The 72,089-nt window shown below is 41.5% G+C and overlaps 2 protein-coding genes across 5 annotated transcripts; one reads left to right on the plus strand and one right to left on the minus strand.

The window, feature by feature from the left end:
* The first annotated feature begins 24,660 nt into the window (after positions 1 to 24,660).
* Positions 24,661 to 27,281, plus strand: LOC107762688 (nucleoside diphosphate kinase 1-like). Its single transcript, XM_016581064.2, is given in 5 exon segments — positions 24,661 to 24,849; positions 24,851 to 24,883; positions 25,239 to 25,287; positions 26,256 to 26,487; positions 26,911 to 27,281. Coding segments are annotated over 5 exon segments (447 nt in total). The 5' UTR covers positions 24,661 to 24,831; the 3' UTR covers positions 27,026 to 27,281.
* A 912-nt stretch (positions 27,282 to 28,193) lies between these two features.
* LOC107762700 (uncharacterized) lies at positions 28,194 to 37,708 on the minus strand. Of its 4 annotated transcripts, none has more exons than XM_016581099.2 (10): positions 37,258 to 37,663; positions 37,106 to 37,138; positions 35,424 to 35,530; positions 34,218 to 34,286; positions 33,970 to 34,085; positions 33,825 to 33,879; positions 29,651 to 29,771; positions 29,488 to 29,535; positions 29,269 to 29,363; positions 28,194 to 28,582 (listed from the first exon to the last, which is right to left on the minus strand). In XM_016581099.2, exons 1-10 carry the CDS (start codon positions 37,349 to 37,351, stop codon positions 28,577 to 28,579), a joined length of 744 nt encoding a protein of 247 aa, XP_016436585.1. In that variant the 5' UTR covers positions 37,352 to 37,663; the 3' UTR covers positions 28,194 to 28,576. The 4 variants fall into 4 exon arrangements, with proteins under 4 accessions (XP_016436585.1, XP_016436567.1, XP_016436571.1 ...); XM_016581081.2 differs by having other exon boundaries at positions 28,194 to 28,586; XM_016581090.2 differs by having other exon boundaries at positions 28,383 to 28,603.
* Positions 37,709 to 72,089: the final 34,381 nt, after the last annotated feature.

Genomic DNA, 72,089 nt, shown 5'->3' on the forward strand with positions numbered 1-72,089 from the left:
ATATTCGACTTTTCCAAATGAAGTCTGCGAACCAGAAATTCTAAGTAAGGAATTCTGTTGACCCGAGGGAAGGTGTTAGGCACCCTCGAATCCCGTGGTTCTAGCACGGTCGCTTAAATTGTTATAATGGCTAAATATCTGATTTAAATATACGTTATGACTTACGTGCTTTTATTAAGTTTAAACCGCTTTTATTATTATCGTTTATTTTTTAGAATTTGCAACGTCGCGAAAATATATCTCGAACCACGTCGCAATCAATGCGCCCGTAGTTGTTGACCATTTCGACTCCGTTAAGATTTGGATTCGGGTCACATCAATGTGCACCCGAGTTTTAAGAATGTAATTTAATTAAGTCGTGCCCTAAGGGTCTAGCGCGTTATTATTTTGTAGAAGGCCATGAAATTCACTAAACGGCCTATCCTGAATTCTAAATAATTATTATGGTTATTTATTGAGGGCCCCGCAATTTTGCATTTTTATTTGGTGAGGCTCATCTCTATTTTAGAAAAAAAGATATCCTAAAGTGGCTACATTTCTAATACATTTGTCTCTAGGAAGATAAAGAAAAAAAAATACTAAACTTACTTGTTTAAGCAACTAACATACTAAATCCCTACTATATATGATGAATCCAAATTTTTGCTTGATCGCCTAATTGGTTGTTTACGAGGTAAGAACTATCTCATGCCTCGCCTTTAAGGAGTGAATAAGTTTTGTTAATTTGCTAAGGGGATTCCAAGCAAACTAATAACGTACACTAAATTTGCATTAAGAAACGACCTTCCAGTTCGGATTGCAGAACTAGCCCATTTGGTCTTGATAAATGAGATTAGTTGTTTATTAGGAAGACCATTGTTGATTGAACTCAGAAAAGCAGTCGCGTTATTTCGAAACGATGAATCTATATTGAAGCTCATATCGAAATTATGTAGAAAACAAGTAGTCCAATAGAAGGGTCAGCATACATTATTACCTTGTTAATGTAACGCTGCAAGAGAATTAGTTTGGTGCACATCTTATCTTGGAGTCAAATAGAAACGAATGTAGCAAATTCGATGGTTCAGAGATATAGGCAAAAATACATACATGTGCTTGCTATGATTCTATGTTTATGGTATCATAACTGAAACAAAGCTAACGATTGCATGCTTTAAAACACATCTGATTTATCAAGCCAATGCTATCTACTTGTTCATCTCAACTTAGAATACATGTTAATTTATACAGAATGTTTGCAGTTTGCAGTTAAACAAATACAGGCCCAACTAACATTCAACCTATTTTTAACACCAATATTATAACATAAACAGATGTTCATTTCTTTATTTCTGCTTCAACTTCAAACTTTCAACAATACATGGTTTCAGAGGTTGTGTACCTGGAAATATTTGACAATTGAAGAAGAGGGCAATCAGCAGAGTAACAATGACAACAAGTGCAGTAGCAGTAACAGCAGGTAACAAAATCCCAATGCAAGATGCAGTTATAGCCAATGGGAAGAGGTAACAAAATGACAGCAACAAGCAGGGGAGTGGGCTCAGAACTCAAACGGTCTAACTCCAAAAGAAAACAAACCAATAAGAACCAAACAGCAAAAACCTGACTGATACTTGAGAGGAAATCAACACTTGTTTGAAACAGGTCAAACAAACTGGGAATCGAACAATTAGCAGGAAGAAAAGACAGTTTATGCTTTCTGTATAGCCACACTCTATCTCCTTTCTTTCCAAAATCCAAAAATCAATGTTCAGTTTTGAACTTATGCTTGAATTATCAAAAGAAACCTTTTCCAGTTCCCTCTATCTCCTTTCCTAACGTCAGGTGGTATTCTTTTCCTCTCCTCCTATATTGTCTGTCTGTGTCTATTCCCTCTGTCTGTATCTCTATCAGCTCTCTCTTTTTCTCTTATATCCTCCCAATGTGTGTATTTTTCTCTGTATGTGTGTGTGTTCTCTAACCTCTAATCCTCTGGGTCCTCTTTTCTATCCGATGTCCTTCCTCTTTTATAAGCCTTAACCTTACCCCTTTTAACAGCCTGCTCAGAATATATCAAACACCCCTCCCATGTGCCTTCACATTTTCAGATTCCAATTAGTTATTTAAGTATTAACCCCATCAACATTCCCTGGCAGATTTAACCTTTAAAAGGTTTAATACTTCTTTAAACTAAAGCAAAGTATGGGCAGTAGAATATATCTGACAGCATATGCTGTCAAACCATTTTTAAATCCAAAGCCCTTTTATGCAGGAAACAGGCTGTGCACAAGTGCACATGCCATCAACTTAGATTTCAATTAACAATCTATCCTCAGATTCAAATATAGCAACTATAAGTGAACCTACTTGATCCTTACTTTGATTCAAACAAAGTTGCAGCAAGTAACAGGTGCAATCGTTAACATTTGAACTACTGAAATTAATTGACGACATTTGTCGACTCGACTATACTAGTTATAAATCATACAGTCGTAACCAAAAATTAGACATTTAACAGTATCGACAAGGTTCGCATTACATTGACTGAGCAGAATTGTGCTTCGAGGAATCAGTTAATCAGTACAAATTTGGAATTCAACTAATTGCTCAACAAATACATACATACACACTATCAGGACAAGTAGAAAAGACACTTAATCAAACAACAAGGGTTCAGGCCAAGTGGACAGGACACAGTTAATAGAAACTCAAAACAAAACAGACTTCAACAACCACGAACAGCTTTTAAAACAAATCACACGGACTAAAACAAGTAAAGGAAAGAAAGCGAACTCACCTTAAAACTCGAAAAATCAAAAGTTTTGAACTCGGATTTGGACAGACCTTTCTTAAGGCTGAACGGACTTTAATCGAAGTGTTTCTCAGATGAGAAACACCTCGATTAAGGTCCATTAGGCCTTAATTTCTTTGGCTCGAACAAAACACGGACCAGTGACGAAGAATCACAAAGTTCCAAAACTCAGATATGGGATTCATGCTTCCCTGATCAGATTCGGACCAAACTAAGTATGGTTTGGTCACGAGGGGGGTCTGGGGAGTGTCTGGTGTGAAGCTTGGGTTAAACGGTGTAGATCGAGTTTTGACTCGAATCTTCAAATGAAGATTCGAGGACCTAGAGGATGATTCGAACTAAACGGTCAACAGGTCTTTGTTCAGGGTGGTGAGGGGGTTCTATGGTGTTCAGGGCGAGGTCACCGGCGTTCATGCCGCCGGTTTTCATGGTGGAGGATACAGGGGCGGCTCTAGGGTTTGATGGGGATGAGGTTGAAGATGGGAGCTGGGGTATCAGATGGGGGGGCAGGGTAAGGTTATAGGCTTATATATGGAATAGGTGGGTTGATCTCAGCCGTCGGATCAACTGAAATCAATGGCTTGGATCTAAAGGCCTAGGGGAAACGGTGTCGTTTCAACTAAATGGGGTTTGGGTTGGTCCGGGTGGAAACGGGTCGGGTTCTGTTCGTGGGTATGGGAAATGTGATCTTGGCCGTTGATCAATCTGAGATCAACGGCCTGGATCAAACTGGATTAAAACGGCGTCGTTTGGACACCCTGGGTATCAGGTTGGACTGGACCGGGCAGGCCTGGTTTGGGCATTGTTTGTTTGGGCCAATTTTAATAAATTGGCCCAATCCGGAAGAAGAAGAGAGATTTCTTTTTTCTTTTATTATTTTTATTTCTTTTTCTTATTTATTTTAAAAACAAAACTAAGCAAAAAAAATCAAATTAAAATTAAATACACACTCAATACAATTATTTGCACACACACTAAAATATTTCAAAACAGGTAAAATCAAACAAAAATAAAATCACGGACGAAGATGCCTATTTATGATTTTCTGTTTAACGACCGGATTACGGTTCGAATTATGCATGACACACACATTTTTTGTATTTTGTTTTAATAAAGTAAAAATGGGCAAAAATCGTAAATAACCAACAAAATGCCAGGTAAAAATCCCAAACTTGTACAGCAGGGCCAATTATTATTATTTTTTATTTCTCTCGGAGCGATTGTCGTGCGAAACAAAAATCACGTGCTCACAGCTGCCCCTCTTTGTTCGGAAACACGAAGAGTTTTCGTGCAAAGATAAAGTGAGCGTGTGTGAGCGATTTTTGCCTATGGACCACTCCGTATGAAGCATGTTTTTGAAAGATCTGACCGAATCTTGCTTCAAAGATTTCCTACATATCCTGGGCTAAACAGGAATTAGGTCAATGTAGTTCGAGAAATTTTGGTAGCTGGGACTACCATGGGATTGTAATGCTTGCTGCTACTGCTGTTGCTGTTGTCACTGCTGCGTCACTGACCGCCTTATTACAACCAAATGAAAATTGGAAACTGAACTAACTACTTATATGCATGTCAACTGCTAGTTACAAGATTCCTATCTATGATTCTTTTACGACTTGATCTTGGGTCTTAGCTGATTCTGCTTGTAGACTCCAATCTGAATCTTGATGCTTGCAAGTTGCGGCGACTTGTTTAATCTCTGGGATACTGAGTGAGACGCGATTGGCAGGGTTCAGGACCTTAAACAAATGTTGGAGTCAATCTGCCTTCCGTTTACTCCGATATCTCGAGACATCTTCTCTCTTTTTCTTCTTTTTCTTCATTGATTCCGAACTGGGACTCATCTCGTGGGTCATTTCGATCCATGTGGGTCGAGGTTAGACCTGCGGGAGAAAACAAACGAACGAAATTTTCTGCCCCAGTTTCACTAGGAAAATTTCGTTAATTATTTGCCAGGAAGTTCATAAAATTGATGAAAGAGGATATGCATGCTCAGTTCAGGGTTGGAGCCCTAATACCGACTAGCTGGGGAAAGGTTCAGTTTAGGGTTTAAAACCCTAACGCCGAACGAAGGAAAAATTCAGTTTAGGGTTTAAAACCCTAATGCTGATTAAAGGAAAAGTTCAGTTTAGGGTTTAAAACCCTAATGCTGACTAAAGGAAAAATTCAGTTTAGGGTTTAAAACCCTAATGCTGATTGCATGGAAAAACTCAGTTTAGGGTTTAAAACCCTAATGCTGGCTGAAAGGAAAAAGTTCAGTTTAGGGTTTAAAACCCTAATGCTAACTAAAAGGAAAAGCTCAGTTTAGGGTTTAAAACCCTAATGCTGGCTAAAAGGAAAAAGTTCAGTTTAGGGTTTAAAACCCTAATGCTGACTAAAAGGAAAATTCAGTTTAGGGTTTAAAACCCTAATGCTGATTACATGGAAAAGCTCAGTTTAGGGTTTAAAACCCTAATGCTGGCTGAAAGGAAAAAGTTCAGTTTAGGGTTTAAAACCCTAATGCTGACTAAAAGGAAAAATTCGAGAACAACCACTGACTTCTTTTTTTTTGAATTTTCTTACTTTAGTATAAGAAATAAAAAGGGGGCTTCGTGGAAACTTACCTTTCGATTGAATTCCTTATTGCCAAAATGTTTCTTGCACCCATGTAACTTCTTCTTTGGGCGACACCTGCTTCTTGCACGGTTGTCTTGGATTAAACCTGTTTGAACTTTTCAGACAAAGAACAATTGTTAGTTCGGAAATGACGGTCGGTTTGGTGACCTTGATCGTTCCCAATTGCTTTCGTGCGTCTTTATTTCTGTTGTGAAATTCCGCCATTGATTCGATTCGAATGGCGAAATCCTTTAGACTGCTCAGGCTTGTATTTCCAGATTCTGCGATGATTTGCCTCGTAAGGCCTCCTTTTCTTTTCTCTCTTTTGTCCCGTTTTGATTGAAGGTTCTTAACGGGGATTTTATTGGAGGTATTCTTGTGGGAATTTGTACAAAAGGAAGCTTTGTGGGGGGGGTGGATATTTACAAAGTGGATTCTTTGTGTGGAGTTTGTACAATGGGGCATGCTGGGTATTTTTTTTTTTCATATTGGGGAGACTCCGTGGGAGATTGTACAAAAGGAAAAACTCTGTGGGGATTTGTACAGGGGGAGACTCTGTGGGGATTTGTCCGAAGGTGGACTTGCTGGGGAAGATTTCAAGATTTCTCTCTTTCCTCTTTACTCTAAGACACCGTCAAACGTCATGATTCATCAGGCTTGGGCAATCGTACCAACGAGATGAGGTGCTTTCCTTCATGAGACGTGATTCCGTGCAAACAAACCTACCACCTGCCCTTTCCGGTGTGTCCTGAACTTGGGATTAAAACACAAAAGGGATTCGAAGGAAACAAAGAAAGGAGAAAACAAATTAGAAAACAGAGTGTCCTTTTCAGGACGAGAAAGACTTATCTGAGGAAGATAACGTTGGCTTTAAAGGACATGACATGCTCTTTGGACTGGACGTCTGACCTTCCAAGAACTTGCGTTTTCCTGAACCCGAACGGATCTGTGATTCCAAACCGGTGGCATTTTGCCGAAACCTTCTTGGGGTGGAGTCATTCTTTTTCGGCCAACAGCACCCTTTGCGGGTTTTCGCTGGCTGACCTCTCTCATTTCTCTTCCTGTCATCGCTTGATAGCACTCTTTGCGAGTTTTTACTAAACATGCTCTCTCATTTTGGTTTCTCTACTCTCGTCGCCTCGTGGTGCCCGAAGGTTTTCACCGCCGAGACTCTCTCATTTTATCCCTCTCAATTCAGAGTGTGCTGGTCTCCATTTGTGACGCTTATTGGTTCCCCACCATATTTGGTAATTGATTTGAAGGCTTGGTAAAAAGAGGTAGATGATACTAACTTCTCAACTGCTCGACGTGCCCCGGTTTCAATTTCAGGGTGGATGGGATTTTATTGTTGGTGTGACTGAACCTCAGGGAGAGGCTGCCTACGTATCCTTTCGGAATCAAGTCAAACGTAGTTCAGGCCTCAATCAATGTTTTGTTTTGTTTTTTTTTTTTGTAGAGAGGATTGGGTAGTGTTTGGGAGTAGTGGGGGATAAAACCTTCGCCATTTCAAAATGTGTCAGGACTACTTGGAGTATGATCTAGACGTAGTATCTCTTGACTGCATCTGCATTTACTGCTGTGTCGGGATCGTTTCCTTCGATATCACCTAAATACAATGCTCCTCTCGGAAATATCTTCCTTACGATGTATGGGCCTTTCCAATTTGGGGCAAACTTTCCTTTTGCTTCTTCATGATGCGGCAGAATACGCCTTAGTACCAGCTGACCTACTTCGAAATTCCGGGGTCGGACTTTCTTGTTGTAAGCACGGGCCATCCTTCGTTGGTATAATTGTCCGTGACAAACCGCGGCCATTCGCTTTTCATCAATCAACGTTAATTGCTCCAGTCGAGCCTTAACCCACTCGCTGTCTTCAATTTCTGCTTCGACAATGATTCGAAGCGAAGGAATTTCTACCTCTGCCGGTATTACAGCCTCGGTCCCATAAACCAAAAGATAAGGAGTCGTTTCCACCGATGTGCGTACCGTAGTGCGGTACCCCAATAATGCAAATGGTAACTGCTCATGCCACTGTCGGGAACTTTGGATGGTCTTCCTCAAAATCTTCTTGATGTTTTTGTTTGCCGCTTCCACAGCACCATTGGCCTTTGGCCGATAAGGCGTGGAATTCCTATGCGTTATCTTGAATTGCTCGCATACATCTCCCATCAAGTGACTGTTCAAGTTTGCTGCGTTATCTGTAATGATAGTCGCAGGAATACCGAAACGACAGATAAGATTTGAGTGTACAAAATCCACCACAGCTTTCTTAGTGACCGACTTGAGAGTGACAGCCTCTACCCATTTTGTGAAGTAGTCTATGGCAACCAGTATAAACCTGTGTCCGTTCGAGGCCTTTGGTTCAATTGGTCCAATGACGTCCATGCCCCAGGCGACAAATGGCCACGGTGCGGACATGGGATGCAGTTCCGTGGGAGGTGCATGAATCAAATCACCGTGCACCTGACACTGATGACACTTCCGAACGAAGCTAAAGCAATCCTTTTCCATGGTCATCCAGTAATAACCTGCTCGAAGGATTTTCTTCGCTAAGACATACCCGTTCATGTGAGGTCCGCACACACCTGCGTGTACTTCGTGCATGATCTTTCTTGCTTCCACGATATCGACACATCTTAGGAGATTGAGGTCCGGGGTCCTCTTATATAACAATTCACCGCTCAAAAAGAAACCACTTGCATGTCGCCTAATGGTCCTCTTTTGATCTCCAGTAGCGTGCTCGGGGTATTCTTGCGTCTTCAGGAACCTCTTGATGTCATGGTACCAAGGCTGCGTACTTGATCCTGCCTCGATTACACTGCAGTAACCGTGTCTTTCCTTGATTTGGATTTCCAAAGGATCGACGTGGGCGTTGCCCGGGTAGGGTAGCATTGAAGCCAAAGTAGCAAGTGTATCTGCCAGTTCATTGTGACACCTCGGAATGTACCTGAATTCTATTGATGTAAAGCGCTTGCTGAGGTTCTCCACATGTTGTCGGTATGGGATAAGTTTGACATCCCGAGTTTCCCATTCGCCTTGAGCCTGCCGGATGATCAGGTCAGAATCTCCCATAATCAGTAAGTCTTCGATATCCTGATCGATTGCCATATGCATGCCCATAATGCAGGCTTCATACTCAGCTGTATTATTTGTGCAAAAGAAACGAAGTCTAGCTGTGGCGGGATAATGTTGGCCGGAAGGCGAAATCAATATTGCCCCAATCCCTACACCCTTGGCGTTCACGGCTCCGTCAAAGAACATCTTCCAAACATGAGCTTCCTCCGAGATCACTTCTACGGTGTTTACCTCTTCATCTGGAAAGTAGGTATCCAATGGCTGGTATTCCTCATCGACCGGATTTTCGGCCAAATGATCTGCTAATGCCTGGGCTTTCATTGCCGTGCGAGTGACATAAACTATGTCGAATTCCGTAAGCAAGATTTGCCATTTAGCCAGTCTCCCAGTAGGCATTGGTTTCTGAAATATATACTTCAAAGGATCCAACCTGCTTATGAGGAACGTAGTGTGGGCTTGGAGATAATGTCTCAGCTTTTGAGCAACCCATGTGAGAGCGCAACATGTCCTTTCCAGCAGAGTGTATTTGGCCTCGTAGCCGGTGAATTTCTTGCTCAAGTAGTAGATTGCTTGCTCCTTCTTTCCGCTTACGTCGTGTTGCCCGAGGACGCAACTGAAAGAGTTCTCCAAGACTGTCAGATACAAGAAAAGTGGCCTTCCTGGTTCTGGAGGGACCAAGACCGGGGGATTCAAAAGGTATTCTTTGACTTTATCAAAGGCTTCTTGACACTCAACTGTCCATTTGATCGCCGCGTCTTTCCTTAACAGCTTGAATATGGGCTCGCACGTGCTTGTCAGCTGGGCAATGAACCGACTGATGTAATTCAACCTGCCCAACAGATTCATCACGTCTTTCTTCGTTCTCGGGGGAGGTAGATCTCTGATGGATTTTATCTTACTTGGATCTAGCTCGATTCCTCTCCTGCTTACGATGAAGCCCAAAAGTTTGCCCGACGGCACTCCGAAAGCGCATTTGGCTGGGTTTAGCTTCAAGTCATACTTTCTTAGCCTCTCGAAGAATTTCTTCAAGTCTTGGATGTGATTATCCTGCGTCTTGGACTTGACTATCACATCGTCCACGTATACCTCTATTTCCTGATGCATCATGTCATGGAAAATGACAGTCATGGCCCTCATGTAAGTAGCCCCAGCATTCTTCAGACCAAATGGCATGACCCGGTAACAGTAGGTGCCCCAAGGCGTGGTGAAGGCAGTTTTCTCGGCGTCCTCTTCATCCATCAATACCTGATGATACCCAGCGTAACAATCTACAAAAGACTGTATCTCGTGTTTGGCACAATTATCAACGAGGATGTGGATGTTGGGCAGCGGGAAATTATCTTTAGGACTTGCTCTGTTCAGATCTCGGTAATCTACACATACTCGAGTTTTCCCGTCCTTTTTTGGTACTGGGACCACATTCGCCAACCATGTTGTATATTGGACTACCCGGATCACTCCTGTTTTCAGTTGCTTGGTGATCTCCTCCTTAATCTTGTCACTGACCTCAGTTTTGAACTTTCGTTGCTTTTGTTGAACTGGAGGACAATCAGGATGAATCGGCAATTTGTGAACCACTAGATCAACACCTAGTCCCGGCATGTCATCATATGACCAAGCAAACACGTCTTTGAATTCAAAAAGAAGTTGAATTATCGTCTCTCGCGTCTTCTTGTCCGTGTGAATGCTTATCTTGGTCTCCCGGACTTCTTCCGGGGTTCCTAAATTTACCGGTTCAGTGTCATTCAGATTTGGCTTAGGTTTATTCTCGAAATATTCCAACTCTCGGTTTATCTCCCTAAAAGCCTCTTCCGCATCATATTCTGGTTCTGGGTTCATTAATTCGCAGTTAAATAACTCATTGTGATCTGGGCGTGAAGTCCGCAAGCATGTCATATTTAAAGCCGCATTATTAGGACTGAAAAGAAAGATAAAAGGAAAAATAATAAAAATCAGAACAACAGAAAGAATGGGAAAGCAATGATGATGATTTTTTTTTATTTTCTTTGGAAAGTTGGAAGACAACAATGTTTACAACTAGGGATTCAAAACAACAACAAAAAAAGAAAACGTTCAAGTTATGTCCTGGAGATAACTTGCGACACAGGAAAGGTGGCAGGACAGGTCTACCCGGACTTCCGTCTAGTCGGGAATGGCGTGGCCTCCCAGTTTTGGAGTTTGGCGTTTGGTCCCATGTACATCATCTCAGCAGTGCTTGCGCCTTCACCTGGTTGAACCATGTGGACCTCGTAGAGCATCTCTCTCATCGCCCCACATATCTCCTCGATTTCCTCAGCTGTGAAGATCTCGTCATCTTCTTCCTCAGCGTACCTTGGCCTGATGAGAGTTGCATATAAATCCGGCAGTGGTTGAGGTAACTTCCAACCCTCATTTTTCCTTTTCTTTGCCCACTCTTCGTCTGCTGGAGTAGGTTTGAAACCTAGTCCAAAAGGTTTCTTGATGATTGGCAAAGTAATGGGTTCTGTTATTCCCTGAAGGGTTCGCCCAAGCCCCTTCCCTGGCCTAAATCCATGCCGGATCATCTCTTTGGCCACCATAAACGAGGCGTTAGACAGGAAAGGCTGGGGGCAGGGTATTCCCTCTTCGTGCTGCTCTGCCAGTACAACCTCGAAAGCTTGATAGACCGTATGTTCGCTTCCTTCTCTTGGTTCAAGGTACGGGATGGATGGGTCCCGATAAATGGCATGCTCATCTTCCCCATGGACCACGATCTCTCGGTCTTCGTACTCGAACTTCAACATCTGGTGAAGAGTGGAAGGAACGGCTCCTGCCACATGGATCCAAGGTCTGCCAAGGAGAAAATTGTAGGATGTGTCCATGTCGATTACCTGGAAGGTTACTCGAAATTCGACTGGTCCTATGACCAACAACAGGTCTATTTCTCCCATGGTATCTCTCTTGATACCGTCAAAAGCTCTTACGCAGACATTGTTGGGTCGGATTCTTCCTGTCCCAATTTCCATTCTTTGTAGCGTGGAGAGCGGGCAAATGTCAACACCTGATCCCCCATCCAACATTACCCGCTTGACATAGTAGTCCTCGCATTTAACTGTTAAATGCAAGGCCTTGTTGTGTGCTGCTCCTTCCGGGGGTAAATCCTTCTTGCTGAAAGAGATTTGGTTGACGGCGAAGAATCTTTCTGTCATCCGCTCTAGTTGCTCCACCGAGGTTTCAACTGGTACATATGCTTCATTCAGGGTTTTCAGCAGGATCTTTTGATGCTCGGTCGACCTCATCAATAATGACAGCATGGATACTTGCTCAGGGTACTTGCGCAGCTGATCTATCACTTCGTAATCCGGAATTTTCATTTGTTGGAAGAACACTTCCGCTTCTTCAACACTCACGGGCTTCTTTGGAGGGAAGCGCCTTTGTGTGGCGTTGTTCAGTTCTTGGGTATTTGAATACCTTCCAATGAAAGTATCTTCTGGAAGTTCTCCCATGACCTCTTTACCTTTGTACATTACCAAAGTCTTTTGATAATTCCACGGCACTGTGGACGGGTTGGTCATTGGCTTTTGTGGCACGCGTCCGATAACCACTGGCTCATTCAGCCGAGGTGGTTGAATCGTCCCCCAGACCACATAGGCCCCTTTCGGCACGTACATAGGTTTTGTCTTTTTGATTCCGAAGTTCTGTGTCTTCTCAGCTTGACCTCGTGGTATGTAAAGAACTCCACCCTTTGCTGGTACCACTTTCTTCTCCACCTTCTTCTCAGGCACTTTCTTTATAGCATTGATCTCTTCACCCTTTTTTGGTTTCTGGTCCATTTCGGGCCTCTTCCCCGTGTCGATAATGGTAATTATGGCTTTCAGAGCAGGGTCGAACTCTTTGTCTTCACAAATCATCCCGATCAGCGGCCCATTATTGTGAGCAGGCAATGGATTGTTAGTCACATTTGGGATCTCTTCGTCCCTTAGCACTATTTTCCCCTGCTCTATCAAATTTTCGACCACTCTTTTCAATGACCAGCAGTCGTTTGTATCATGTCCCTCAGCCCCTGAATGATAGGCGCATCTGACTCCGGCTTTGTAAGAAGGCGATGTTGGGTTTTGCCTCGTTTGGGGGATTGGTTGCAAGAAACCCAACTGGACTAGCTTAGGGAACAAAGTAGAGTATTGTTCACCGATGGGCGTGAAAGTCCGCCGTCGAGGTGGCTCCTGGGGGCGGAAGTTATTCTGCGGGGGTTGTGGGTTATAGTGGTTGCGGTAAGGAGGCTGATTTCTAGAAGGTGGAGCTGGGCCTCGGTTGGCTTGTTGTGGTGGATGGTTATAAGGTTGGGCATTCATGACCATATAAGGTTGATGAGCATATGCCAAATTTGAGTGAGGGTAGTAGTGTTGTGGGGCTCTTTCCGGAAAATGGGGCCTAGGATGACGATACTCCCTTGCTTCAGAGGCTGCCATAGTCGTTTCTTCCTTCTTCTTCCCCCTCGTCATTCCTCCGTACCCGCTTTGGACGGCCTGGGAAGTCGCCCTTATGGCTGCTTGACTCAGAATTCTACCCGTTTTCAAGCCATTTTCCACCATCTCTCCAATCTTGATCGCTTCCGCGAATGGCTTACCCATAGCTGACATCATGTTTTGGAAATAGTCAGACTCTTGAGCCTGGAGAAAGGTAGTGACCATTTCCACTTCATCCATGGGAGGCTTCACTCTCGACGCCTGTTCACGCCACTTAATAGCATACTCTCTAAAGCTTTCAGAAGGTTTCTTCTTCAAATTCGACAGAGAGTTTCGGTCTGGCGCAATGTCGATGTTATACTGGAATTGTTTTACAAAATCTCTGGCGAGATCATCCCATATATGCCATCGGGACATTTCCTGATCCATATACCATTCCGAAGCTATCCCTACTAGACTTTCCCCAAAATATGCCATTAGCAGTTCTTCTTTTCCGCCGGCTCCCCGCAATTGGTTGCAGTATTTCTTAAGATGTGCAATGGGGTCACCGTGCCCATCGTATTTCTCGAACTTTGGGGTCTTGAAACCCGTTGGCAGGTGCACGTGAGGGAACATGCACAGGTCGGCGTAAGAGACGCTCTTTTGTCCGCTCAATCCTTGCATATTCTTCAAACTTTGTTCAAGGCTTCTCATTCTCTTGGCAATCTCATTTTGTTCTGCAATTCTGGGGTTCTGATCCTGCCCGGGTGCAAGCTCGCACTGAGGCGGTAGAGGATTAGTGTTGGTAGCGAACCTGGTTGGTTCCATTGAGAACGATAGTGCTTGGAATGTAAAAAAGGATGAGTCAAAGCTTGGCTTGTATGTGGTAGGTTGTGCCGTAACCGGGCAAGGCGATGCAGTAAAGATGTTCATGCTTGCATCAGTGGCCGACATTCGGGGATGAGGCTCAGAAGGCGATCCAGCGGAGAAGGCTGAGGTGGCTGGGTACCCGAATGGGGTAGCAGGATAATTTATGGGGACATTAGAAGTCCCACTTGACCTGGAGAATAATTCAGGGAATCCGGGGACGACACTTGGAGGCTCTTTCCCATTGTTCCAGTCGTCCAGCATTTCCAACATGCGGAGCCGTAGGATTCTATTTTCCTCCGCAGTTGCGGATTCAGGTGTGAGGACGGCTGAGATTGAGCTCTCCTCAGAAACAGGGATCGTTTGCAATGGAATTTCTGAAGACATTTCCACACTTCCTTTTGACCTGGTGAAGTAAGTGTGAGTACTGCTTCTGGCCCTAACAACAGGTAGTTGAACACTTCTCCTTGACCTCGTGAAATATGAGTGCGAGGCCAGACTTTCACCAAACCAACCGTTCTTTCAAAAAACCCTGGAATACTCAATGACAAACGCACGGTTAATTTTGTAGCAAATAACAGATAGTTAATCTCACGTTGGGCATGATGCACCTATACAGTTAAGTGGATTACTATATGTTTGCTACGAGAGCATGCGTCATTCCGGCATTTTTTATTAGTTTTCTTTTTTCTTTCTTTTCTTTTTCTTTTTCTCTTTTGTTTTTCTTTTATGTTTTTTTTTTATTTTGCAGTAAAAGAAATGCGACCGGATCCGATGAGGATTGCCTACGTATCACGATGCCTACGTGAATCAGATCATTACGTAGTTCGAAAAATACAGATGATCGTAAAAGAAACAAACTCTTTATTGTTGAAATGTTCTATTACAAACTACATTTTGCAAAAGAAAAAGCGAACTTTGAAAATAAACCTAGATTCAAAATAGACTAAAAATCACCCTGATGGGAAAAACGAGCAGAAGATGCTAAGATACAGATTTGACCTATGAACGCATTATGGTTTTGAAAATTGGTGTCCGCGGGGCATCGTTCGGCCTCACCGCGGTCCTAGGCGTGAGATCCCTCTCAAGTTGCTCCAGCTCATGCATAGTCTGCTTGACATAACCCATTACTGCCGAGAGGACGGTAACGCTGGACATGTTCTCACATCGTAGGCATCGTCTGGTGATGGCATGGGCAATGGCCTTGATCCTATCTCTGGTTTGCTTCTTCTCTACGAGCAGGCGTTTTATCTGATCGCTGCATATCTTGAAGACTTGAGCATCTAATATGCATAAGGTTATTAATTGTGAGCATCATGGCTCGAGGTATTCTATATGGACCGGTGCTTAAATTTGGTCACACATCAAAGTGGAGTTATGTTGGGATATAATCTTTGTACTTATTTTGTGTGTTTTGTTTCTCCTTGTGTGATGGTTTCGTAGCATTTTGCTTCATGGTGGTATCTGCTGAGCTTGCGAGATGGTTCCCTCATTTGATTCCCTTTCCATTATTGGGGTGCATCCGAGTTGTTGCTTATTTGGTGCACGAATTGCATGGTATGTGGCTTGAGGTGGTTCCGGTGTAGCATGTCGGTCATGCAGCTTGTGCTGGATGAGGTGAGGTTATTGGACTGGGAATGAGTGCTATTGGATTTGATTAAGGTATGTCTGGAAGAACAACGTCACTAGTCGACTTAGAATTCGGCAATGGTTCTTATCGGGTGAGAAAGCTCCATGACTTGGTGATCTAATAAGTGGTTATGAGTTTCTATGTGTTTCCTTCACCATTGGTAGTGTACGAAGGTTTAGAAAAAGGTTTTATCTGATATGAGGTTTGTTACCAGTACTGGGTTTGTTATCGGGTAGCTATTATGGTCAGAAGTTATTGCTATAAGTATCTGAGTTATGTAGTATATCATGTGATTATATCTTAGGTTATGGTTATAGATTGCTACATCTTGTTTAGACTTATATATTATGTATAAATACGAGATTCAGGTCTTATGATGAATTCCCAAAGTTGGGGATTGGGTTCTAAGGTTTATGGACTAAGATTGAAGAAAGGTTCTTCAGTTAAGTTGGGTTGTCGGCTTATATGGATTGGGGGTGACAAGGTATCACCCATGGGTATGTGTATGGTGAGGTTATACAGTGATTTGATGGCTTTAGGATGACTCTTGGCACATTCGAGGACGAATGTATGTTTAAGTGGGGGAGAATGTAGCGACCCGACCAATCGTTTTGAGCATTTGGATTTAGTTTAGTTGTTTGAGGTCATGAGTAGCTTCATATGGTATATTATGACTTGTGTGTATCATCGATTTTGGTTTTCGAGTGGTTCAGGATTAATATGGAAGAATGATTCTCAACTAGAAAACTTTAAGTTTGAAGAGTTGACCAAGTTTGACTTTTATGTATTTGACCTCGGATCGGAGTTATGATGGATCCTTTAGGTATGGATGGTGATTTTTAACTTGGACGTGTGCCCGAATTTGCATTTGGATGTTTCTAGAAGGCTTTTTGGCTCTAACTGACGAAAGTTGGTAATTTGAAGGTTTAGAAGTTCATAGGTTTGATCAGGAGTTGACTTTGATGTTTTCGGTTTTGGATTATGGTTCCGGGAGTTAGAATAGGGTTTTATGTCATTTGAAAATTGTGTGCAAAATTTGAGGTGATTTCGAGCTGTTTAGACGTGTTCGACGTAAGATTTGAATTTGGAAATTTTAAATAGTTCATTAAGCTTGATTTGAGGTGCAATTCATAGTTTTGATATTGTTATGTGGGATTTGAGGACTCGAACGGGTCCATATTATGTTTTGGGACTTATTGATATATTCGGAGGGGGTTCTGAGGGGCTCAGTTGAGTTTCGGATAGGTTTGGGTTGTGTTGCGCTCATATTTGATGTTTTGACGTTGTTTCTTCAAGCATAAATGGTACCACATTAATAAAATTAACTTTATATTCTATTTCCCTTCTTTTATTTAAGTTCCTCCCAGATACATGGCTTACATACCCGGCTCAACATTCTTGGAAAACAATCACATCGAGGGTTCGGAGGAGAATTGGCCATTCAATCTTGTGAACTAATCGAGATAGAAATTGGAAAAAGAGATACGAACGGAGAGGAATAACCAATCAATGAAAGAACATGAAACCATTATGTTTCAATAGAGGTACGAGAAATGGTTGGGGGCAATGAAGTAGGTGAAGTGGATGGATTTTGCGAGCTGTTCCAACCACTGCTGGATGTGATTCCAAGAACCGAACAATAATGAATACCACACAGAAGAGTCAAGACCAGGCTCCCCCCGCCATTCTTGTAATTGTTACCTGTAATCCGTGCAGGTGTGTCCGCACCCCCCTGAGTGGACGAGAAAGAAAGGATTTCTCGAAGTAACCCCCTATGCTCCAGACCCAGGAGTCAACTTTCCCGTATGAGTATTCGGTACATGTATCAGTCCGTTGAAGAGTGAAAGGGTCACCACTACTGAGGACCCTCCTCTAACCTTAGATAGGTCGTCTGAGGGTTCACCGCGATTCATTGTTGTGCTTACACACAAGGCTACCCTTGAAACATTACATCCATATTGTAATTACATAACCATATCAAAAAAATCGTCGAATTTGGATATCGTATGCGGGAGTTATGCCCATTTTAGTATTAGAGAAGATAGATGGTGCTGGTGCTTCGCAGATGCGAAGTGGGGCCGCATCTGCAACCCCGCTGGTGCGAAAAATTGTCTGCAAATGCGGAAATGATAGCTGTCAGATCGCCGATGCGTCTTTTTGGGTGCAGACGCGAGATCCTTTTGTATTAAAAAATTAGATTGCATTCATTTGCTATTTTGAGAATATTTTGAGTTCTAGAGATTCGTTTGATATGATTTTCACTAGTTTATTTTTGAATTAATCCGTGTTTTGATTTGATAATTGAGGTTTTTATCAAAAAAATTCTAAAGTGAATAATTGAGTTTTGAACATCGATTCGAAGTTAGAATTAGATGAAATTAGTATGGTTGAACTCGTATTCGAATGAGTTAATGGAATTTTTGAGTTTTGTTTGGTCTTAGGATGCGGTCCTAGGTTAACATTGTGGTTGACTTTGAATATTTTATTAAAGATTCGACCGTTATCATTTGGGTTTGATTTCTATGGCATTATTTGATGATTTTGAGTTGCTTTTGGCTAGTTCCGAGTTGTTCGAAGGTCGATTCGTGTGAGATGACGCTTCTAGAGTATCAGTTTGGCTTGTTTGAGGTAAGTGTATTACCTAAAATTGGTTGAGGAACTAGTTTCCTGAGTTATTTGTGATAGCTACGTGTTATAGGTGGTGCACATGTGCAGGGTTGAGCCCATGTGCATGCATCAGGGTATTTATCCATGCCCGTAGTAGTGTTTAGGTTATGATATGCCTTGAATTGGTTAATAAGCTTTGTGTTGTGATGTTTCTTACATTTGCACCCTGTTGTGAGCTATTTGAGCCATGTTTGATGTTACATAGAGGTTAATCTCCTCATTGAACCTGATAATTGCTACTTTTGCGATGTAATTGCCTGATTGACCTACCAGTCCAGGAGTATGAAATGTGATGTTCATTGATCATGTATATGTATTCTTGTATATATGCTTTCTATGTGATATGTTTTGGACTGGTAGCATGTGACCACGTCGGGCGGATTATGATATTGAGATCGTGACCATGTCAGGCGTATTGTGATATTGAGCATGTAACCACGTCGGGCGGATTGTGATATTGAGCATCTGACCACGTCGAGCAGATTGTGATATTGAGTCTGTGACCACACCAGTCGGATTGTGATATATAGCTTGTGACCATACTGGGCGGATTGTGATATATAATTTGTGACCATACTAGGCGGATTGTGATATTGAGCATGTAAACACACGAGGTGGATTGTGATATTGATTTTGTGACCACACTGGACGGATTGTGATATTGAGCATGTGGCCACGCTGGGTGGATTGTGATATTCAGTCTATGACCACGCCAAACAGATCCTAATATTGAGCTTGTCACCATGCTGAGCGGATTGTAATATTTAGCATATAACCACGTCAGCCAGCTTATGGTAGCACGTGAGTTGTCCATGCTGCGTGTGGATATGGATCCATACTCCAAGGTCACCCTCTCATGTGTCTTCTTAATGATATTCACGCGGATCTGAGAAACTAATAGGTTTCTGGTTGATGTGGGCCTTGGGAAGGATGGTCAGTGATTTGATTCCGTTATTGAGATTTTGATATGGGCCTTAGAGTCATATTGCGATTTCTATTTAGATCTGGTTGCGGATCGCATCATTTTATCTTTACTTGCAATTTCCTTGGCTGTTTTACCTGATTTATTTGCATATTTTCCTTATATGCTATATTATTGACTGACCTGAGTATGTTAAGAAAACTATGTGTACCAAGGTGGTTTTATCTGTGATTTTGTAATTTGATCATACTATTGTTTTGTACTTGTTGGAATTACGAACTGCATAGGTGATTAGCGAAATCTTGTATAATTCTTGCTTCTATTACCTTTCTGAGGTTAGTATGATACTTTCTAGATATATGAGGTCAGTTGTACTCATACTACACTTTTGCACCTTGCACGCAGATCTTGGAGCGGAGATGTTGTGGATGATGGGAGTTGGCATTAAAGATGTACCTGCTTTTCGGATATAGCTACCACTTGTCCTTGACAGGTTTAGAATGATAATACATTTACGTATATTCCAAATAGATATTATATTTATATCATACCAGTTTTGTAAATCTAAGTCTTAGTGGCTCATGATTTGTACTACCAATCCTTGATTATTGTATAGAGATTCAGTTATTTCACTTATTGATTCATATTATTCTCATTTGAATTGTGTTGACTGTTAGTTAGCTTATCTAATAGGTTGGGTTAGGTGTCATCACGACTAGGTGAGTTTTGGGTGGTGACAAGTTGGTATCAGAGCCCTAAGTTCATAGGTTCTACGAGTCATGAGCAAGTGTCTAGTAGAGTCATACAGATCGGTATGATGAAGTCCATACCTATCTTCGTGAGGTAACAGGGCATTTAGGAAAAACTTCCTATCATGTAGTATTGATTTATCTTGAAATGCATATCTTTGATTTTGTACAGAAATGGTAAATATAGATCATATAGAATGAAATTAAGTACGAACCTGAGTAAAAGTGATAAATAATTTCTATTATGGTATAGCTAGGTAAATTTTCCTTATTTTGCATTATTCCATGGGCCCTACAACTATAACAGTGGTATATATTATAGCTATAAGACTTCGCATATATGGAGGGAAGTACATAAATACCTCATTTTGGAGTTAGCATTGAAGTCATACCAGCATTACATAAAAATTTATAAATTTACCTACTTTGGAACTCGCTTTTGACATATACGTCTGATGTTTCCAAGATTCGCGTCTGAAGATATAAATTTTGTGTAGTATAAACTTCAAAGTACAAACTTCAAATAAATTACGTCTAAAGTTCTTCCATCACAGTGCACACTTCAAACAAACGATTCTATTCTTTCATCACAATGCAACTTCGGATAAATTTGTTTGAATTTTGCACTATCGCATGAAAACTTCAGACAATTTGATTAAAGTTTGCAATAGATAAAGAATACAGAATTAGCCATGCAATCACCACATATTCCAAAATCACCACTATCCCTCTATCCTTTGGGACTAGAAAACACTGAAGAACCATTATTCATCCACCATTTGGCATTAGAAAACATTAGCGAAAAGCTAGCTCAGTCTGAGTTATATTGGTTCTTTGGTCATAAATCTCTCTGGGTTTTGGTTTCGTTTAAGACTCCATTGGAAGAAGAAGAAGAAAGTAGTTTGTCAGCAAAGCAATAAACAAAACAACATGGAAGAGGAAAAGAAGAAGGGAGAAGGATGAGGAAGTTGCATATGAATTTCCCTCAAATTAGGTATAGGATAAAGTTTTTTACAAAGTGGGCCCAAATAAATAGCAGAGTACAATTAAGATATGAGGTAAAAATTTGAGTAATTTTTATAAAGCACTATAGTTTAAAGCCTAGTAACTACAGTTTGTCTAATTACATGGGTGTATACAAAGGATACAACCTGTATTGACTGTATTCATTCGCTCAACGAATACAACTAAGGCAAAATACAGAAATACAAAAAAATAAAATGCTCTTGTTGAGAGTCGAACTCAATACCTCCGTTAACTAAGCGGTAGCTCTAACCAACTGAGCTACAGAAAAATAAAATGCTCTTGTTTCAGTTCAATATAATTAATCTCTTGTTTTATAGATTTGCTATAAAATTCAAATATAGCTACAGAATGGTAAATTTGCTGAAAGTATAGCTACGAATGGTAAATTCAGTATATATATATTTGATGTGTCGCGTAATTTTCCCTATAAACACAAATCCCAGGTATTATGGAGTAAAATAGGACCCCAGACCCCACCTGTTAGGAATATACGGGGTATGTTATTGCTGTTATGGAGTAGAATAGGAGTAATAAAGATGATTAGCTTTCTTAAATTATTATTTGTCCGGATACCAATACTTTAGTGATAATCTTGTATCGCTAAATTACAAAAGAACGAACTATTGGTTAACATATACAAATTTTGGAAAAAAAGATTAGTCGAACCTTTGTCACATGGGTGATTTATGTCATTCGAATTCTGTCCGAGGTTTACCACCGTGCGGTAGTCAAGACCAACCTTAACTTCAGCCTTTCCAATACATAGAATTATTTTAGGATGTTTAAGACTTAGAATAATTTTAGGCAGCAAGAAAAAAGTAAAGGCACACACGAATTTACAGTAATCTCTTCCCAACTCGTATTAATATATGAATACAAGAACACAACAAAGCCAATCCTATGGCCAAGAATAAAGAACACCCTAGTTCCCTACCCCAAAACAAATTTTTCACCCTTAGTAATTACACTTAGATGTTTTTTGGCTAACACTTTGCCACAAGACTAAGTTTCAGCCCATTTGGGACAACCTTATGCACATATTTATAATGCAGGCTGCCCAATTACACTTGGCAGCATTTTAGACAATCAGATAACAAGCCACAACTGATGAGCAAATATAGGGAACACGCTAAAAATGTGTATCACTAAGTCACACAATCAACCATGATAAAAAAACGTGCATCAACTTAGCCCCATGATCGGTCATGCTTGGATGTAGCAGTTGTAACCATTCAACTGCCTTGTCATGTGCACTGCATGTGCTCATTTTGGCTTGCTGCTGCACGCCCAAGGCTGGCATTGTGCTCAGCCTTGCCCTTTGATACTGCTACGCCCCAATGTCATAACCACAACTTGTCGCCCATTGACTTAGTCGCACACACCCATTGCCACAGCTGCCCGCTTATGTCAAGTCGCCCTCAACTTGAGCAAATATGCCCACGTTAATGTCATTGCTTGTCTTTCTTTGCCTTGCCTTGCCTTTCCATGTCTTGGCCCCTACTTTGACATGGTTTTGCCTTGCTATTATTATGACAACCCGCACGTCCATGTGAAATGTGCCTTGACTCCGTCAAAGTGCGTTTGTCAATTACGCATAGTCCGTCATGCCGAGTTGCCCATCATGATATTGCCTCATTTTTCAAGTTGTGTGCCAAGGCCATCATGAAAATATTTGTCACAACCCACATCTGCCGGAGAACTTTATGAAGGGGCTGACAAACCACCCCTACCTGAAGAATTCGTCGTCCTCGATGAAGTAGTTTCCACACTTTTTAGCACCACCATAGGCCCTAAATATGCCGTCTCCTACTCATGTTCTTCCTCTTTCGGCTCATCTTCACCTTTTTCATCAGCAAATAAAGTTGTAAGCCATATAAGTTCCGGACAATCCCTCGCCATGTATGATCCTTTACAAATAAAACAACCATCAAACTTGCTATTTTGTCCCTTGTTTGTCAAAGGTCCAGCATATTGCTTTTCCTTCCCATTGCCACTGCCCTAAACAACATTACCCTTGTCATTCCCGTTTTTCCTTCACTCTTTTGCCTTGTCTTTGTTCCCATTTTTGGACTTTTAAGTAGTAAAGAAATCAGAACTATCTTTTCCCAGCAGGAAATCACCCAACGCATCTGCAGCAACAATGACACTAGGAAGGTCTTTCACATTCTGCCTTCAGAGTTTCATCTAAGCCCACAACTGCAAATCGTATAGGAAATTGTGCAGCTTGTCTTCCTCATACATGTTGCTTATATCCAGCATCAAAAAACTGAAATCTTTGACATAATCCTGACCGTTCCAATTTGTTTCAACTTCTTCAAACGATCTCTAGCAATCCAGCCCGCATTGCTAGAAAAACATTGATCCTTCAACTCTTTTTTCAACCCTTCCCAAGAGTAAATCTTCAACCTACCAGCACTTACATCATCTGCCACGCGTGTTCGCCACCAAAGCTTAGCATCTTCTACCAAGTACATAGTCATAATGGTGACCTTGTCTCTATTTCGCACATGGGCAGCCTGAAAGTACTGCTCCATATCCCACAGGAAATTTTTGAGATTCTTGGAATTTCTTGCACTATTAAACTCTTTAGGCTCAGGAATTTTGACCTTAGTATGATCAGCCCCATGCTGGACATCATTATTGCCAGCAACACAACATAGCAACCCATTTTACGCTTTTAGATCTGTGCACTCTTGGCTCAACATGTTCATCTCTGCCTCAAGATAGGCAAGACGAGTAACAATAGTCAGAAATTGTTCACCATTAACTGTTCTGACGAGTGCCTCCAATGCAACAACTTTTTCCCTCGGTTCTGCATTGCCACCAGCCATCTTTCACACAATTCAACCATTGAACGTCGTGTCTTTGCCCCGATCCATCCACGCTCTAATACCAATCATCACAGGGGTAATTTATGTCACTCGAATTATGCCCGAGGTTCACCACCGTGGCAGTCAAGCCCAACCTTGATTTCAGCCTTTCCAACACTTAGAATTATTTTAGGACGTTTGGGACTTAGAATAAATTTTAGGCAACAAGAAAAGTAAAGAGATACACAAATTTACAGGAATCTCTTCCCAACTCGTATTAATATGTGAATACAAGAACACAATAAAGTCAACCCTATGGCCAAGAACAAAGAACACCCTAATTCCTTGCCCCAAAACGAATTTTCCACCCTTAGGAATTACACTTTGACGTTTTTGGATAACACTTTGCCACAAGACTAAGTTTTTGCCCATTTGGGACAACCTTATGCACATATTTATAGTGCATGCTACCCAATTACACATGGTAGCATTTTAGACAATCAGTTGACAAGACCCAACTGATGAGCAAATATAGGGAACATGCTAAAAACGTGTATCACTAAGCCACACAATCAGTCATGATAAAAAACGTGCATCAACTAAGCCCCATGATCAATCATGCTTGGAGGTGGTAGTAATAACCGCTCAACTGCCCTATCATGTGTGTTGCATGTGCTCGTTTTGGCCAGTTGTTGCACACCCAAGGCTGGCATTGCACCCAGCCTTGCCCTTTGACACTGCTCCGCCCCAATGTCATGACCACAGCTTGCCGCCCATTGACTTAGCCGCACACGCCCATTGCCACGGCTGCCCGCCTATGTCAAGTCGCCCTCAACTTGATCAAATCTGTCCACGTTAATGTCATTGCTCATCTTGCCTTGCCTTGCCTTGTCATGTCTTGGCCCCTGCTTTGACATGGTTTTGCCTTGCCATTCTTATGCCAACCCGCACATCCATGTGAAATGTGTCTTGCCTCCGTCAAGGTGCATTTGTTAATCCCGCAGAGTCCGTCAGGCCGAGCTGCCCGTCATGATGTTCCCATTTTTTTCAGGTTATATGCCAAGGTCATAACACATCTGTCACATTATTAGTTGTACTTGTTGTTCAGTACCATTTTAGCTTGTCGCGGAAATTTCTAACGGCTCTTTCTCAAAAAAGAGAATATTCCACATAGGCAAGTAGGGTTTTAATTGCCGTACAAATTCCATTCCTCCTACTATTCGCTGCTGTCTGCCGAAATCCAGTACAGTACTAAGTGTAGTGTCAATTTCACAACACAACATCAAAGAAACCGAAAATGGAGCAAACATTCATTCATGATCAAGCCTGATGGTGTCCAACGTGGCCTGGTTCGTCTTCATTATTACTACTTTCTTTATTTTGTTTTCAAATAAGTATCTTATGTATTCATAACTTAGCGTTTCGATTTCAAGCAATTGATTTGAGCACTAAACTACTACTTTCTCTGTTTTAATTTTTGTGATATAGTCAACTCGAGACGGAATTTGAGAAGAAATAAAAAGAATATATGTGATCCTAAACAAGTCCAGACTGAGTTATTCTTTTTCAAACAATGGAGGTTATAGATTACAAATTTCGTATAGTGGGTATCTATTTTATTCGTCCAGAATCCTAAAAGATGGAAAAGAATAAGAAAGAATGAAAGTTTGATTCTTTGACTTATTTTTTATTTTTTTATCTCAGGTGGGTGAGATTATTGGAAGATTTGAGAAGAAGGGTTTCTATTTGAAAGGTAAAATATTTGCCCTCTTTCAGGAAAGGTCTTTTACTTTTCCCATTTATGGGTAGGACAATTTGTTGTATGTTACCCTTCCATTTGGTCAGGAGAAATGTGTATGTTATTATAAAGGAAAGCTTGTAATGCAGAAAACTTTTAGTCTCAGAAAATATTGTCTCCAAAGACCTTAAATCTTTTAAAATCCATGTGAATTTAGCAAAAAATAGGGCGCAATGGAAATATATATATAGTGATACCAACTAGCTGTGAATATGTTTTAGTCAAGTTAGTACGTTTAGATCTTATGTTTCTACGAGTCTTTCAGTTCTATCACGAATTTGTATGCCAGTAGAAAATGTAGCGGACTTCTAGCTTTTTTTAATTTCTATTTTGATTTTACACAATATTTGCCTAAGATGAGCTTGAATGGAGCGACATAGTCAATGAGGACTTGTCGCTCTTGCTGTACTAAAATGAATTTAGTCGACCATGATAATTTAATGTCATTGTTATTATTCATTTGCAATGTGGTGACTCTATGGTAGTCCATTTACACCAACCTAATAAATACATGACATATTTCTTCCCAAACATGATTATCAGTAAATCGTAGTTAACTAATACACATTTTCAGTTTATTTTATCAGTTAGGGATGGTAAATTAGTCTGGTTTGGTATAAACAACACCCGGTATGAATAAGTTTTTACCTTTTCATGGCCATATGTAGATCAGCAGTTTATATCTATGCAGATTTAGTAAATATTTTTTCCATGTTCAAAGAGATTGGAATTGACGTCTTTTTTTGGTATTTCCCTTGTAGTAGTTTGTTTACAGTTTATATAATTACTTTGTAAAGATGATTGTGACCTCTTCTTAATACACTATTTTTATCAGAATTTTTTTTAATAGACTTAGATGTTCTGATTTTATTTTATTTTTTAACTGAATCTGTATGGCCATATTCTACTCCTTTTGCATATAGGGTTGAAGTTTATGACCGTGGATCGTGCTTTTGCTGAAAAGCACTACGCAGACTTGTCTGCAAAGCCTTTCTTCAATGGGCTTGTCGATTACATTGTGTCTGGCCCCGTTGTGGTAATGATCTGGGAGGGTAAGGGAGTAGTTTCAACTGGCAGGAAGCTCATTGGAGCAACAAACCCCTTGGAATCTGCTCCTGGAACCATTCGTGGTGATTACACCATTGACATTGGAAGGTATTTATTCAGTCGCCAGTCTAGCATTTGTGCATATTCTTGATTATCCTTCATTGAATTCAGCAATAAAAAGCTGGAACTGCCCGAGAGCAATAGTGAAATCACTTTAATGTTAACTGATTGTGCACTATCAATCTCTGGTTCCTTTTTTGGCTTTTGTTATCCAATATCCATGCCTAGTTTGGATTTTATTTTATCTCTTTGACTCTATCAATTAGTTACCATGATACCTGACGTTCGGTGTTCTGCATCAAAATCAGCTGTGATGTCCAAATAATCAGCTGATGATTTTACGTTTTGAAGAATGTTATCATATCTACTATATGTTTTTACATTGGTTGAGATGACCAAGAAATTGGTATACATGCCATTTCAACTCAACTTGTTTAGCTGGGAATAAAAGGCGAACCGCTTTGGTTGCAGGAATGTTATTCATGGAAGTGATTCAGTTGATAGTGGACAGAAGGAAAAAGATCTTTGGTTCCCTGAAGGTATTAATTGGTGGCGTCCCAGCCAACACTCTTGGATCTATGAGTAAAAAGTTTTATGACTACAACTATAACTCTATTGATGTCTTGCGAGTGTCAGTTGTAGCGTATGGATTTTGATGACTGTAATAGAGTGTGGTAAGTTTTGGTGTTTCAGATTTTGTACTTTAATTCCCCATGTCAAGGAGACTAATTATGTCTAATTCTTCAAGTTTATCATCTATAACTTCACAGTTGTCTCTTGGAGTGTATTGCTGCAGATTGTTATGAATGTCGAAGAGCCTAATGTGGCTGTGTTTATTTAATTATGCGAAGTAATCTTTACTTGTTCTTTTATAACATAAGACAATAAATTTTGGGCTCCTGGGGAAAACTCGAAGATTAAAGATCTGTATTGTTGGTTGAAAATTTTGAGAGAAAGTGGATGGGAAGTTTAACACCTATCTGAGGAGGGAGTAAAGATTACAATGATGAATGTGTTTGTTTCATTTGATTGCTATTGTTGCAAACAGATTGGAGGAAAAATGATGGTCGGTTTCTTGTGGGAGGGGGAAAAGGAGAAGAAATTTCATTTTGGCTGAATGGACGATCAACAATTTTCGGAAAGGGGGAAAGAGGAGAACAATGATCTGACAAGGGTTTTATTTACTATGTGGTAGCAAACAATGGTTAGTTCTTTACAAGGGGGCAAATTCAAATAGAGTGAGTTTATGTTGGGGGGGGGGGGGGGATACAAAGGTAAGAGAAATTCACTAAGTAGTTGGAAATGAGGATAGGCTATTACTTTTATTGGATGTTTGTAGTTGGAGGACTTACTGTAGGCAGGATTCCTGGGGCATTCAGCTGGTTTATGAACCTTAAATATTCCAGTATTGTGGTCTGACCCAATGTGTCTTCCAGAAATGAAGCATTCGAACCAACATGTCAAGCTGTCACATGTATGGGAACATTGACACATCACACCTAAGGGTGTGGCTAGGTAATTTCTTCCCATTAGCCTAAGCTTTCGTGACAAAGTTAATGGGTAGATGTGCTGATGAGGTTAACAAGTAATCAATGAACAGTTGAGGTGCAGACAAACTAGTTCGGACATTATTGTTATCAGAACAAAAAAGAAAAACAATGACACTTGTTTCACATCAGCCAATAGAGGCGAAACTTCAAAATTGATTTAAAGCTAGACACGGGTATTAAGATTGCAGCTCGGTCCATCTAAAGTACAGGTGAACAAAGTATAATTACTCTAACATTACCAAATACATGCACTGGAGAAACCTGTTATATTTCCTTTCTTTACCTCTAAGAAATCACCACAATGTGAACAGAGGAAGAGACCCACAACCTAGCATCAAAATGCAACATCCAATTCTAACAGAACTGGGAGTAACACCATAGAACACCACGACGCAAGAACAAAACCAAAGCATGTCACAGAACTTGCATGAAAATCATTTCCATTTTTCGAGATGTCATGAATACAAAAACTATAAAATGTCATGACTACAAAAACTATCGACTAAGAAGTCGGTACGAGGGCAAATCCTCCAACCGTGTTATGTCTTCTTGCAAAAGCTCCCTTTCAATTTGTCGACGAGTGGACTTCATAACTGTCTGGAAATAAAGCATATCTAAACATCAGGAATGCAGTACAATTAGTACACATGAAGAAATAATTTATGAAAAGGTCAGTTCTCAAGAAAACATTAGTCTGTACTCGTGCAATTGTCCAGCGCATATAAAGAATTTCTCAAGAAAAGTAACTGAACTTAGTGACTGAAATATAATTAGATACTGAGAATGTATTTGAGCACATATAAAACAGCAAATAACTTTCTTCACAAAACTTCAAACTACTAAGCAGAAAGCAAAACTGACAGCTATATTATGCAGGAAAGAATACTGTAAGTGATAGCTCAACTAAAGATTTTTTTTTCTTTTGATAACTGAAATCCCTGAGAGCCAGTGGTGCACGGTCCGAAAGCCGGTGGATAATGGGTCACCCCTCTACCCTTCTTCACTTAAATATGATACTTCTGTCAGGGTTTGAACCCGTATCATGAACCCTAACCCACAGATCACCCGTTCTACTCTTACCATTAAATCAAAGCCTGGGGCCTGTTGAGCTTAAACTTTTAAGAAGCATATAAACTCCCAAAGTATGGGAACTTTTATGAAAGCATATGGTACAGGATATGACATGAGAAGAATTGAATTATGAAGAAATGAACTTACATATCCCCAACTAAATTTCACTAATTACGCATACAATTCATTAAAAATTAAAGGCACATACATTGAAGTCCATATATGATGCGTGCATGGCAAGCCACTGATTATCCATCAGCTTAAACGTGATACAATATAGCAGATCAAATGCTGATTCATTTTCTGTACAAAGGCAAAAGACATGCTTAGAAGGCAAATGCAAAACTGCAGAAGCATTAAATGGACGACACTTAAGGGTTGACCAATGGAAATGAGGTAGATCTTCAGATAACGGCCAAGCATTTACCTGCAAGAAACTTCAAAAAAGTTGCTCCGACCAGAGTTCTTGGTTTTACTGTAAAGTTGATGCATAATTAGCTAAATGAATCAACACAAGATCTCCTAGATCTTAGATTTGTCTTAGAGTTTCTACATTTTGCTGTAAAAAAGATAATAGAAGGAATACATACTAGCTTCTAGATCAAGCATCTGGATAAGCATAAAAGTGATGTTAACACCAGCAACAGCAAATGGGTATTCCCATAATGCCCTATCACCTTCCTGCTTTTGAAGAAGATCCTGGAATGATTTCTGCAAATAACATTAGGGAGAAGAAGAGGATGAATAGTGGATCTACAACATTACTGCTAGAATTTGGATCAAGCACAGAAGAGTTGTTCGTAATTATTTGTAAACTTGATCATATGGTTCTGCAAATTTATTTCCCTTTTTTTAAATAAAATGAAGCAAGGAAATTGCTCGATTCATCAATCTAAACATTACATGCTCCAGACACAACTCTTGGCTAGAATGACTTGTTATATGCAAGCTCAAACATTTAGGCTTTGAATTATGTCAGTAGACTACCGGACAGCTACACTTGTGCTTGTATAAACTTGTTCCAAAACAAAAAAGCCTCATTTTTGTCTTATGGTAAAAGTGCTGAACAACCATACATTTAGCGTGAAATGTGGAATCTCCTCCATATCCAATGTCACCCAAATGCGAACTATTTCAACACATGAAAGGGTGAAAATTCATTGCCTAGCCAAAATAGTAGGCTTCTTTTGTATCATATCAGTATGTACCACAATAAAAATCAACTAAGTCAATAAAAATCCACTAACAAAAGAGTAACTTTGATGTTTAACTAAAAAAGCTTACATTATGAGTCAAAAGTATATGATTTATTCAACTAATAAAGTTATTATTCTGAATAAATTATTAAGTTAGAATAAGATATACAAGTGTTTAAAATGTGAAAGAGTAAAATGATTAGTTGAAAAGATATCACATTGAGATTAAGACAGTAATAGTAGTAGTATTACTTATATAGGAAGAAAAACCTAGTATCAGTTCATGCTCTTATTAGTTAAAAAATTTTGTCATAAGAAAATTATCCCAAAAAGGAAGGGAATGAGAACAAGTATATCGCGATGGCCAAAAGGAAAAATGTAGGTAAAGTATTTTGGTCAGAGTAAGAAATAGATGGAAAAGTCATGAATTACATTCTTTAATGAGCCAAGTAATATTAGATCATAAGCTTTTCAGCAAATAGTAAGAGAAACATATAATGAAAAAATACTCATAGGACCATGACCAATATTCTAATGTCAAAAATCTTCTGCCTCTCTAATCTTTGAGCAAAGTCAAGGCAACTTTTTGAGGTAGAGAAAAAAAATAACGACACAAAAGAGAATTTCCAGTATCAGGTAAAACAAGGTGGATAATGTTTTTTGTTTTAGGTTTAGCTGGGAGGGAGATTACAGACAAAATTTCTTGTATTTCATTCATGTGCTAAATAAAAGAAATGCTTTCTGATTTAGTATACAAACATAAATGTCAGTGATCAACAGGCAATCATTCCAAGAGAACACATCTGCAAAATTGGTGGTAATTATTTTGAAAACTTTATCAAACATCTTATGCCAGGGATTTAATGCAAATCCAGGCACACTCCTAAAACATCAGATGAATATGTAATACTTTGATGTGGCTAGATTCATGCATTGTCATCGTCAATTCGTGCGTAGAAAGTTCTGCCAAAAATTGGCTATCCTCCAAAAAATATGGAAAAGACATAAGTAACCCCTTGTACTATGGCCGAATTTCTAATTACACACCTATTCTTTGCGAGGGCCCTATTACCCCCTGAACTAATTAATATCCTTTAGAGCTGATGTGGCAGAAGATAGTGTATGTCACCCTCTTTGAGAGAGTGAGAAAGGAGAAAATGTTAAAAATTTATTTTTATAACATTTCTTTTTACTAAATATACAATTTTCCTATTTTTTTTCTTTTTCTTTTTTCTTTTCTTTTTCTTCCTTTGCTTTTTCTATTCTTTCCTCCACCTTCGTCGCTTATAAGACTTGGCTGGACAATAGTTCCGGGTTTCCGGCAGCCTCCATATTCTCCGACAAGATGGAGTAATAGATTTCATTCTTTTTCTCTCCAGATTTCCTTCTCTCTATCTCATGCCACAATTGCACCGGATTACTGCCATTTCTAATCTCTATCTCTACTCATCATTTTTAAACTTCTAATAACAATTGCTTGTCACTGGCAAAAATTGAAAAATCTAAGTCTCAAAATCAATTTCCGATTTAACACAGAAGAAGCCCACGAAAGTTTCCTTCATCAGTTCACCACCCACGCAATAGACCCGTGATGTCGTCGTTTACCGGCTCATCCTTCGCCTCCCGATCTACGGTGATTACTAATACCCCTTTTGACAAAGACTGAGAGTAAACTGTCAGCGTCGCCGGAAAATGCTTCCCATCCCTTTGATTTTCTCACACGGAAAAAGTTTCTTATGTTGAAACTGAATTTTAAGATATGCACTGAGCTATTTTAGTTTTCATTTTCATATTCGCCTCTGTATATAGATTATTTCTTGGGTTTGGTTAAATTAAACTGCTTAATCTCGTAGCTATTTGTATCCCGTGCATGTGCTGGAAAGATGAAGTAAGGAAGAACAGAAGATGGTTTTAATGGTGAAAAGTTGGGGAAAGAAGATCGGATGAAAATAAACTATTTTAGTTGGAAATAGACAGTAGGCGTGTGCATTTCACTACTGAGCACAGATGTGGTAGTGTCATTTCAAGGTGTTATTAATTCCATTTTAAAAGGTTAGGGGATAATAGGACCCCCTCAAAAAATCGGCGTGTAACTGAAATTTCAACCATAGCCTAGTTGGGTACTTATAGTTGGGTACTTGTACTGAAATGGCGGGATTGAGTGGAGGTGCACGCAAGTTGGCATGAACACCACGGTTATTAAAAAAAAATAGAAAAAGAAGAAGTTGCTGACCATATTGGTTCTCTAGAATTAGTATTGTGACAATTCCAATATTGTTGTCCTTGGGCAGAGGGTCTTTGGAACCAGCCTCTCTACCTCCACAAGACAGGGGTAAGGTCTACATACACACTACCCTCCTCAGACCCCACATGTGGGATTACACTCGATATGTTGTTGTATATGGTGGGATTGACCGATTGAGGAATGCATAATCAAATGCAGCCGTATCTTCTACCTCTCTTTGCTTACCATATAGCATTTTTTTAACGATAAGTAATTTACCATAGAGCATATTAATTGATGAAATCTCAGCTTTTATGAAAATGGCAAATCCATGTAGCTTCTCCTGGATCTAATTTTTTCCTAGGCTGAAATATATAACATGTGCCACTAGATCTGATAACACTAAAATCTGCCAACCTTAGAAGTATACTATTATCTTTTCAGGCCTTTCTTTATGTTAAATTTCCAGGGCCTCAAATATCTGAGTTAATTTAATGAGATATAATTGTGCCAAATGTTAAAAGTTGGGGATGGCACATAAACTGCTTCATAGACTTTTTTGATGATGTAAACTGCTTCACATAGACTTCTTACAATTCTGTTGATTTTGTAGCTTAAATGGGTCCAAAATGCTTAACAAACTAGATCTGCACATGTCAATTAGCAGCTTCGTACTCTACAGTCTATCCAACAAATTTGTTTGATTTTACAAGTCAGTTGAAATCGTGCTGTGAATGGTAAAACTTTTCTCTTTATTCGTGGTCAACCGAGATCTACACCAATCTACCAACTTATCCCCAAAAAAAGGAAAAAAGCCATTTACCTGATTTACCCCATCTTCATTCTTAAGTTGCCCAAATTACCTTTAAATAAAATTACTAAGAGAAACACTTACCCAATTGTTTCAAAAAAAATTTAGAAGCTAAGCACAAAGAAAACTAAAGGGTGTCTGCTATTCTTTTCTGTTTGACAGTAGCAGGGAATGGCAGAGATTAACTGAACCATCCTTTAAGATGCCCATAACCAATACCCTCCCAACTACTATTATGTTTTCTAGGTTAAGCAATCAAATAGAATCATACTTTGACAATAGCATGAAAGAAAGAGGTGCATAAGAAACTGTGAGAACATACAGATGTGACACAACAATATGAATAAAAACTACAATATCAGGAGACAAAGTCATAAGACCAGTTTAAGAAGAAAAATAGCTGTTAGGTTACCAAATGATCACCAAATCATAGCACATGTTGATACTAAAGATTAGCTTTTCATTATAAGCATAGAAGGTTTACATGTCACTATGTCATTCCTCCATAAAGAGAAGTCAAAAAGAGGACGCACCGGGAAATTTCTCACGAAATATAACAAGTTCTCCAGTGATATGAATCCGGCACCCCTATCAAAACCAATCAGATATGTTAGTGGTGAACCAAGACCAGAAGGACCGGGAGGTTGGGGTGTGGGGGTGGGGATGATGATGATGTACCTAAAGTCAGTAGATGGATCTTTCCCTTGCCAACCCATTTCCTTCCACTGCTCAGATACTAAACCATGGAGTTCTTCCTCAGGAAAGGCCGCTTTCCACAATGCTCTTAAAGCTTCCTTTTGGGTAGGGAGAGACGAAGATGAACAGTAAGAAATGTAAATTTTAACCTTAATGTAATGTTTAAAAGCCTTAAAGATGTTATCTCACAAGTTCATCAGGAAACAGCTAAGATTTCAAATAGAGGATACCTGATGTTCTGGAATTGAACTATCATATGCAACATCTATACGGTTTTGTAGCCTTAGCAAGCATTCCTCCTGACATTAACAAAGTGGAAGAGAACACCAATAAGCGCCAATGTGCCAAAGATATTCCATACTTCCTCACAGTGCTGTGAAGCTTATCAATCTGAATAACATAATCTCTAAGAATAAAACTGGATAATTGACGAAGTGGGAAATTGAAAATAGAAAGTTATATTGGCAATCAAATCATAGCTATAAGATATGCATGCCTGACAATTGGCACAATATAAAAGATAGTTAAAGCATATGTGAACCTCAACATGAGCTCAATTGGCAGACTGAATAAGAAATTAGATATAAGATATTCATGCCTGAGACTTGGCACAATTTAAAAGATAGTTAAAGCATATGCGAACCTCAACATGAGCTCAATTGGCAGACTGAATAAGAAATTAGATACTCCCTCCGTTTCAATTTAGATGAGGTACTTTGACTCGGCACGGAGTTTAAGAAAAAGAAGATTTTTGAAATTTGTGGTCTTAAAAGCTTAAGGGGTAAAAGTTTTGTGGGACCATGACATTTGTTAAAAGCTTCTCATTAAGGATAAAATGGGTAAAATGAAGAGTTTAAAGTTGAAATGTGTCATTCTTTTTGGAACAGACTAATAAGTAAAGTGTGTCGTCTAAATTCAAACAGAGGGAGAATAAGATATTAATGCCTGAGACTTGGCACAATTTAAAAGATAGTTAAAGCATATGCGAACCTACAATCTCAATTGGCAGACCGAATAAGAAATTAGATATAAGATATTCATGCCTGAGACTTGGCACAATTTAAGAGATAGTTAAAGCACATGCAAACCTCAACATAAGCTCAATTCGCAGACTGGATAAGAAACAAAATAAAATTCACTACCACTCATAACTATCAGCATAAGGAACCAAATAAAATTCACTCCCACTCGCAACACTCAGCATATTCCCTTTTCGTTGGAACGGTAAAGTGTATAATCTTGGAGATAACAATCAGAACTAGAAAACAAATTTGTGTTGCAAATTGGCAGTACCTCTAAGAAATCCTATCCAGAATACAAACTTTCAATAAGAGAGGATCAAAAGAACATAATACTGCATTGCGTTTTATGACACTCTTAAAATTTACCTAACAGGAAGCTTAAACTTCATATTAACCCCTACACTAGACTAATACCTGGACTGGTGTCAAATCAAATGATGGACGAGCATCAATATCTCTTGTCTGGGCACAAACACATGAAAGGCCTCTGCCAAGCCATGCTGCTGATCCTGCCACAACCTCTGTAGTGACAGAAGGAAAAAATAATCTAAGGAAAATGGGAGCTCTAGAGTTTTCAATAACGATGTGCTTCTAGTATTATGAAACAAAAGAAGATTAGATGCAAGAAGAGAAGTATCCTTTTTTTGTGACAAGGAAAAGAAGTGTATCTTTCTTGACACATAGAGAAGACAACACTAAATCATATAAGCAAAGTTTCATAACTAACGATGAAGTGTCAAGAATGCAACAATTCAGCAACTATGACGAGGTTCAATTTTGTAATCAGGATATTAACATAATTAAATCACAATACACGCATAGGTACCAACATGATGTTACAATACAAACACAATGGGCTACACTACTCAGCTAGATAGTAGAAATCTTACCTCCCAAAATTGGTCATTGAGTAGTGAGGACATGAGCATACTTTTTTTCTTTTTCATTGTTTAACCAAGGAAATGTATTGGTAATGAGAGATAAGCACCAAGAGAGTGCTGTTACAAATGTACAAAAACAGCAGGAAACCTTGATCATAACTATGCCATTCAAGTGTCTTAACATTTATGAAATAGCCTTCTTTAAGCACAACAAGAAAAAAGAAATCACCTCCCAACATGGAGCACAAGACAAGAACCACATTCACACAATTATTTCACAAAAAATAATTTCACCATTTGAAAGCTAAAACCAGATGCAATTGTGTGATGTAAATTCCTCAAGGAAAGAGGGGGAGAAAAGCTCTGTCACAGCTGTTTAAATTAACTGATCACAATCCTGCTTTCTGGTAAAGTGCAACCCCTCAGATCAACAGCTATTACTTCTAACAGTCTGGTTAGCTAATCACGGTATTTAATAGTTATGCATATGCAGCCAGTACCACTCCCAAAAGTTAACCTCAATGACCTAGTACATTCACAAGCACTCCTTTCTAGTGTTCTTGTCCATTCTAGAATTATCAGGTATAGTTGGAGTCAATAGAAGCTACATTCCGCACATTTCCCTATTGAAAAGGTCAACAGCAGGCATTCATTTTAACCTACAAACAAAACTACTATGATGTAGTTAGATCATGCATAACAATTGCCATATATTATTAGTGAAAGCTCCTTATCTGAAAAAAGTGTTGGTGAAAGTATTTTTTCTTAGAGAACCAAATAGCAGGGGCGGATGTAGTGTTACTGCTATTGGTCAAACCCTGTATATACGTTATAAGATTCACTAAATAATTACAAATAATAGATTTCAAACCCAGTAAATCAAATGGCCCGTGATAGAATTGCGAACACGAATCCATAAAGTTCAAATCATGGATCCTGCCAAGTAGACAGCTCTATAGCTACTGCCATTCTTTTCCAGTAGCAGCTTAACTAATAGTAATCCATGGAATCAAAAGTCATTCCTCAAATTTTACCAAAAAATAACTCAATTACATAAACAAATGAATCCATTTCCCAAATCATATAGTACTAATATGTTCTGATGCGCACGTGTATAGTATTTAGTGCACACAGATTCATGCATCTATCTCAACACAAAACTAGGGCACGAAAAAACAAAATTGCGGAAAAAGTCAGAAACGGACGCAAACTCACCACAAACGTCAATATTAGCACGCATGAGTAAACCTAATTTCAATCCACAGATAGAAATCAGATAATGAAAGCAGTACGGTAATAGAGCTGGAGAGAGAAAAAAGGAACATGTGTTTGCGTTGTAAAAGTAAAAAACAGGAATATATATATACCAGAAGAAGTAGAATGGCAAGTAGTACTATTTCCTCTTTCAAATCCTTGTGATATCCTCCTAACTGCTACGAACGATTCTCCTCTATCGTCCATTTTACCAATTTCAATGCTAACACTAAATCCAAAGGATCACTGTATCGAAGTCAATGCCGACAGTTGAAAGCTTCCTTTTCTGGAATTGAACGTGAAAAATTGGATAGCGGATTCGGTTTCTTGAATATAAATGGAAGATTCCTTCATCGAAGCCGCAAGATCTGCTATAAGAATGAAAGAAAAATATCTGGACCCAATGGAAAGTTTTCTTTTTAATATATGTTAAGTATTTACGGCCAGCTAAGAGCTAGCAGAGTTGTGTGTGCGCGTGTATATTTTTGAGAGATTCTTGATACGAAATTCTCGTTCCTAGATTTTTCGGCTTAGCAATCAGGGAAAATGACTGAGGTTGGGGTAGGGGTAGCGAAGGGGGTGGGGGTTGAGGGTGATATAAGCAGTTTGTTGAGTTGGGTGGCCTTCTTGTCCGTTATTGGAGGGAAAAAAATTTAATTAAAAAGTTTTAACTATTACATGACTGTGTAAAATAATTTTCGACTTGTCGAATCATTAACTTCATGGAATTAGAAATTGAAAAAAAAGATAGGTTATATGCTAAAACAAGTCAAAAGATAGTGATAATATTAAAAATATTCAAACTGTTTGTGAATATTGTATACCGTCAAAATCGAGTTTGCCTAATTTTGTATGACTAATCGAAATCGGAATGGTAGATCAAGGCTCGGCCTCGGTTATATCGGACCATGGTACGAAGACGGATTGATAAGCTCGTAGATCGATGGTCGATCACGATCGAGACCAGCCGTGATCGAGACCGAAGCAAGAAAGAGATCAAGCGTGATTGAAGGAAGCCTACCAGATCGAATAACAGAAAGCCGAGATATCTGGGATCGGGCAAGGATCGTGGCGGAAATCTCGGCACGTATCAAGTCAGGACCGGTTATTTAGCTTATCATGGGATTTGCTTCTCTAATTAGAATATACCATAAATAGGATTCCTCTACTATATAAAGAGGGTCCTAATCATTTTGTAAGGACAAACATCCACGCATATCAAAGCAATACAATACTCTTTTTCTCTCATACTATCTTGTTCATTAGTTTATTTTATAACTTTACTCTCACTCACTCAGTTCGAGGTTGGCTTAGCTCGAAGGCTGAATTGCATTTCAATACTGGTTTGCTTTATTTTGTTCTTTATTTCTACTATTAATAGTCATATTTATTGTTTACCTCGATAAATGTGAGTAATAATTAAAAGTGATTTGTGGTTTTAAAGATATGTGATTTATTCCAATACTAGTGAATATACAAGTAATATTAGGTTTAAGTAAGAAGAATTGATGAACCAAACCAGTGTTGTTAGAGCAATTGGGACCTCGAGCTCGATTATCTCGGGGGCCTCGAGGTAAGTTAAGAGCAAATAAAGTATGAACAATAAAGTAAAGACAATAAAGTTGAAGAACAATTGTGCAGCACAGTAAACGAGAAAAACAGAGTAGAATGTTCTATTGCAATGAATAATGCCTTTACAAATGATTGGGCCCCCTTTATATAGGAGGGGAAAATCCCAATATGGAACATTCCCTATTAGGGTAAAGAATTCTATTGGTACAACTGTATAATAACCTAGTACGGACTCGTACTATTTCGTACAAATCCTATCTCTTAATTTACGCCCTGACCCACATGTCCTTGAGAAGTTCCCGCTCTTTCTTGAGCGTCATCGAAATTATACTTTCCTTGTGGGTCTCCGATTTGCTTCTCGAGATGCACACATACCGTCCAAGGTATGATCAAGTCTTCGATTCTTACTCTGAGCTTCCGAACTCGAGCTCGGGGTATGACCAAGTCTTCGAAATCGAGCTCTCCAATTTAGATCGTATACAGATAGTCCCCGCGTTTCTTAGAATAAAATGATATGAAACGATTTGAATTCCCGAAGTCCTTTATGATGGCATCACTCTTATGACGTAAGCGTTGAAATGACCTAAGCGTCCCTTCGGTTCTCTTCCCCAAAAGTAATAAATGCACGTTAGAGCCGGTCGGCCATCAATATTAATGAACTGTCACCGCCTTCCTCTATATATACTTGTTTTCTCTTCTCTTTAAGGATGTTCCCACCTTGTAACACCTATTTTCCTTTATACGTTTCCTTTTCACCACCAGTTCTTCCCCCGTATTGGCTCAAAACCTTGCTGGCTTATTCATTTCTTCTTTCTTTTTCTAAAGAACCGATGGCAAAAACTTCCAAGGTCGTTCCTCAGGAAGAAGGAAACTCTACTTCCACTTCCCGTCTGACCGGTGGTAAGCCGACGACGCTTCACGAGATCGTACCGAGCAAATTTTCTTTAAAAAAGGACTTTATAGTCGAGAACCCTCCTGACGCGCTGGCTGTCGAGAGCATGCATCGAGATACATAAGGTCAATTGAGGAGAAACACCTCGATGCTGTAAGGAGAGAGTGTAAATGGGAAGAGAAGGTCGTTCTGAAGATACCTTCTCGTGGGGAGGACATCACAACTTACGTAGAGGGGTTTCTAAGTGTATATACATACCCCTTTACATTGGGTCCCCTCGACCCACTCGTGCTTGAATTCTGCCAAATATATCAAGTAACCCTGGGCCAAATTCATCCGTCCTTTTGGGGGATCGTAATAATGATGAGGTTCTTCATCGAAAAGGCCGGGCTCGAGTTCACCCTCAGCCACCTCATCCGATTATATCGACCTCAACATTTTCGAGGTTTAATCAAACTCTAACGCCTCTCAACCAAGTCCTTCTTCGCCAGTAACGATGAAGGTAAGAATCGAGGTTGGATGAGCCGATTCATCTGAGTGAGGACCATCGATGTTATTCCTAAGGAGTTCCTGTCATTCCCCGAGGAATGGAACTTCAAACGTGAGTGGAATTCTTCGTTTTAGTTCTTTTCCATAAATTTTGCTAAACTTCGCATAATTACTCATTTCCCCTCTTCGCAGTGATTCTGTGGATGCCTAATGCGATCCTCGACCTCGAGGACTGGGTTCGCAAATTAGCTGCTACTTCAACATACGACAAACGCAAATGGCGGGACTTGTCGAAGGGCAAGTGGGAAGTGAAACACCACGGTACGCGTTATAATGTTTCTTTCCTCATTAAGAATGTCTTTCTTCACGTGACCTGATTCCTCTATCGCAGGTATTGGTGAGTTCTTCAAGATAAGGCCACCCCCTTCCAGGGAGGAAGCAGGATCTTCGGCTCCAAAGCCAAAGGAGGATAACAAGAGAAAAAGGTCCTCGAAGAACGAGGACACTCAAAGCCAAGAAGATCCCGCTCGGAGGCATAAGAAAATCGTCATCATCAACGTGGATGTTGACTCGGCCCACCAATTCATGGATGATGATGGTGACGAGATGGAGGATTCGACGCTAGTGACTCGAACTAGGAAATCTTCCGAGGCTATCAAACCTGCTGAGATCAGGTCCCCTAGCCTCGAGGAAGGAATGTTAAAAGAAAAGGGGGATGAAGGCCCTACATCACATGACGTGGTAACTGTTTCTCAGACTTCTAGAAATACTCCAAAAAGAGCAAGCTTCGAAGTTCATTTGTCTGAATAGAGCACCTCGGGTGATCTCCCTGAGGCCATGACAACAGGTCAACCCTCATCGTTTCTAGCTTTCTCCGAGGATACCATTAGGGATGCTCAAAACTTGAAAACGTCCGAGCTAGGCAGAGTCCCGAGTGAAAATGACCCCTTCTAGGGTTACTTTGTTGGGGTTGATGAGGCCAGCCTAGCGGATGCAAGCTAAATCTTCGAAGAGGCTCAACGTCTTTGCTTAATTGTAATTTTTTAGTGGCACTGCAATTTCTCCAATGCCATACTTTTCTTCTTTTGTCTAATTGATCATTCTTTTTATTTGTGTAGGCCTTCGACAAACTGAAGACCGAATTGCGTCATTGTGAAGTCGAATTGCGTAGGGCTTCGAATGAGGAGAAACCTTTAGGCTTCTCCTTGACAAAAAGGAGGAAGAACTAAAACATCTTCGATCGGAGTTGACCAAAGCTCATGAACACGAGATTGAGTTAGAAAAGCAGGTAACCTCTGTTCTGAAAAAATACGGGCTACCTCTCCCATCTTCGGAGGCTAATACTTCAATGTCTCAGCTGCAACAAAAGCTTGATATGATTGGGCAACTCCGGGGCGAGGTAGATCAAGTTTGAGCCAAGTGCAATGAATGGAAAGCAAAGATGGACACCCTCGTTGTGGCTAAAAATGATGCACTAGCGAAGGTATTGGCCCTCGAGGTTCAACTTCGGAATGCCCAAGGGAGCAACTTGGTTCAAGCTGGCAGCATAGCCGAGCTCGAGGCTGATCTTGCGAAGGCCAAGGCCAGAGTTGTGGAAGTCCGGGCCGAAGCCAATGAAATACAAGCCAAGGTCGACAAGACGGTGGCCATCTATTTGAAGGATGTTGCTGATGCTCAGATGGAGTTAAGGGGGGGGGGGGTTCTGACCGAGAGAAAAAAAGCAATGACTATGCCCTATGCCGATCCCGGAGGGAGACCCTCGAAGAGGTTCATGCTAAGGGCTTCGACCTCTCCGAGGAGATAAAGCAAGCTAAGGCAGATGAGGCTGATGCCAAATTTGTCCTTTCCTCCGATGATGATGACGATGTCGAAGATGATGAAGGGGAGGAAATTGCCGAAGAGGCTACCCCCAGGGAAGAGGATGGTCTCGGGGAAGTGACAAGTCCGGGAGGGAATGCCCTCTGGTGTAGGTAGAATTTTTTCTATCTTTTTATAATTTTTTGCTTTGTAGGACTCCTATGTAATATCTTTTTGTATATATAAAATGGAAATAAGTTTCCTTGATCGTTTGCCTTCAATTCTTCTTCAAAGTCTGCTCGATTTTTCTTTCAAAGTTTGCTTTATTTTTTATGCTATAACCTCTGAGCGTTGAATCAAATTCGGGGTAGAGTAGACCCTCAAGTTTTGTGTTTTGATAAACAATCTATAATAGGTTACCACTTAAGGTTCGATCTTCGAGCTAAGTTTTAGCTCGAGACTTTTGAATCCGAGCTGGGTAAGGTCTCGAGCAAGGTGTGCTTCAGCCTTTAAACTCTTTAAATATTGGCCTTTAGGCTCTTTAGGTTGGCCCTTAGACTCTTTTAGGTTGGCCCTTAGGCTCTTTTAGGTTGGCTCTTAGGCTCTTTAGGTAGGGCCAATTCGGCCTCTAAAATGGCTATAAATTTTTCCCTCTTTTCGGCTAAAAGACTTAGTGAAAATTTGGTATGCCTTAGCATGTGTTTTTTGTACCCGTTTGGGTTTTTCGAAGGTTAGATTGATTGGGACCTCATTTGTAATTTGATATGCAATGTTAATCAAATACCTCTTGAGGTTTATTCAAAGGCTGATGTTATCGAAGCCTTCGCATTATTCAAGGGTTGATTATATCGAAGCCCCTTATAATTTGATTTTGCCGAGGGTAGCCTGATTTAACCGGTTTTTTCAAAGTATATGAAGGCATTTTAGTTTTATGGCGGAGGTCGAACGTCTCCGAGCCGCATTATTTCGGCCGTAGCCTTTTATATGACCGTAGTCTTTTATATGGCCGTAGCCTTTAGTCCCCGAGTGTGATGGCCTTGGCCTTAATATCGAGGGGATGCCTCTTTGAGGTCTTGTGAGCTCGAGTGTGCCTCTTTGAGGTCTTATAAGTTTGAGTGTGCCTCTTTGAGGTCTTATAAGTTCGAGTGTTCGATGACTCGATGCTTCGATTATTGATGACAGTCCCCGAGTATTCGGGTGTTACATCTCGCGTTTTCCCTACGTTAAAATTTCATCTTCAGTTAATTGACGTAGACTCAGGGATGAGGTTATCTGGAGGTTAGCATATTTATGCAATTTATAACAAGCAATAACCAAGTACCATGAAGGAAAGGGTACACGAATTAAAGAAAATGAGTTTTGTTGAAGGTTGTCAATTTGGAATAAAATACGGGTCGAGCGATAATACCCGATAATTATGAACTAGTACCATGCAAGGTACCATATGACCACGGTATTATATATATAAAGTATATATGAAGTATTTTAAAAATAAATAGAATTTTAAGTAATTTGTGATAATTTTTAAATTATGCGGGTAATTGGTTAATTATCGGGTAACGGGACATTACCCGGTTAACTAATAAGTGGATAAAAAAATTAATAAAATAACCCACCCCTACTCCCCATGTGGCAGTGTGCCATCATTCAACATATGACTCTTGGTCATATGTATGTAACGTGTAAGTCCCTCCATAACTCATTAGAATGAGTCACTTTAGGGAAAGAATTGATCAAACTTTAAGGCTTGATTCCTTTTGGACAAAAGAAGGAAAAGCCCACTTTGATACTTAATTTTAATTCAAAATGACACTTTGTCTTTAAGAAGGCAAACGTTCAAGAACAGAATCAGAAGCCTAGTACAAAAATTTCAGAAAAATCAAGCCAATTTCATTCCACAAGTTCGAAAGCGCAAAAGCTTAAATTCGATTTTTGGATTCTAAGTTCAATCTACCAAGGTTTCCAAACGAGATAATTATACGGAGTTGTTCTTAATCCAGGTATGTTAAGGCTATCCCTTCTTTCTATTGCATGATCCATACGATACAAACGAAACGTGCAAATGCACAAATTCCATGAATGACTCTATTCATAGAAGTATTAGAGATATCTATGTTCTTGAATTTTCGTGTGTCATAATATTTTATCATCTGTTCATGGGTCTCAAGAAAAAAATATGAAAGTTGAAAAGAGTTTACTTTATGATATTACTTAAAGACAAAATGGTCTTATGAAGCTCTAAAAGATTTTATTACGTATTTTTCATACATTTCATACATGTGCATTGACCCATGACCAGATGGCATTATATACGCATATATATGTAAATATATGTATATGGGATATGGGAAAAGGTTACGGCGTTATATATGCACCGCCACCTGATCAGCTGGTATATGATGATGATGTTGCCCACAGTAGCTGAAATATGATTCAAACGGCGTTATATACGCGTATATATCTAAATATGATTCAAACGGCATTATATATATATATGGGATACGGGAAAGGTTATGGCATTATATACACAACACCACCTGATCAGCTGGTATACGATGGTGATTTTGCCCACAGTGGCCGATATGATATGATGGGATGCCCTCAGAGGCTGATGATATTATGAAACACGTACCTATGCATGACATGACATTCATATGCATATGCATGACGCTAAAAGTAATTTATGATTTACAAAGTTATTCAGACTTACAGGTTGAGTCATGTACTTTATATGTCTTCCATGTCTCTTATGTATTTATTTATGTGCCTTACATACTCGGTACATTATTCGTACTGACGTCCCTTTTGCCTGGGGACGCTGTGTTTCATGCCCGCCGGTCCCGATAGACAGGTCGAGAGCCCTCCAAGTAGGCTATCAGCTCAGTGGAAGATGTTGGTGCGCTCCATTTGCTTCGGAGTTGCTCGTTTGGTTAGTATGATTTAGACGTGTATTGTTTGGTATGGCGGGACTCTGTCCCGACCTTTATGACATTTATGTATTCTTAGATGCTTGTAGACATATGTCGTGTACATAAAAGATTGTACGGCCTAGTCGGCCTATGTTTTGAGTTTATAAAGGATCATGTTGGCCTATTAGGCACGCATGTCATGTGTATATGATGATATAATAAGAAAGATACGTTACGTTGGTACTCGGTTGAGTAAGGTACTGGGTGCCCGTCGCGGCCCATCGGTTTGGGTCGTGACAAAAGTGGAAAATTCGGGGTTTTGGCCCTTGAGCCGTTAAATGTAAAAATAGTAGACTTATTTGAGTCACAAAGTGTTTTGATATAACAAGGACGCTTCTTCAAATAATTGATACATGCGTTCATGTTTTGCCGTTGGGGGCTCGACTATTCTACATGGACATGGTTCTTTTGACCGTTTGGCCCATTACAACACTCCCCTATCGAGGCCCTCCTTGGCATGAATTTCTTTCTTCGAGAATGTGTAATCTGAGGGTGAGGCCCCCGATGTTCGAGGTTGATTGAAAAGAAGCCTTGAATACTTGTTGAATATTCCTTAGGTAGCATATAAGTGTTGCCTCGTTAAAAACCTTGCCGGTAAAACCCATTTGCGAAAACCCCGATCTAAGGGAAAAAGAGTGCAACACATGCTTTAAAACCCAAGGTCTTCGAGCTGAATGGTGCCTCGATGTTTCCAATCGAACATCTACAAGGAGTTAGTTTTAAATACAAATGGAAAAAGGGTAAACAGTCATACCTCAGCAATAATAGCGTTTGAGCAAGATACATTCCAATTGTTTGGTAGTTGCTCGCCTTCCATTGTTCTAAGTTTGTAGGATCCTTTCCCTACGACTCCGAGGACGCGGTACGATCCTTCCTAATTGGGGCCTAGATTTCCTTCGTTTGGGTCTCGAGTGTTGAGAGTGACCTTCCTTAGGACTAAGTCTCCGACTCCGAAATATCGAAGGTTCATCCTTTTGTTATAATACCTTTCGATCCTTTGTTTTTGCGCGGCCATTCGAATTAATGCGGCCTCACATTTTTCATCTAGTAGTTCGAGAGAAGTGTTCATAGTTTCACAATTTGAGTCCTCGGTGGCATGCTTAAATCTAATGCTAGGTTCCCCGACTTTGACTGGGATCAATGCTTCGCACCTGTATACCAAAGAAAATGGAGTCTCCCCCGTGCTCGATGTTGATGTCGTTCGATATGCCCATAGCACTTCGCGCAACACTTATCTCCATTTCCCCTTTGCATCACCTAACCTTTTCTTTAAGTTTCGAATGATGGTTTTGTTTGTGGACTCGGCCTGACCATTTGCACTTAGGTGGTAAGGCGCCGATAGAATCCTTTTGATTTTATAGTCCTCAAGGAATTTGTTACTTTGCTGCCGATGAATTGTTTCCCATTGTCACATGCTATTTCGGCAGGTATCCCGAATAAACATATGATGTGGTCCCGTATGAAGTCGATGACTTCTTTTTCTCATATCTTCTCGAAGGCCTGCGCTTCTACCTATTTTGAGAAGTAATCAGTCATAAACAAAATAAATTTAGCTTTACCTAGTGCCGTTGGTAGGGGGCCGATGATGTCCATCCCCGATTTCATGAAAGGCCACAGGGATAAGACCGAATGGAGTTATTCATCGGGTTGATGGATCATCGGTGCAAATGTTTGGCATTTATCACACCTTCGAACGGACTCCTTGGTATCATTTTCCATGCTATCCCAATAATACCCCGCTCTGATTACCTTGTGAACCAATGAGTCTACACTGGAATGGTTCCCACAAGTGCCCTCGTGGATTTCTCGTAATTCATAATCAGTGTCCCCGGGTCCCAAGCACACTGCCAGTGGTCCATCGAAGGTTCTTCTATACAACGTTCCATTTTCATCGAGTGAGAATTGAGCTGCTTTGGGTCGATGTGCTCTTGAATTTTTTGGGTCCACGGGGAGCTTCCCGTGCTTCAAATAGTCGATGTACTTATTCTTCCAATCCCACGTTAAACTTGTTGAATTAATTTCTGCATGGCCTTCTTCGACCATCGACCTCGATAGTTGGACGACATTCCCCGAGACGATATCATATTCTTCCACTGATGACCCCAAGTTTGCAAGTGCATCAGCCTCACTATTCTATTCTCGAGATACATGGTCCAGTGTCCATTCCTTAAAGAGGTGCAATGCCACTTGAAGTTTGTCTAAGTACCTCTGCATTCGATCGTCTCGAACATCGAAGCTCCCGTTTACTTGATTTACTACCAAAAGGGAGTCAAACTTTGCCTCGATGACCTCTGATCCAAGGCCCTTGGCTAGTTCAAGACCTGCAATCATGGCCTCATACTCGGCCTCATTTTTAGTCAATTTAGAAGTTATGATAGATTGCCTAATGACACCGCCCGTAGGCATTCTTAATACGATGCCGATCCCGGATCCTTTCACATTCGAGGCACCGTCTGTGAAGAGGGTCAATACCCTCGATGACTTACCCGTTTTCAGCAAGAGTTCCTTTTGTACTTCGGGTACAAGGGCAGGCGCAAAATCGGCCACGAAGTCAGCCAAAATTTGAGACTTGATAGCCATTCGAAGCTGATATTTGATATCATACCCTCTAAGTTTGATGGACTATTTGGCCAATCTGCCCGATAATTTAGGCTTATGCAAGACATTTCGAAGTGGGTATGTAGTCAATACACCTATAGGATGGCATTGAAAATATGGTTTTAACTTCCTAGATGCGCTTATTAATGCAAGAGCTAACTTTTCAAAATGTGGGCACCTAGTTTCAGCATATCCTAGGGTCCGACTCACATAATAAACATGAAACTGCATACCTTGCTCTTCTCGAACCGACACACCACTTACTGCCACCTCGGATATGGCTAAATACAAGTAGAGTGTTTCATCCTCCTTCGGAGTATGGAGCAGGGGTGGGCTCAAGAGATACTATTTTAATTCTTCTGAGGCTTGTTAGCACTCCGGAGACCATGCGAAGTTGTTCTTCTTCTTGAGTAGGGAAAGGAAATGATGGCTCTGATTTGATGACCTCGAGATAAATCGGCCTAGGGAAGCTATCCGTCTGGTCAGTTGGTGTATGACTTTCACATTGTTCACTATGGTGATTTCATCGATGGCTTTAATTTTATTAGGGTTGATCTTGATACCCGTATTTGACACCATGAAGCCCAAGAACTTTCCCAAGAGTTTCATGTTGTACTTTCTTAGGATCTTGAATGTCACCTGCAAATGGGTCAAGTAGTCCTCTACGCACAGGGACTTAACTAGCATGTCATCAATATAAACTTGCATGGATTTGCCTATTTGATGTTCGAACATCTTATTAACTAGGCATTGATATGTATCTCTTTCATTTTTCAGCCCGAAAGGCATTACATTATAATAATACGTACCATAATTTGTGATGAACGAAGTCTTTCCCTGGTCCTCTGGGTTCATTTGAATTTAGTTGTACCTAGAGTAGGCATCGAGAAAGGTAAGGATCTCGTGGCCGGCAGTAGCATCGATCAAACGATCAATGTTGGGCAATGGGAAAGAATCTTTAGGGCATTCTTTGTTTAAATATTTGTAGTCTACACATATTCTAAGTTTATTTCCCTTTTTAGGGACTACCACTACGTTAGCTAGCTATCCGGGATATTTTACTTCCCTAATGGATCCTATCTTGAGAAGTTTGGCTACCTCTTCTTTGATGAATACATGCTTTACCTCGGACGGAGGCCTCCTCTTGTGCTTCACCGATTTAATCTCGGATCGACGCTTAGTCGATGGGTAGTTATCTCCGGTGGGATACCTGTCATATCTAAGTGGGACCGGGCGAAGCAATCAATGTTATCGATAAGAAATTGAATGAGTTTTTTCCTGAGTTCGGGGGTTAGCCTTGTACCTAGGTATACCTTTCATTCTGGAAGATGCTCGATCAATATGGCCTGCTCGAGTTCTTCATTGTGGACATCGTCGCATCTGATTCCTCGGGGGCAACGAAGGCTCGGGGAATGAGGAAATCTTTTTCTTCATCCTCGACCACCTGTTCATCGAACACCTGTCCCTCGGACTCAATCGAGGGTATGGGCTGTGATTGCTATTTGGCCACTTGTTCGCCCTCTGACTTCTCCGATGTGGATGGTGTCGATACCGGTGCCAAGTTGTGTACTGCAAACATCTCCTTAGCTGCATGCTACTCTCCATATAATGTTTTCACGCCATCCTTTGTTGGGAACTTCATCATTTGATGAAGGGTTGATGGTACCGCCCTCATGTTATGGATCCACGTCCTTCCAAGCAAACAGATATACCTCATGTCACCTTCGATGACATGAAATTTGGTGTCTTGTATGGTTCCGACCACGTTGACTAGGATGGTGATTTCTCCCTTCGTTGTTTCACTTGCCATATTGAAGCCATTCAAGACTCGAGATGCTAGTATGATTTGACCGAGCAACCCGAGCTGCTCCACGACCCTTGACCTGATTATATTTGCCGAACTACCTGGATCCACGAGAACACGTTTAACTTGAACATTATTTAAAAGGATAGAGATTACCAGTGCATCGTTGTGAGGTTGAGATAAGGCCTCGATGTCTTCCTTGCTGAATGTGAGGGTGTCCTTGGGTATGTAGTCCCGAGTTCGTTTCTCCCTTGTGATGGATACTTTGATACGTTTGAATATAGGTCCCTGTGGGACGTCGACTCCACCGATGATCATGTGAATGACATGTTGAAGTTCTTCGTGTTCCGTCTTCTTGTTTGCATCTCTTTCTCGGAAATGGTTCTTGGCCCGATCACTGAGAAATTCACGAAGATGCCCCTTGTTGAACAACCGGGCTACCTCCTCTCTAAGATACCTGCAATCTTCGGCCCTATGCCCATGAGTACCATGATACTTGCACATCAAGTTGGGGTTCCTCTGAGAAGGATTGGTTTATATAGGCTTGGGCTATCTAGTATCTCTAATTTTGCCAATGGCTGAGACGAAACCCGAGGAATCAACACTGAAGTTGTACTCTGATAATTGGGGTGCCTCCACCAGTCCCGAGTGTCTATCAAACTTGGTTTTGCTCACGAGTCCCCGGGAACTTTGGCCTCGATCTTCTCTTCGATCATTCTGAGGTATGTTACGCCTTGAAATGTTCCTTCGATTTCGACGTATGGTTGATACCTTTCCTTATTCGACCTTGACTCCCTGTCTGCGTTTCCTAACTCTTTTGCTAGTAACCTACTTGGATAAACTAAGTCCCAGAGGGCTCCCAATTGGTCATCCTCGACCCTAATTTTGATTGGTACCTGTTATGCACATCCGCCCAAGTCACGGTGGGATACTCGATCAAGTTTTGCTTCAGCTACTGTGAGCACGTGATTTTTCCCTATAGGAATTACTCCCATAAAATACAAGAAAAATAATTTTTTTCATTTTTTACAATTCTATGGGATTTTATGGGAATTGGTGCTAATTGTTTGCATTTCTGTGCGTGTTTATTTTTGTTAAAATCATGAAAATGCCAAAAATTCCATGCATTGCATTTATGTTTTATTTTACATTATTAAAGTTGATTGATTACTTTTTCGTTTTATTAAAAAATGAAAATCACAAAAACAATTGGCTCATTTTTACAATTATTGTCTTTAATTCTTAAATTGTTGATTTTTCTCTTTTAGTTTAAATAATCAGTGTAACTTTACAATTTAGATAATTTAAGAATTTAGTTTGGAATTTTGTTAATTAAATAAAAAGAAAAAAAGGGCAAAAAATGAAAAGAAAAACAAAAACAAAAGAGAAGGCTGTTATTGATTGGGCAAATTAGCTGAGGCCCAAATTCCATACCCAGGTCTGCCCAGCCCAATTATTAACCCGGTCCAAACCCTCCCCATTAAAAAAAATGACCCCGACCCCGTTTTGGCCCCCCATCTCAACCGTTGGATTAATGAGATCCAACGGACCGAAACTCGGGTCCCCTTGAGTATTTAAATGTCCGAATAGGTCACCCCCAGTCTAACCCCTTCAGTTCCTATCTCTATCCCCAATCTCCAAACCCTAGAGACCGCCGCCCCCCAAACTCTCCATCGTCTCCGCCGGCGGCGATACCCCAAACCACCCCAAACTGTTACCATACAGTCATCACCCACCCTCTTCCACAATCCATCACAAGTTCCCCTCAAATCCTCACCAAATCCTCTCAATCTCGAATCCGAAAACCCAAACGAAACAAACCCTAATCCTGTTTCCTTTCTCCTTTTCTGATTGTTTGGCTCATGGCCATTCGTTGTGACCTAGAACCTACGTCAATGGAGTGTTCTTGACGAGAACAATCAATTGGTGGTTGTGGTTCATTTCGAAACCGCCAGTTTAGACCAGCCCATCCTTGTGACTGGATTTATGAGAATCGCCGGAGTTTGGCGTTTCTCCAAGTTTGTTTGGAATCCGCTAGGTAATCTTTTACTTCTTTATGGTTTTCTATTGTTCCTTCTTTCTTCTTCTTTTTCTTCTTATTAGAGCCAATGTGTTTTGTATCATGCATAAAGTATTGGCAATATTTTAGTTCTAGATAATCATGTTTTAGGTGCTGTTTGGATTTTGTCAATCAAACGTTTCAATTATTTGTCGTTTAGGATTTAGTTTACACTGATCAATTCGATTATTTGGAAAAAGCAGTGTTTGTCTAGTATGTTTGATTAGTCGCTTTTAGTTCTTTCTTCTTGTTAAAGAACCAACTAGTTTTAGGTATTAGTATTTAGCTTAATTTTGTGGTTTCTTTAGATTGTCAAGTTTGGGTTTATCTTGGGCCTTTTGTTATCCCCGGGTTGGGCAGAAGAAGCCCATTATGGCTTGGGTCTTGGGTCAGCTTTGAGGGGTAAATACAGGGGTGTCAAGGGTTGTTTTGGTCATTTTGAGGATGGGAATCTTTCCTAACTGTCTGGGAAGGTTCTAGGAAAGAGGAAAATGGGTGGTTTAACAAATAGGCTTAAAGATTGAGGATTGAAATGAACAAAAAGAGAATTGAAGAGAGGTGAGAGTGAATTAAGAAAATCAGGTTTTGCTGCCTTAGAACCTTTCCATAAAAGGCTCTTTTCATTCATTCCTAGGGCAGAGAGAAAAAGGACACAAAAGAGAAACGACTGGATATTCATTCATAGAAAGTTTCATGATGAAACACCTAAAAAACCTTGAATTTAGAAACCTGCTAAACTTTTAGTCTTTTCCCTGATTTCATTTCCCATTTAGGTTGAATGTAATAAAGAAAAATCCGATTCTCTTCGGAAAAAAAGAATCAGCTCTTCTATTTTCTGTTTTCACTTAAAGTTTGGAGCAGTTCTCTTTGGATTTCTGGGTTAAGAGCCGAAGTTTACTTTGAATCACTCCTGTTGCTTCTGTTTTGGCTACTGCCTTCTCATTCTTAGAAGTTTTATTTCTATTTTTGTTGTTTTTGCTATAAACAGGTATGTAGATGAACATTTTCTTGGCTATGAATCATATACATGAAGCCTTGAACCATTTGCTGCCTCACTCTCAAATGTCGTATGACTATGTGAACTAATTTCTAGACTTGATTACCTATTTTGCTTTATTTCTGTTTTTAGCTTCTTTAGTAAGTTGGAATCAGGCTTTAAATGTATGTATTGAATACCCCATTCTATGTGTCATTTAAGTATGTAATGACTTTGAAGTTTTAGCTTGATTATATGACCTTTTAAAAGATGGTATTTAGATATGGACTGCAGCATGATGTTCTGGTGAATTACATTGAGTATATGAGTTCCATTTTCTCAGGGTTCTGATGCAAAAGCTGTTGTTTAGATTAATAAATGTTTACTGTGAAAATGGTAACAACAATTAAATTTGTAAATGAGATTCTAAAAATACTTGATCTATTCTCGAGCTAGTTGTTAAAGCAGTTTATGCTAAGAATGTTAAGTTTAACGATGAAGCTCGAGTTAAAAAGAGGCAGTAACCAAACCGAAGGGGGGCTATTGCCCGGGTGCATAGATGGTCGATGGGACCTCGGGGTCGACATTAGTATTGATCTAGAACTATCGGGGACAGTTGGGAATGGGATTACAGGCAGGGATATGATCGAGCAAGGCTCTATGTTACCAATATTGAGCAAAGTAGTGAAGAACAAATAAGAGAATGATAAATGCTAAAGCGGCCTCGAGCCAGTGAGAGCGAACAACTTAGAAGAAAAGGGAGAGAGATATATTATTGAACTTGTGGAGAGAATGGAGAAACATCATCCCGTTACAAGGTAGGGCGAGTCCCCTTTATATAGGAGGGGAGACTCAGCTACAAGCAAGCGGAGATTAATTACAAAGTACGGCGATGGGATGACTTGACGTGATGCCTCAGCATAGGCTCCAGATAGGCCGAGCCTGTCAGATGTAGCCATGTGCCTAGGGGGCTTCCCCCTCTGCCCTGACTTCATTCTTCGTTTCCTTTGAGTCGGGCTTCGACGAGCAGTGAGGCCGAGAACTCGGTCGCGGCCTCCCGCCCTTGGGGTCCCGGGGCATGCTTCCGAAATGTCTTGATAGCGAGAAATCAAGTCTTCTAATTTTGCCGCGTACAGATTGTCTCCGCGTTTCCCATAACAAAATGATGGGAAATGATTTTGACACTTAACTCCTCGAGCTTCTTTCGGCTATGCCATATCGATGATGCGACCCCTGGCATAAGCTTCGCGGTGATTGGACATCCACGGGCTCATTCTTTTCGACCTCATTCATTGCACTCCCTGATTCTTGCTTCCCAAGGTGCAGGTACTATCATCAGTTCGATTTTCCATGGACGCATTAACTATGCCCGTCGGTCAGTCTTCTAAAGCCTAGATGACCGTGTCGTAATCCCCTATAAATGGGGGTTCCTTGGCTTTGTTTTTCCTATCCCAGTGACTTCGTTGGCTTGCTCGCCCATCTCTTCTTTACCGTCTTCTTTCACCTTTGAATATCATGCTAGGGGCTCATGACCTTAAGGCCATTTGGAGGAGGTCCCTTAGATTGTGTTGTGGCCTTATGCCGGGGCTTCCCTTCGTCGAACATAAACGTGTTGTCCTTCTGTTGCAGTGGTCGTCGGTATATTGGCCCTTGCTGCTACTGCTGGCCTAAGGTGATGAGGGATAGGGAGTCGGTTGATACGTGCTCGAGGGTGCGGTGCCCGAGGATGTTGATACCGGAGATGGACTCTTGAGGGCGGACCGGTCATCCGGATTTCATCACATGTACATCCTTCTGTTCCTCCGCTTTAGGTGTAGACTCCTGTAGGCTCTTGTAATTGTATGTAACGACCCCTCGAGGGCTACTTGTACATAAATTTTTATGAATAAGAATATACTTTGTTGACTTCTGCTTTCCTTACTTTGCTTTGTTTCTATATGCTCTCAAGCCCTTCGAGGCTCTTTGAATGCCTTCCTTTACTCGTTGACTACTGATATCTGACTTGAGCGCGAGCGCTCACTCTGATCTTCTGCTGATCGACATGGCTCTCCTCCGAACCCATCGTCGTGCTTCAAACCAATCTTGGATTGATCTGATAGGTCCGGGCTATCGAGGCCCTCCGAGTTGTTTGGAGATCATGCATCTAATTCCGAGGCCTTCGGGAATGTTATCCTGGATGAAGGTCATCTTTGGGTACCCGGAGGTCCCTGTTGATCTTGATGTAGATAACCCTTTTAGAATTTATAGGATTGACTTCTGTTGAGGGGTTTACTTATATTTGGGCGCTTCCTCGGACCTTCGTGGAGCTTTCGCGATCGTAGCTTCCTGTGTTTATTCCTCTTTTCATAAAGAGGGGATCATGAGACCGGGTGCTTGCCTTGCGTCGAGTGTCAGCGTTTAAAACTTACCGAGGTCCAACTTCTTTGGGCCAGGGGTTCTTGATGTAGAGTGCTACCTCGAGCTTGGAGAAAATATGAACTGCCCCTCGAGTCTTGACTCCTCATTGAAGGGTGCTTTTTGGATCGGGTTTGATCTGTTTCGAGGCTGTTGGCTTCCCTGGGCTTGCCTCGGGCAGGTGAATCGTCGTTGCTTCTCGCATATATGTGGGGCGGCTTCAGCTCCTTTGCAAGACTTCGCTATTTTTAGATAGTTGTCTTTCAGCTTTGGCACGGGGTACTTCATCTCTTTAGGTGCAAAAGGTGTTGGTGCGCGCCCTTGCCTTGACCTATTAGTTTCACCATAGTCATAGAAACCACTTCGGGGCCGATCCGGCAGAGGACGGGAGGAGCTGCTCTTGATGCTCATGAACCGAGGGATTTTGCTCTGGAGACAGCGTCCTTGATAAGAGAGGAACACTTGGAGATGGCGAGGAGGTACTGCGGGTGGAGCAAGGGGATAACACTGCAGGTGCTTTCCCCAAATGAGGGCATCGCGGACTCCACTGATGGAGTTTTGAGCGTATACCTATACCCTTTCACATTTGGCCCCCCTGATAGGGTTGTGCTTGATTTTTGCTCGAAGTATCAGGTTACCCTGGCACAAATTCATCCATCGTTTTGGCGAACAGCGTTGATGATGAGATTATTCGCGGAGAAAGCCGGGCTTGAATTCACGCTTGACCATCTTGTCAGGCTATATCGGCCCTTTCATCATCGATGCCTGCTAACTTTGAATGTGTCATTCGTCTATGCCCTTTATTGTTAATGACATGGAAGGCGGGGATCGAGAGTGGGCCAGTTGGTTTATCTAGGTCTGGACGGCCGATATTATCCCTGTGTAGTTTTTGCCATTTCATGAAGGGTGGAATCATGCACGTGAGTGAGGCATTTGGCACTTTGCAGATTCCGCATATAGCGAAAACCAACTGAGTAATAATGTTGTCTCCCTTATTGCAACAACTTTGTGGACGTCGGGTGAAGTCCATGACCTATCTGGCTGGGTCTGGAGGCTGGTGACCCATTCGTCCTACGACGAGCGCAGGTGGCAAGCTGTGCTTCGTACCAGATGGGGAGCGCAATACCAAGGTATGTGTGTATGCTGCTTTTGCCTTCGTATACCCGAGGTAACACTTTCTCCTTTTAATTGCACTGGATTCACCGTTTGCAGATATCGGGCAGTTCCTTGGGATGAGGCAATGTTTTTCTAAAGAGGGGAAGGGTTCATTGGCCTCCGGGCCGAGAGATGACGATAATAAGAGGGATCTGCACCCACGGTGTGATGTAACCTTTAGCGGTGCTGGTCGGGCTCACATTTCTGAGGAAGGGTATCGCCTTAGTCTGCTGCTTCCAGAGTGCCTGACTGTCAGCTGGCGGTTTCTTTGAGCGATCATGCCATGCCCTAGGTCGGTTCTTCTAGGGCCGCATGGGCAGGATCAATGAGAGTGTGCTTTGACTTCGAGGAAGTCCACCGGCTTCATTTTGTGGTGAGTTATGCATAGTTTCCCTGTATCCTGTGTCCTCCTCCCTCTATTGAACCTTTCTTGTGCAGGCCTATGATAGGCTTAGGTATGAGCTACTTCGTCAAGAGGCCAAGCTCCAGAAGATTCTGGATGATGGCGAATCCCTTAGGCTTCTTAGCAAGGAGAAGGAAGTTGAACTGCAGCATTGGCGATATGAGGCGTACCAGAGCTTAAACTATGAGAGCTATTTGATGGAGCAGGTAACTTCCTGCAGTACGTGCTTCGTTCCTTTCCAACCTTAAGGCTAACTCCTTTTTGCCGTATCAGTTGCAGAAAAAGGCGGAGGCCTTGGAGTACCTCAAAGGTGACGTCAACCGCGTCAGAGTTGCTTGCGAGGAGCTAAGGGCTCAATTACAGGCTCGAGCTTTAGAGAAGATGAGAGCCTCGGCTAAGGTCCCTGCCTTCGAGGTCCAACTCAGTTTAACTTATGACAATGCCAAAGTTCAAGTGGATATGATTGGGAAACTTGAATCTGATCTCTCGAAGGTTAGAGCCGAGATAATTGATGCCCAGGCAGAAGCGACATTAAGAGGAACCAGGGCTGATCGTGAGATGGCGATTCATATGAAAAATGATACTGATGCCCAAGCTAAGTTGAAGCGAGCCCTCGACTAGGAGAAGAGGATCGAGGAATATGTTCGTTGTAGATCCCAGAGAGACGTACTTTCGGAGGAGTTGGATTGAGCAAGGACGGACGAGCGTGATGCTCGGTCACTTCTTGTTGACGCTACGGAGGGCGAATTTGATAAGCTGTAGCCCTTTAGCACAGAGTGTAGATTTTGCCGTTTTGTCACTTTGTTTCTGATATACGTAGGGCATGCTTGTAGGTGGAGAATGCGCTTTTTCACGCATGTAATATATAAGAAGAAACTTGAAGCTTTGTTTCTCCTGTACCTTTTTCTGTCGTTGCTTTCGATCGGGCAGACTAGTTTTGGTGTTTGGCGAGATCCTCATAGGTCCGAAATTGATCGGACAGATCCGGGGGCTCTTAAGCGTGATTCTTGACGTGAGCAGGTGTTGGGGCTTCCGTGCTTGGCCGAGTTATTTAGGCTTAGTTTCCGAGTCAGGCCCCGACTCGAGCCTTCTTGTCCTCGAATTTTTTGTTCCCGTGCGGGCAGGTAGTAGTCGTTTTTATCTCTTGCCCTTGGGCATTTGACGTTCCAACTATTTTGGGTCCAGTCTCCGAGTCGCATTGTGACTCGAGCTTCAATTGACCCTCAAGCGCTTTCCTGCCTGCATGGGTGAATGATGATGGCCCTTTGTGCTCTGGGTCGAAGTAACTGTACAGGCGCGTGGCCTGGAGATTTACTCGACCGGCAATAGTGGCACTTATGCCATGACCTTAGGCATATTGCAGCTTCCGAGTCCAGTCTCCGAGTCACATTGCGATGCGAGCTGTAATCGACCCTTAAATTTTCTTGATTTCCTGGCCGACGATAGTGGCGCTTATGCCGTGCCCTTAGGCATATTGCAATTTTTGGGTCCAGTCTCTGGGTCGCGTTGCTATTCGAGCTATAATCGACCCTTAAATTCCCTTGAGTTTCCAGCTAGTGACAGTGGTACTTATGCCGTTTGGTCGTTGAGACCTTTTAGTATGTGGACTGGAGGCTTGCATAGTTAACTATTTTGGATCCAGTCTCCGAATTGGGTTATGATTCAAGCTCATTTTAATCCTTAATTTGTCAATTATCAAGCTGGCGACAATGGCTCTTTCACTGTTTGGTCGTAAAGACCTTTCCATATGAGGCCCGTAGGCTTGCTTAGCTGGCGACAATGGCTCTTACGCTATTTTTGCCCATGGGCTTTTTTGTAGGCTTTGTTTCCGCTCGTTAAGGTCTTTTTATAATATTTTTGCCTGACCCGTCGTCAGTTCCATAGGAACCTCGATTTCAAGTCGTTGTCAGTGATGTTTCAAGCACCTCATAATGTTCATAGCTCGTAGATCGAGTAGATCGATGCTGTTGTGTTTTGGAGCTGACATGGTCGGAGCTCGTTTTTGCCTGTTGAGGGAAGCCTATTTTAACCGGTTCTTTCCGAAGTATATTCGGAGTAGTGGCCAGTGATTTTTAGCGACAGTCGGACGTCTCCAAGTTGCGTTATTTTGGCTGTATCAGCCTTTTTGACCGTAGTCATATGCGTTTGGCCGTTTTGATCCTAAGTGAGAGCTTAGGCGTCTACATCGAGGGTATGCCCTTTAGGAATTCTTACAAATGCGACGTATAGCCTAAACTTTGGGATTTTCATGCCTGTTGAGGTCTTACAGTTTGTCATGCCTATTGAGGTCTTACAGTTTCTCATGCCTATTGAGGTCTTACAGTTTGTTTGTCATGTAGAATAGATCTGGTTATGCCGAGGCTGCCCACTAGGGGTCTTACAGTTTCGGGTTTTCCACTCATATGGCGATCAACGACAGTCTCCGAGTCATCGAGTTTGTTTAAGCTTGAAAACCGCTTCTCGTGAGCTCGGAGTTACCTTCTAGGGGCTTGATGAGCCCGGAGTTGCCTTATAAGGGCTTGATGAGCCCGGAGTTGCCTTATAGGGCTTGATGATCCCGGAGTTCCGACCCTGGGGTCATGTGGGTGCTGAATTATTTAAGTCTCCGAGTATCTCGGGATGTAATTGGCGGAGGGGCCTTCGTTGTGAATATGCCGAAATAGCCTTTTTTGAAGTATGAAATGCCGAAAAGGTATTTTTTATTGCTTGGCGTAAATATATGCTGCAAATACATGTTGTCCCATTATTGTGACCTCGGCCTGCATGGGCGCTACTCCTCCGATCATTTGATCGGTTTACATGATTCTGTTTTGAAACTTAGCCCGCCATTTATTGGCCTTTCCGGGGGGATGGTGTCCCTAAGAGAAGGTCATCGCACGTCGTCTGACCGTAGAAGAAAGGACTATGATCTCATTGGATCCCTTTTTGGGGATACGCTGCTCTGCTAATAATCTTGCTGGCGGGACCTTCTTTAGGTTGGAAGACCACTCGGAGATCCAGGGCCTCTGCAGGATCTCCGAGTGGAGTTCAGAACTTCTGAATGCCTCGGCTGATTGCCTGCATATAGGTTAGTAAAAGAAAAGAAACAACAAAGGAGTGGAGTAGTTCTTCCTTGCTGCGGGATGCGTAGGCGACGTTACGAGGCGTGAGCCCTGATACAGCCTTTTGCTATGTTCAACCAGGCTTAGCCGAAGACGTGGTTCTGCTTACCCTTTGATCCCTTCGAGGGCGGAGGCATTGATGTCGGCGATGGGTCTTGTGGTGAGGGATTTCCTCTCATCGCTTGTAGCTCCTTGTCGAATGCTTTAGTCTCATCTCTGTCAGGGAGTTTCATCCCTTTGGCGAAGTGGGGTTGAAGTCGCCCCCGGGTGGAGTGCCCGTTGTCATCTGAATAAAATGTCCGTGTTTTACGGGCTCGATGTTCCAGCCCAAGCTCAGGGGGGATGTATAGAGGGAGCGACCTTTCTGATCGTTGTGGTGATCGGTGTTTGGAATCCATCAAAGATTCGAGGTGTGGGAGTGATTTGGTTAGTTAGTCCGAACTGCCCTATTGGCTTTGGCCTGACATCGTCGGTATAATTGATCGAACCACCTGTATTCATGAAAACATGTTTTATTTGAAATAGGTCAAATGAAGGAAGGGGTTACCAACGCGTTAATACGAGGAAGAGGTGAAATCTCGGCGTCTCTTTCCTTGGATGCAAGGGTGTCCTTCGGGTATATTCCCCAGACCCGTCTTATCCCAGCAAAGAGCACTTTCACCCTACACTTTATGGATCTTTGAAGGCTGTCGCCGCCCCTTTACCGTCGTGGCAATACGTCGTGGCTTGTCAGCTTCATTTTTCCCGATATCCTTCCTCCCGTGGAGCTGGACTCGAGCCTGACCGCTCGATGATACTTGGTTATGATCTCTATCGAATAGTATGGTTGTCGTTATTTTGAGCCGGTAACCCCGTGGTTCTTGCGCTAGGCCATGGTTCTTTTGAAGGGGTCTTAGTCGAATAGGTCTTAGCCGCATGACATTCCTGGTTTCGCTTATGGTGATCACGATGTTTGGTATAGCAATGCTAAAATCGTACTCGGCTGGGTGGTGTTTCCCTTCTAGCTGTGCCTTGTTGAATCTGGTTCCATTGGAGGTTCTTCCAGGGTGCTGTCCTCGAGCTATTTCCCTATTGTTGCGAGGTAGGTTGCATCTCGAGTCGTTCCATCCATTTGCGGCTCATGGATGATACCTCCATTTGTTTGGCATTAGCTTCTTTGCCGGGAGTCTGCTTGGATATACTGCACCCGAAGAGGTTCCTGGACGGTTGTCCACGGCCCCGATTCAGGGTTGGTGCCGGGTGTGGGAATCCAACCAGACCTCGGCTGGGTATCTAATCAGACTTCGCTTGAAATGTCTTGGAGTCATTGGGCATGCTTCGTTTAGGCTTCGGGTGAAGGCCTGTGTTGCCTGATCATCCGAAATCGGGAGCGATCTCATTCGTCCTATCAGGGAATGGGGTGCGGCTTCCTGCGGTATTTCATTTCTTCTTCGTTCGGCCTCAGGTGTATCGAGCCCTCTTGATACTGCTTTGATGGCACCGACGCGTGCTTCTATGGAGGACTACGCTGGTACGGTAAGCGAGTCTGTAAGGTAAGGTGCCAGGCAGTGGCGCTACGTCATGGTTTCTTTCGAGAGAGTTTCTTCGAACTTCCTCAGCGAGACAGGCTCTAACTTATCATCTTGGAGGTCGCTACCTCTGAATGAGCACGCACAAGTGGTGGTGTGCCCATAGGGACCTGAGGTCCTATCGCACCTAGGGAGTTTCGGCATTCCGGATTTTTGTAAAGCGAGTTCTGGGACCGTTTCCTCGGGAGACGGTTGTTGTAAGAGCTTCCACGAACCTGATTTGATCCTTTCGAAGAGATTCCCAAGCATCCTCACTGCGGCAGGGTCGGTTACCGATCCTTCATTACTTGATCTCTCGGGTACTAGCTGGACGTAAGAGACGTTTCTGGCACTACTGCGTTGGGAGTCTCCGGGCGACTTTGCAGCCGAGTGATAGCCAACTTCGTGCCTGCAATATTTCAAAAATAACATGAAGAATAACTTCCTATTCTACCCGGGCCGGGGTTTTTTGAGCTTCCTCTTGGTCGTTGTGCCGTACACTCTTATCGGTGTGAGAAATTTTGTCGACTTGTTGTGCGTCCTGTGAATCTGCGTCCGCTAGGATTGGTCCAGGAGCGATATCAGGATTCCGCGGAGGTGCTCCAGTGGCCGGGACAGCCACGCCATTTTCCCCGTTATTTTCGAGGTTGTCATTTTCAACTCCGTTTACCGAGCCGGACATTTTGGCCTGAAATCAAAGGATCTTGGACAAGAAAAAGTGTGAAAGATAATGTGCGTTTGTGTGACGAAACCAGCAAGAAAATAATCACTATTATTTTTAGCCCCACGGTGGGCGCCAAACTATTTACCGTGAAAATGGTAACAACAATTAAATATGTAAATGGGATTCTAAAAATACGTGATCTATTCTCGAGCTAGTTGTTAAAGCAGTTTATGCTAAGAATGTTAAGTTTGATGATGAAGCTCGAGTTAAAAAAAGCAGTAATCAAACCGAAGGGGGGCTGTTGCCCGGGTGCATAGATAGTCGATGGGACCTCGGGGTCGGCATTAGTATTGATCTCGAACTATCGGGGGCAGTCGGGAATGGGATAACAGGCAGGGATATGATCGAGCAAGGCTCTATGTTACCAATATTGAGCAAAGTAGTGAAGAACAAATAAGAGAATGATAAATGCTAAAGCGGCCTCGAGCCAGTGAGAGCGAACAACTTAGAAGAAAAGGGAGAGAGAGATATTATTGCACTTGTGGAGAGAATGAAGCAACATTTGTCCTTTACAAGGTAGGGCGAGTCCCCTTTATATAGGAGGGAGACTCGGCAACAAGCAAGTGGAGATTAATTACAAAGTACGGCGATGGGATGGCTTGACGTGATGCCTTAGCATAGGCTCCAGATAGGTCGGGCTTGTCAGATGTAGCCATGTGCCTAGGGGGCTTCCCCCTCTGTCCTGACTTCGTTCTTCGTTTCCTTTGAGTCAGGCTTCGACGATCCCCGAGGCTGAGAACTCAGTCGCGGCCTCCCGTCCTCGGGGTCCCGGGGCATGCTTCCGAAATATCTTGATAGCGAGAAATCAAGTTTTCTGATTTCGCCGCGTACAATGAATATCCTATTCTGTTTGTGTCACGACCCCAACCCCCGGTCATGATGGCTCCCAACACACTGCTAGGCAAGCCTGACCAATAAACAACCTTAACCCATTCCTCATGCAGTTCATTACTAGCCATCATAGTTAGTTTACCAAATCATCATATTAGAAGTCTGAAGTAAGAGTTAAACATGCGGAATTTCAAATAATAATCCTACTACATAGCCCATATAGATCCGGTGTCACAAGTCTGAGCCTCTAATACTAGTTTATCAACCTAATATATGTCCATCTAGGGAATACTAATTAAAAACAAGGATAGAAGGGAGAGATCAGGGCTGCAGACACCATGCAGCTACCTCGATGCTCCCGGATATGCGCTGCTCAACTGAAATAATCCTCACTCAGCCTCAGATGCACCTGGATCTGCACGCAAGGTGCAGGGAGTAATGTGAGTACTTCGACCCAATGAGTAATAAACATAAATAATGGCTGAGAATAAGAAATCATAGAAAAGCACAGGGTAATCTATAATTAGCAATTTAAGACAAGTAGAATGAAAGCGATAAACCAATGAAATCGAAATATGAAAGATACTACAACAGATAGGCAGATAAGTGACAGTCAAATAAGGAAATGCAACACATAAAACGGTACTCTCTAGTACCCACTGCGGCGTGCAGCCCGATCCATTTATTTATCGTCGACGGCACTCACTGGGGGTGTGCAGACTCTGGGAGGGGCCCCTTACGGCCCAAGCGCAATAACAAGCCATCTCGTGGCATCAACTAGGACCTCGACCTCAATATCGATATAATATTGTTGCGGCGCGTAGCCCGATCCCATACTCAGTCCAGAAATCACATAAGTCCTTCGGGCAATAATAAAATAGTAGTCCTCAGCCCAAAACGTCATTAGAAATATTATTTAAGTTTTAAATCTAAGTAAAAGTGGCTGAGTTTGTAAAACAGTATTAAACAATAGGACTAAGATCAAGTAATATGTCAAATAGTGAAGAAACAATGATAACAATCCCCGAAGGGTCCAAATAGTTGGCACAAAGCTCAAATATAGCAATTAGTCCAAATAATGATGATAACAATTATGCTTCAATCAAATACGCGGTAAAAGCATCACTCGGGACGGACCAAGTCACAATCCCAATAGTAAACGACCCCACGCTCACCATCAAGCGCGTGTCTCACCTCAATATAGCACTACGATGTGCAAATCCGGGGTTTCAAACCCTCAGGACATCATTTACATTCATTACTCACCTCGAACCGGCTAAAGCTCTAGCTCGCTATGCCCTTGCCTCTCAAATTGGCCTCCTCGCGCGTCGAATCTGACCAAAACCAGAACGAATATGTCACAATAGGCTAAGGGAACAAAACCCAAGCGAAAACAATCGAAAAATATCAAAAATCCTGAAATTAGCAAAACCCGAGCCCCAGGCCCACTTCTCCAAACTCAGAAATTTTCACATATTTAGATTCCTTATCACCCCACTAGTTCATACATACCAAAAGTTCTCAATTCCGACCTCAAATGGTCCCTCAAATCCCAATTCAAAAGTTTAAAATCAAAAGCCCTAGATCTTCCAATTTTAGCTTAAATTCCATGAATTCCTAGGTTAATTTCACAATAGAATCACGTTTTTGGTTCATAAAACTTACCTCCAATCAATTCTCCTTGAATCCCTCTTCAATCTCCCTGAAAGAGCTCTCAAAATGATCAACTATGGTGGAAAAATGGCTCAAAATCGCGGAGGAAATGTCTTATAAACTTTCTGCCCAGTTCTGATATTCCTTCTTCGTGAACGCGGTCAACGTCTCGCGTTCGCGAAGCACAAACTTACGTTGACCAATTTTTGCCCTACGTGAACGCGTCACACCAATCGCGAACGTGATGCTTCTGCCTCCTACACCTTCGCGAATGCGACAACCTTATGCGAACGTGATAAACAAAATGCTTTGGACCCCAATTTGCTCTACGTGATCGCGAGTTCCCTCTCACGAACGCGATGCACTACTTACCATCCTTTCGCGAACGCGAGGTGCCTCCTTAATTCTGTTCTTCCTCAAATCCTTCTACACGAACGCGACATACCCCTCGCGAACGCGAAGGGTTATTTTCTGCAACACCTGAACTCCCAAAATCTGCAACTTTTCAACTTAGAAAATGGTCCGATTAACCACCCGAAACTCACTCGAGGCCCCCGAGACCTCAACCAAGAGCACCAACATGTCCTAAAACCTCATTAAAACTTGTTCCAATCATCAAAACACCTCAAACAACACCAAAACGATCAATTCTCATTGAATTCAAGCCTAAGTTTCTAAAAACTTCCGAAATACTCTTTTGATCAAAAACCCAATCAAACCACGTCCAAGTGACTTGAAATTTTGCACACACATCCCAAATTACATAACGAAGCTACAACAACTCTCAGAATTCCATTCTAACCCTTGGATCAAAATCTCACCTATCAACCGGAAATCGCCAAAATACTAACTTCGCCAATTCAAGCCTAATTCTACACCGGACCTCCAAAACCACTTCTGATCACACTCCTAAGTCACAAATCACCTTCCGAAGCTAATCGAACCATCAGAACTCACATCCGAGCTCTCTAACTCATATGTTAACATCCAGTTGACTTTTCCAACTTAAGCCTTCTTAAAAGAGACTAAGTGTCTCATTTCTTACCAAAACCACGCCAAACGCAAACCAACCAACTTGACCACATAAGACATGAATAACGAAGCATAAAGAAGCAGAAATAGGGAAAACAGAGCGGTAACTCATGATACGACTAGTCGGGTCGTCACAGGTTTTCTTACTTTAGCTATGATGGTAGTGTGATGCCAAATGCTTGAATAGATGTCCTTCCAATTTGAATTGGTTTGAATAAGAAGTTCAGGGGTTCATATAATAGTCCAAGTCTATTCTCACTATGTGGTTGATACATGAGTGTGGCTGTATGAAGGGAAGAGGATATAAAGTTAGTCAAATGATTCATTTGTAATCGTGCCATGTTTCAACCCGAATGAATTTTTTTTTATTTTTTGCTCATTTACTTCTTAGACATGCTGCTGTAAATTTGCTATTTCTTTGCTAGTTAGTTGAAAGTGGCATTTGTTGCCATTGGCCCTAAAGAACAGAACAAGGCCATAATATGTTTGAGCTGGGGCGATTGCTGAAGGTTTCTTTGTTATGGGCCAGTAGGGGCTATTTAAGCCCAACCCAATTAGAATAGGGTATCCTGGTCCAAATTAGGCTTGGGAATACTTCCGCCTTTGGATTCTTTCCCTTTGGGCTAGATTTCGAGCCCAACAAACTTTAGTGTTTGGTCCCTCCCAAATAACGTGATAGTTCTCCTTGGCCCAATGATTCAGAGGGTTTAAAAGCACGTATCCATCTCTAATACCTTAGTTGAAATCTATAGCCTATCATTAAACCTCGAATTAGTTTCAAGAATTATGAATCTCGTAGTTTAAGTTAGGCACATAATTAATTATCATAACTATGGGTACGGTTCCCGTGACGTGGTTGTGATCCCTAATTTCAAATTAGATTAAAGTAAGAGCATCTTTAGTTTTTCACCTAAAAAATACAAATCTCTCCCTTTAAAAATAATTTGAGGTGCGCCATACGCAAACAAAACCCATAAACCTATGGCCCTCATACTAATCTCATAACTTAGATATTAAAAATGAAATTCGTAGCTTGCTTTAGGTGCGTTAGCTATATAATTATCACAACTATTACTAAAATTCGGGTGTACATTTCATGTGACCCAGTTCTAATTGCCAACAAGGTTAAATAGGACATGTCGTGAATCACGGGTGCATTTCATGTAGCGTGGTTTACGATGTGTTTTAAATAACCTTGAAATAATTCCTTAAATAAACAAAACTGGTTTTAAAGTTAAAAATGCACGTAGGTTTAAAACAGGTGATTAATCAGATAATTAGGTCAATAATAATAGTTGAGCGATCATGCTAGAACAACAGAACCCGGGAATGCCTAACACCTTCTCCTAGGTTAACAGAATTCCTTACCCGGATTTCTGTGTTTGCAAACTATAAAATAGAGTCAATCTTTCCTCGATTCGGGATTTGAACTGGTGACTTGGGACACCATAAATTTTCCCAAGTGGCGACTCTGAATTTTAAAAAAAATAATCCCGTTTCGATTGTCACTTAAATTGGAAAACACTCCCTTATATCCCCCTCGGGTGGTAAAAAGGAGGTGTGACAGCTCTGACGACTCTGCTGGGGAATAGAACCCCGAACTTCTGGTTCAAGGTTCAAGAATTAGAGCTTAGAATAATTGTTATATTTGGCTTCCTTTATTATCTGGTTTTATTTACATGTTTGTCCTAATGTGCTAAATGTTGCTTTTTACCGCTTTGATATTGTTGAACTGTATATAAATTGTTGCGAAACCATCCTCTCTCTAAGTCTTCTAAATCATCTGAGAAGGGTGCACTTCGTGTAGCTTCTCTTCTGTTAGAGTCATATCCCAATTTTAGAACGAGGTTCAGACAAGTTGCAAAGCCGGTGAAGCTTATGTATTCCCGGTACGCTGCCCCCCCTCGGCTCGAGCTGTCCACTCGGGTAAGCCAGGTCTAGAACAAATAAACCCAAGTTTTCAAACCTAGTATAACATAGCCTCATGTCATATCTCTAGTAGAAACTCTTGTTTCCATTATGTGCATTTGACTTTGGGGACTCCACACAGGGGTTGGGTCCGTCTAGGACAGGTGTACCTGAAATCAAAAGACCATCCTGATGCATTTTTACTTGCTACTTGCGCATTTATTTGACTCGGATTGCATGTTGATCGGCTTCTAGAATAGGGGAGAAAAATTGAGAAAAACCAAATTGAGGTGAGAGAGAGGAGATTACCCGCATGTGAAAAAACCTGGTGTCCAAAATGTCCCGAAACTTTGCCGAAATTTTTGAAAAAAATAAAAAAATAAAAGCTATTTCAAATGTTTATGTTTTCTGTTGCGAACTATGCCAGTTTGATTCTCACCAGATGTGGGATACGTAGGCAACCCTCATAGGGTACAACTCCATTTTTGCAAAGATAATCCAAACATATAAAGTGTCGCTAATTTGTCATAAATAAATTAGGTAATGTTGTTCTTGTCCGAAATAGCCAAAATGCCCCAAAAGGGCACCGGAAGGCCGCTTTTGCAAGAATAGCCATCAAAGGTCCTCTTTTAAATTTTGGTTGATTAGTAAACACAGCCCTAAAATTTTCTTTCTTGAGGTGCTGTATTCGCAAAAGTATTTGTTTTAAAGTGCAATTTTCGCAATTGGTATTTCTGTCTTGAGTCAAAGAAAATCATGGTCTTTTAACCGATCACTTTAAATAAATGTGCAGGATGAGCACGATTGAAAATGAGCCTTTCACAGTCCTCGAGGAAATCCCGTTAGAACTCCATATGTGGTGGAATGATTTAGGGGAAGTCAGCCGAGATACTGTGATAAAAGCTTTGGGCGGTCTTGTTGGCCTTCTGAAAATTAAGCCGAGGAAGGATATAATTGAGGATTTGATACCTTTTTGGGACCCAACGCATAATATGTTCTATTTTGTTGATTTTGAGCTAACCCCTACGCTTGAGGAAATAGCGGGCTACGCTGGTTTTAGTGGGAATCTCAGAAATCAATACCCAGTGGCACCTTGAATGGTGAATCCTGATAAGTTTCTAGATCTTCTAAGCATCAGTCGGGATATTAAAGACGGAAATTTGGCTGAGGGATTCTGCACATTCTACTTCTTGTACCGATGTTATGGGAATCCCCGCAGTTTTGAGATTCCAGATATCGATCTTACACATTCGGGGAACAAATATAAGTGGGAATCTCGGCGGGGACTGGCTTTTATAGTGGCATTCCTGGGCATTTTAATTTTCCCAAGAAAGGATGGAAACATAGAATTGGGGCTTGTGGGAACAACCGATTTCATGACTAAAAAGGCTAATAGAACCATTGTACCGATGGTCTTGGCGGAGATTTACTGAGCTCTAACTGTTTGCCGAGAAGGAGGAAAGTTTTTTGAGGGGTGCAATATGCTTCTACAACTCTGGATGGAGGAACACCTCTGCCACCGTCCGGGATACATGAACTATGGTATAACTGATCTTAAATGCATTGAAAAACATGAAAACCGGGTAGAGGGCTATGAGTTTCCGGATGCTACAGAAGCATGGTTTGCACATTTGAGCTCCCTGACTGCAAGCAAGAATAAGTGGACATTCGGGTGGCTCCCGGTCAGTGAAGTCATTTACATGTCGGCCAAAGTATGTTTTTTTCTATTGATGGGTCCCCGGAGCATTCTGCCTTATGCCCCACACAGAGTTCTACGCCAGCTAGGCAGGTACCAGACTATCCCGCATGATGAGGATTTGAGTCAGCAGGTCATCGAACTGGGACCAAAAGCTGCTTTCCCGGAAGAAAGGGTGCGTCAAATTTGGCATTAATGTAGGTTCTTAGAGCCAAAGACTCAGGTACGGAATCTGTCCAAAGGCGAGTTGGAACCTAGTTACACAACTTGGTATGGTAAAAGGTCTCAAGTCCATCAAGAGCCTGAACGGCCCGCCAAAAGGCCCCATGTCCAACAATTCACTGATGGAGCACAAGAGCAATGAGATTGGTTGGCAAAAGAGGCAAGCTACATAGCCACAATAAGCAAGTTGGAGGGGCAAATCCGAGATCTTAAATTTGACAAAAGTGTACAGGCCGCTACTGATGAAGGGGAGAAGAAGAAATTGGCTCAAGAAAACAAGGCCCTTCAAGCCTAGATCCAAAAAATGAAGATAGCCGCTCAGAATTAAGAAAGGAGCCAAAAAATGAAAGATTCATAAATGGTTTTAGGAGGAAAATCGTTGAGTGCGAGGATGATTTGGAAAAATCCGAGGGTAATCTGGCGAGAGCACGGTCACAGTTAGCAAAGAACGTAAAGGGACGAGCAGAGTTTGTCCGACAATTAAAAAAAAATATGAGGGAGAAGCCACCAACTTGAAGAAAAAACTAACTAACCTCGAGAACGAAATAGCCAAACAAACAAAGAGTTTCAAAGTAGAAAGAGAACACCGTTATGCACTGATGTCGCAACTAGAAAAAGACTTGCAACAGCTTCAAGAGCAAAATCATACAGCTGAACAAGTTTTGGGGGCTAGATCTCAGCAGATTGGACGGTTGCTACAAGAGAAGGGTATTATCAAAGAAAGGGTTAGGCGCATTGCGGACTACATTGTGATGAAGTGCAATGAGTGTGAAGACATGACCAGGTCCATGTTCTTCGCTTCTGTTATGATTTTTGTTCGATAGATCATGGATGACCTATTCCGCCTTCAAGAAGATATGGCTCATAGGCCCGCGGCGAGATCGACTAATGTCCCACGGACCCTTAGACCAGTAATTGAGGCACTTATGTATTCATGATTTTCATTCAAGTCTATATTTTCACCTTTCTTCCAGAGTCTGTTAGTCCATTTTCGAGTTTGTATTTTCATTTTTTTGTTGGAGTCTGTTAGTACACCTTTTCGAGTCTGTTAGTTTTTATGATTAAATTCTGTAGGAGAAGTCGTTGTAACCAGGATGTTTTGCTTTTATTTTATGAAAAAAATTGAAAACCAAAAAATGTATCTTTCTTTTATTTTACACTTATACCCAGAACTACGCTTGGTCTGATTCATGCGGCGTCATGATACGTAGGCAATCCCCATAGGATTCGATCATAACCATGAAAAAAAAGAAGAGAGAGAGAGAAAATAAGAAAAATTGTGGGAAAGAAATAATGGCAAAACAAGAGAGGAAAAAATGAGAGAATAAAAGAAAAAAACAAGAACCAAGCAAAGAAAAGCAGGAGTGAAAAAAAGAGAGAAAGAAATTGCAAAAATGGAAATTAGTGAAAGCTGGGATGATGCAAGCGGCCATTCAAATGCGTAAAAGAAATGGTTAACTGATTAGGTGCATTGTATCCCCAATGTGCGGTTGCCTATCTGCTAAGCTCTTAATAGCTAACAAGTTTGCTTGTTGTCGTCAAGTCCAAGCAGGTGGTTAGTTTGTTTGGTATTCTAGCAACTCACCCGTACAACACCAGGTCCAAAGACAAGTTGATCATGGCTGGCCAAGAACTGGATGCAAGTGTTATTGATCCGTCGAGGGAGGGAGAAGAGTCTGATGTTAATCTGAAAGAGGAGTTACATAAGTTGAAACACCAAATGGCAGAGATGTACCAGGCATGGATGAAAGGGCATCCACCACCATCATACCCCGCCAACCCTGCTTTCGTCCCACCACTGGATCAAACCCAAGAACCCCCTACTATTGATTCATCTCTAGGCTTCCCCCATTACCACCACTTCCAAGGCACCACTTCCCAAACCACACAAGCACCACCAGCTAAACCAATCCCATACCCCCTCCACCAGCCACCCCTGTTTTCGTGGTACCCCTGCCCACTACACTCCATCGATCCTCCAGTTAACCATTATTCCAGACCCAAGATAACCAATACTATCCCCCGAAGCCTACTTTCAAGGCCCCAGATCATTACTCCTACACTCCTCGTTTCGAACTACCAGTTGAGACTGAGAAACCACCTCAAAACGCAGAGTAGAAGGAGATGTTCAGGAAGGTAAGAAGCTTGGAACAATTGTTTAGAAACATGCAGGGATTGGGAGGCCAGGTGAGCATTGCCTACAAAGATTTGTGTCTATTTCCCAATGTTCAGTTGCCTGTGGGGTTTAAGATGCCGAAGTTTGATTTGTATGATGGGCACAGAGACCTGATGGCCCATTTGAGGGGATTCTGTAGTAAAATGAGAAGAGATGGTGGGAAAGATGAGCTGTTGATGGCGTACTTTAGCTAGAGTCTGAGGGCACAACATTGGAGTAGTACACTCGTCAGGATCACAGAAGATGGTATACCTGGGATTATTTGGCCCAAGCATTCGCTCATCATTTCCAGAACAACATCGATATTGTTCCAGATCGTTTGTCTCTGACTAAGATTGAGAAGAATCCCAGTGAAAGTTTTAGGGAATACATTTTTCGCTGGAGAGAACAAGCGGCAAGAGTTAACCCCCCGATGGAGGAGAGTGAAATGGTGGAGTACTTTCTGCAGGCTCTGGAGCCTACTTACTTTGGCCATTTGATATTGGCCATAGGCAAGTCTTTCAACAAGGTAGTGAAGATGGGTGGCATGGTGGAAGAAGGGCTTAAATCAAGCAAAATCATGAGCTACTCGGCCATCAAAGCAACTACCCAAGCCATTCAGAATGGTATTGGAGGAGTGATCCGAAAGAAGAAGAAAGAAGATGTGGCAACAGTTGATTCAGGATCATGGTTTGGACCAAGGGGCCTGTCACACCATTATACCCAGCCTCGACCCCATCACCGAACCTACACCTAAACCCTATATAATCCACCCCAACACTATTTCCCATCACCAGACCCTTAGATTTCTGTCCACCACACCCAGACATATACTTAACCTCCTGCCTACTCACAATGGCATGCCCTAGCCCCATAAAATACCTACCTAGATCCACAAAATGCTTACCCACCCCCACGAGCCTACCGAAACCCTACCGGCCCAGGTTTCCGACCCAATCTAGCATTCA

This window comes from Nicotiana tabacum, chromosome 1, assembly GCF_000715075.1.
Source record: "Nicotiana tabacum cultivar K326 chromosome 1, ASM71507v2, whole genome shotgun sequence".
Classification (NCBI taxonomy): domain Eukaryota; kingdom Viridiplantae; phylum Streptophyta; class Magnoliopsida; order Solanales; family Solanaceae; genus Nicotiana; species Nicotiana tabacum.

Excerpts from the sequence above, each read along its gene's own strand:
- LOC107762700 (XM_016581081.2), bottom strand. The coding sequence starts at position 37,351 with ATGGACGATAGAGGAGAATCGTTCGTAGCAGTTAGGAGGATATCACAA. Across the intron at positions 33,880-33,969 it reads GATCCATCTACTGACTTTAG|GGGTGCCGGATTCATATCAC; the intron begins GTACATCATCAT and ends TGGTTTTGATAG. Across the intron at positions 28,587-29,268 it reads CATCATATATGGACTTCAAT|ACAGTTATGAAGTCCACTCG; the intron begins GTATGTGCCTTT and ends CTTTATTTCCAG.